General features: G+C 59.3%; 2 protein-coding genes across 4 annotated transcripts; one reads left to right on the plus strand and one right to left on the minus strand.

Moving 5' to 3' along the window:
- The first annotated feature begins 2,966 nt into the window (after window positions 1–2,966).
- Window positions 2,967–4,091, plus strand: BRD3OS (BRD3 opposite strand). The gene has a single exon (XM_061434151.1). The coding sequence runs from the start codon at window positions 2,967–2,969 to the stop codon at window positions 3,219–3,221; it is 255 nt and encodes an 84-aa protein (XP_061290135.1). The 3' UTR covers window positions 3,222–4,091.
- BRD3 (bromodomain containing 3) lies at window positions 3,564–42,158 on the minus strand. Of its 3 annotated transcripts, none has more exons than XM_061434145.1 (12): window positions 42,070–42,158; window positions 27,228–27,553; window positions 26,071–26,208; window positions 25,427–25,574; window positions 24,616–24,830; window positions 22,615–22,986; window positions 20,307–20,435; window positions 17,295–17,486; window positions 16,238–16,455; window positions 11,650–11,942; window positions 10,456–10,584; window positions 3,564–4,422 (listed from the first exon to the last, which is right to left on the minus strand). In XM_061434145.1, the coding sequence occupies exons 2-12, from the start codon at window positions 27,438–27,440 to the stop codon at window positions 4,352–4,354; spliced, it is 2,118 nt and encodes a 705-aa protein (XP_061290129.1). In that variant the 5' UTR covers window positions 27,441–27,553; window positions 42,070–42,158; the 3' UTR covers window positions 3,564–4,351. The 3 variants fall into 3 exon arrangements, with proteins under 3 accessions (XP_061290129.1, XP_061290127.1, XP_061290128.1); XM_061434143.1 differs by lacking the exon at window positions 3,564–4,422 and adding an exon at window positions 7,153–8,698; XM_061434144.1 differs by lacking the exons at window positions 3,564–4,422; window positions 42,070–42,158 and adding exons at window positions 7,153–8,698; window positions 27,683–27,954.
- Between the last annotated feature and the right edge of the window lie 24,114 nt (window positions 42,159–66,272).

Here is a 66,272-nt window from a genome sequence, read left to right on the forward strand (position 1 = left end):
TCGAAAGCCTGAGTTGCAGCTCTTTGGCATCCCTCCTCCGACTTCCCAAATGTTCACAATTCCACCTGCTTCGCTCTGGTCCTCTGCTTCCTGAAGTTACCACCTTGAGATACTTCAGAGGTTTTTATTTTAACCTTGTTAACAAGTGACCTTGTTAACACCTTTGTACCTAATGTGCAATCCCTTCTATTAATTTCTCTCTGGTCAAATCACTGGTGTGACTTCTGTCTTCCAGCAGGACCCTGACTAAGTCCCTCATCAGTGATATAGATTAATTTTTTCTCACCTCTGTGACTTTCCTTTTCACTAATTTTAAAAATAAGCTTTTATACTTTAATTTGGGACGGTTTTAGATTTACAGAAAAATTGCAAAGACAATACAGAGCTTCCATGTACACCACAAACACACCATATATATGTATATTTTCTTGTATATGCATTTTAGACTCTAAACTTCCCTCCAGGAGTGATTGTAACTGCATCCCACAAATTTTGATATATTGTACTTTTATCACCATTCCGTTAAAATAGTTTAACATTTGTATTGTGAGTTTCTCTTTGACCCATAAGAAATTCAGAGGTTGCTTTTTGATATCCTTGAGTGGGCTTGAGAATATATTTCAAAATAATCAAATATATGGGTTTTCTTCTAGTTACCTTTTTATTGCTGTTTCATAGACTACGTTTCCTGTGACCCTTTCCAGGTAGGACTTATATGCTTTGAAACATATTGAAACTAATCTATGGTCTGGCCTGTGATCAGCTTCTGTATATGTTCTGTGTCCTTGCAAAGAACGTCAAGAACGTGGATCCTATGATGGCGGGCTCAGTGTTCGATGAACGTCCCTTCTGTCCACTTCCTTAGTTAGCGTTGCCGCCACTGCCAAGTCACTTCAGTCGTGTCTGACTCTTAGCGACCCCATGGACTGCAGCCTACCAGGCCCCTCCGTCCATGGGATTTTCCAGGCAAGAGTACTGGAGTGGCCAGAAACCATAAAACTCAGTAAGGAAAGTTCAGTAAGGAAAGGGGAAGATACGAAAGGAGCGTGTTACTGGAATACGATTTGGAGGCCGGATGCGGAAGAATGGGGACCTGGCCCGGCTGGTTGACAGGGGTGAGTGGGAGCCCAGACTGAGAACAACATGTAATTATTACAAAATAACGGTATCGCTCACTAGGAGCAAGAATGCTAGGAGCGACAGCAACAGCAGTGGCAGAAGGACGCGAGTAAGTGTTCATCGCCCAGCCGTGCCCGACCCCATGGACTGCAGCCCACCAGGCTCTTCTGTCTATGAGATCTCCCAGGCAAGAATACGGGAGTGAGTTGCCATTTCCTTCTCCAGAGGATCTTCCCGACCCAGGGATTGAACCCAGGATTCCTGCACTGCAGGCATATTCTTTACCGACTGAGCTACAAGGGAAGCCCCAGAAGTACGCAAGCAGCCACACAAAGAGACAAGCAATATGGTGCAAAGACCAGCAGGAACCGTGGGAGGTCAGGCTCCCGCTGCAGCCTCTGCTCGAGCAGGAAGCCCCGCCCCCGGCCCCGCCCCGCGGAGCCATCGATGGCTCCGGCTCGGCGCGCCGCCTGCCTGGCCTCAGGGCTCGGCTCGGCATGCCTGCGGCGCTGCCATGGAGACGCGGCCCCGCCGCCCGCTGGCACCGCCCTGCGCGTCCCCGAGGCCCCGCCGCGCGGGTGGCCGGGGCAGGACGATCCAGGGCGCGGGCCAGGTGACCGGGCGGGCCGCGGGCCGGGTTACAGGGGGCTGCGGGGCGCCTCCGGGCGAGTGGGCGCCCGGGACGCTGGGGAGGCGGTGGGGACGCGCCGTGGGCGGGGCCGCGGGGGCTCAGCGGGTCGCGAGGACGCGGCTGGGCGACGGGGGCGCGGGCCGCACGGAAGGGAGAACTGCGCGGCTGGGAGAGCCGGGCTGGGGCTACTGAGGATGCGCCCTGTTCGGGTTTCCCCTGACGTCATTTTTCCTTCGGGTTCAGGGCCCTCCCGGCTGCTCGGAGGAGAAAGGGGGCGCTGGGTGGGTACCAACGTGGGCAGGTTCCTTCTGCGCCCCGTCAGATTCTTAGAACTTATCTCTCAGCTCTCCCTGGACGTTAGCTCTCCAGCAAGGGGTTTCCCCAGCACCACCCCCGTAGTTCACAGAAGAACTAGGATGAGGCATCCTTCTGCCTCTTAAACCCAAGCTCACTGCGTCACCGGGGAGCAACCGAAATAGTGGGAGCATGGGGCTGGGTGGCTTGGCTTAAGGGCTCTGATCCCAAGAGTTAAGAAGGATCCCGTGCCATAAGCCCTGCCAGGACCGCCGGCGTCCTTTCCTCTCCGTACACCTGACGGCAGGTTGGTTTCTTTGTAGCTTCACCTTGCGGAGGAGCTGAAGGCTAGCCAGAAGGAAGCCCTGCACAAAAAGCTGGTTCCACACCCCTGGCAGGGACCGCACCGCCTCTGTGCTGCTGAAAGCTGACCCAGGCACAGATCAGGAGGGCAGTTCTCAGGGCAGCTGCTGTCAGTTTCGGCCTAGTGCACAATGCCTTCTCATGCAGGACAGCGGACGTGTGCCTTCAGAGGCAGTGGTCTGAGGCACGGCGTCAGACTCGCAGTGGGCACCTGACAAGTCCTGCCTGCGGTGAGAGCCTCGTCCCTGTCATCGGCACAGCTGACACAGAGCACACCGCCGTCACGGGGACACGCTGCGGCCGGGGCCCCGCCGACCTGCCTGCCGACTCACGCGTGGCTCTTGGCTGTCTTCAGAATGCTTGGAGACGCCTCTCCAGTTTCCTCGCCAAGAGCCCTCATAAAGGGTGTTGCCTGCAAATGGCCTGAGTTCCTCGTTACCATTAAGTTAAAGAAGGAATCCTCACGCCCAGCTGCTGCAAAGCTCATTCATTAGTGCATTTAGTGCAGAGCAGGTGGCTGCTGTGCAGGAGCCCAGGAGCAGGGAGGTTCTGGCCAGTGATGAGTGGCCACGTCCCGCTGGCAGAGAAAGCTCTGTCTGAAAGCTACGCCCGGCTCCGGTACCGGGACACCTCCCTGCTCATCTGGCAACAGCAGCAGCAGAAGCTGGCATCCGCGCTGCCCGGGACGTACCTAAGCAGGAGCCGAAGCATGTGGTACTCACAGTACGGGAACGAGGCCATCCTCGTCCGGGACAGAAACAAGCTGGACGTCTCGCGGGACACGGGGCAGTCCAAGTTTTGTTCTATAATGTAATTCTGGGGTGAAAATCTGAGCCCAGGCACCAGGCCGCCTTGCTGATCCCTAGCCCTCACTGGGAGATTCTGACAGGGAATGTGAAGGCTGAGCTGTGATAGAAGAGCCCCCAAACCCCAGAGGTGGCACCCCGCCCACTCACAGTCGGGGTGATGGGTGGACTTCTGGACCCCGTCCTGACCCTGCAGGCGCTGCAAGCACAGCCTAGGCCCAGCTATGCTGTCCTGGTCACGCTCCCAAGTAAGTCACGCGAGAGAGATACCCCAGGTACACACAACCTTTTCACATTCTTACAGGTTCTCTCTAGTAGTCCCTCCTGCCTGGTGAAGAATGGGTCAAATCTTAAAAAAAAAAGAAAAAGTGAATTGGCGTCATGTAGGATCGGAAATCCATCGGCGGGACCACAGTGGTTTTACCCTGAACAGGTCGTTGGCAGCAGCATTTCAGCAGGAACTCTGGCACTTGAGTTTGAGTCGTTACCAAAGCGATCGTCGCCCGCGATGCACTGTGACGGCGTCTGCACTAGCTCCCTGATGCTGGGGGCTGTGGGCAAGGCATCCTTTTACTTAGGGAGGGGAAGCCCCCAATTATGAAGTTACACGTCAGCTGCTAAGTGACCTCAGGTTTAATCACAGAGCTGAAACAGGCAGGCTCTCAGCCGACAGCAGCTCGGCCTCTGCTCCGGGCTGCAGCCCCCGGCCACCTGCAGTGTTTGATGTGTGTTGGCCCCCCGTGTGGGCAGGTTTATGAGTCAGTTTAAGGGATTTGCTGTAATTAAAGTCTGTGTAGCAAGGTGAATGCAGAGGTGTCTTGCCGAAGCTGAATTTTCTTTTTAAATAAATCTCCTTCAGGAGGCTCCTTCCTTCCTCACTCCAAATTTCGATCTGTTTGTTCATAATATCCTGCCTTGGCTTCCAGGGTTTTTGTTAAAACACTAACACCGAACAACTGCTAAGAACCGCAGGGCAGGCAGCGCTCTGCGGAGCCCGTGGGCGGGCAGAGACCGTCCTGCCGGCATGCACACAGTGCACCCAGGGCTTCCGTGTGCGCGGCTCCTCGTGCAGGCGTGCAAGCTCGTCAGCAGACAGCATCCAGACGGGAAGGCCGGGTCAGACTGCATTCCCCGACGGTCACACGTCCAGCCAGAGGCCTGGTTCTCGCTGATAGAGCCTCGGCTTTCTTGCCGCCTCTGGCCGGGAGCCTGGAAGACAGAGTTCCTTTAAGTGGCTCCCGGAGATGAAGAGGAAGCCCGTCTCCTGTAGAGTCGGGCCTGAGCAGTAAAGGCTCGCCCATCCAGGCGCCGGGACACTGGAATCGCCCAGGAGAGAGGCCTCTCTGTAGTCCTCCGACTTAAGTCCAGCTCAGGAAGGAAGCAAAGTTCTGACTTAGCTGGAATGCCTGTGCCTCTCCCTAGACTGACCGAGGAATGGGCCATGGCTGGTCAGCTGCAGTCACAGAGGTGGTGGCAAGGACAGGAGAGCAGGCACTGAGCTGCTTGGTGAGCAGCTGGCCTGCGCACCTGGCCTTCCCCGCTGGGGCTGGGACACTGAGGTAGATGTGCTCAGTCCCTGACCTTGGGGAACTCAGGCTGGGTGACATGTGCCAAGGGAACACGGGAGGGTGGCCTTGGGCCTGGACAGCACCCCACTGCAAGGCCTGGCTCCAACAGTCACGATTTGAAAACAGTGTCAGAACCCGCACTTGTCTCGACACCTCCTTGATCTGTTGCTGCCGGGTTCCAGGCCACCTGGAAGAAACCTCAGCGTGTACACTGCCCGATGCAGTTTCTCGGAAACATTCTCGGGCCAGCGGACGAGCACTGGACGCCTGTGGTCTCAGGAAGCACCTTAGTGTAGACGGAGGGCCCAGTGGGAGCGCCAGATAACCAGGCCGGGGGGTGGGGTGGGGTGCCTGCAGGTCAGCCACGGGAGCAGCCGCTGTGCAGCCACTGGCCTGAAAAGGCATCACACAGGGCTCCCGAGGTCCTGGGGCGTCCCCAACCCGGGCTGAGGACCACAGCCACTGGGCCGGCTGAGACCCCTTTGGGACGCTCCGGGCATTCCCACCAGGAACTACATGATGTTAAAACGAGGGCCCCCTCCCCCATCACACGCCAGCCAGGGGAGCGCTGGGAGCCCAGAAAGCAGAGACGGTGCCTCTTTTTTTTTTCTCCTTTTATTATGAAAACAAAACAAATGCCCCAGGAGAAGGGTCCATGATCACCAGAAACAGTACTTTCTACCACTTCTATTCTGTCGTGATGAGGCCAGCACTGCAGTAGACAAGCTAAAACTACTTACATCGGACTCATTTTCAGTAACTGACATTTACAGGAATATACTAGAAACGGCACTAAAAAGTTTAAGAAAAGTTACGGTAAACTTGCATGCACATCATACAGAAAAGTAACATTTTAAATATAAAAAAAGGAAAACTTCCTGGAAGTGTTATGCCAGTATCAGGCAACAGCGCTACGCTGGATGTAACGAAGCCTTTATTGTGGGCGGTGTTCCCCCCCACCCCCCACCAAAACTGTAGAAGATGTGAATGTTGCAAAAGAACAAAAAGCAAACAAAAAAGAAAACGCATCTTAACAGTCTGTAAGCAAGAGAGTGAGCAAGGGTTTCTGGAATTCAGTTCACGGCCAAAGCCACCCCCTCGGCCCCCAGGGGTCGGGGAGACTGTTTGAAAGCCACAATTTCGAGTCCTGCATGGGTGCGACCCACTGAACACGGTTCCTAACCCTCTACGGGCTGCCCTCTAGTTCTAGGAAAACTAGAACAATTTCACTTGCCCAACACAAGAGAAATGAAAACAGCAAACACCCATAGGCTGACGTCAGGGGGTGGAGGGAGTCCCCCCAAAACTCTGAAATCAGTTTTGAGTCTGGACAGAAAGCCTAAGAAAAAAAAAAAACCATTGACCTACATGGCTCAGCTCTCCGGCAGCATCAGAGCCAGCAGATCTTTCAGAGGAAAGGAGGGGAGGCGGCTGAGAACCCCTCTCACACCTGGAAACCAGCAGACAGGAACCGCTCCCACTGCGCCCAGCACTGGGGCCCCCTGTCCCCTGCTGAGCGGCTGGCAAGGGCGACCCTCCCCACTGGCAGCTGGAGGGCACCCCCGGCAGCTCCCAGCACCTCCAGCCCCCTGGCTCGGGTCTGTCTGTCACCCAGACCTGTGCCTCTTGCCTGTCGCCCATGAGATCCTGCTTCAAGACCTTCCAGCGTGCACTAAGTCCTTAAAGTCAGTTTTTACTCCATTAAAGATCTGTTTAGAAAACACCTTTGAAAAACAGGGCAGCTTTAAAAAAAATGGCAAGTTTAAAATCCATTTATATTTTTATTACAATGGAAAGTTGAATGAACTGGCTCAACACTCACCAAAGGTCAGAATCAGCGGCGGTCAGAAAAATGGCAACCCCCCAAGCACGTTTCATCAGAGTTCTACCCCATCAGAGGGCTCGTCAGCCATCAAGGTTGGTGGCATCCAAGTGGATGTTAGGGATTTTTAGAACCACCACCTGTTAGGACGCCAGCAGCTGGTGCCCTGATCTGTCCAGAAGGGCTGTCGGGAAGAACGCGACCTCAGACAAGCGGCTGGGCCGCCCCCAGCCCCACCCCCAGCCCCTGCCTCGGTGAGGTCCCGTCATTTCTGTGCTAACTGAGAAGCCCCCATGCAGTCTTGAGGGAGGGAGCCCTCCTGGGGCCAGAGGCTCCTCCAGCCCGGGCCATGCCGTTGCCGGCTGGCAGCCGGGAGACGCGGTGGGGCAGCAGGGGCCACCCCCTCCCTGGAGGTGGGGGTGAGGGATGCCCCACTGGGGGCCATGAACCCCTGGCCAGAGCCACGCGGCTCAGAGCTAGGCAGGCGGTGTGGTGGGTACCCCGCGCTCAGGGGGCAGCCTCTGGAGAAAACAAAACCGAAACATAACCTTCTGTTAAACTCTGTATATTATTATTACTTTTTTTTTTACAATAGAAAGGTAAAAATCAAGACTTAGATTTACTATACATTTCTTTTTCTCGCAGATTACAAAGTTTATATTATATAACTGGGGTTCCCTAAATCGAAGTCCTTTTTAAAACAGTCCTAAGAGAGATTGGAAGTGAATATAAAAGAGCTAAACAAAATTAAAAAAAAAAAAAATGAGAATGTGCTGCAGCCGGAAGTTGCCTATTACCTGTGAGTCTCCAGATTTCACACACACACACACGCACACGCACGCACACACACGAGAAAGAACGAGAACAGAAACCCCGCAGCCCCGAGACGAGCACGCAGACGAGGTTCAGCACCGCGCGGGGCAGGAGGCGGTAGCACCTGGGCGAGCGGCCCGCGCCCCGCGGGGTCTGGGCTCCCCTCACACCACGGAAAAGGCCTGCATCTCTGCTCCTCTCTTTCTTATTTTTTTTAAATGCATTTCTTTTGCGGTTTTGTTTTTCTTTTTTTTTTTAAAAAAAAAAGACCAATGATGTTAATAAATAAAATATTCATATATACACGAGACTGGGGCGACGGTTCCGGAGTGCGTGGCAGCGGCTGGGCTGGGGACACGCGTGGGGCTGGCCTTTCGTAGAAAATTGCTGAACCTTACAAAAAGAGTCTCCTTTTTTTTTTTTTTAAATCTTTTCTCTGTTTTTTTTTCAAAGTTGAGGTAAAAGTTTCAGTGTTTGGGAACCCTCGCGCTGCCCACGCAGCCACCGTGTTCCTCCCGGGAGATCAGAAAGACGGCTCCTCTGCACGCCCCCTCGCCGGCTCCCCACCAGCAGAAGCTCCGGCTGGGGACCGCAGGGACCCCTCCCGGCGGGAGCCCAGCCCTGGCCCTTACTCACGGCAGGGGTGGGCTTGGCTGTCCGCAGCCCCTGCAGAAAGAGCTGCCCTCGACGTAAGGGTCAGGGCCCAGGGCCCCCGGAGACGGAGACAAACCCCTGTCGGCAAAGCCAACAGCCTTCGCGTGCGGCACCACGTCCAAGACACTTCCTCGGGAGACGTTCTCGCTGGGGCTACAGACCAGGTCGGGCGTAAGGAAAGGGGCTCTGCAAGCACCTTCAGACCACACCTCACACGTTTCCTACGGTTACCAGGTTAGCGTCTGAAGCCGGCATCTCCAAGGGGCTTGAGTTCAGTTACAGAGGAAAGACCTTATGCCGATTCACAGCTTCTCAAAGTCTAATGGACACACACAGAAAGATCCTGGTTGACCTATTAAAGCCAGAACTGGAAGATACCATAACACTGAAGTGAAAGGAGAGCCTGCACGCCATGGAACGAAAGGAGTATATTAACCGCCGGGGGGAAGGCCGCGGCGTCCCCGCGGCGGCGGCGGCCACCGGCTGCGTCCCAAGCCGCGCGCGTCCAGGGCTCACTCGGAGTCGCTGCTGTCGGAGCTGGATCCGCTCGTGCTGCTGCTGCCGGACTCGGAGGAGCTGCTGCTGCTGAGCCGCGAGGGCCCCCCGGACGCGGTGGAGCCCGACTTCTCTGGGGGAGACGCACAGGTGAGCGGCGCGCACCCCCACACCGGCCCACCGCCCCACCGTCCCCGCGGCCTTTCCTGCAGCCCCTGTGCTGGCTCCACATCCCCCCCAACCCAGATCCTGACCTGGTCGCTTGAAAAATGTTAACAGATCTACTGATGCGAGTCAACGCACTGGTGAGGCTGCGAGGAGTCTGTCTGGTGCCCGTACATGTCCCTGGCACAGGGCTCCCAGGTCCCCCAAGACCTCCTGAGTGGGGCCCTTTAGATCACACCTGAGTTTATGCTAACGAGTGACTGGGGTGGGACCCCCTGAGAGCCTCGGCCCTGGCTGGTCACCAGGAAGACCACGTGACTGGAGGGCGGGAACTCTTCAGCTCGCCCCGCTGCCCCACCCTGCCAGCCCCCCAGCTGGCCACCACCTCTGAGGGGAGGGAACTGCCATTCACTTCTTCCCAGGCCAAGTGCATTCGGCTTTGCTGGTCTCTGAGCTGGTTCTGCTCTCGCTTCTGACACCAGCTGTGTGAGTTCCTTTCACACCAGTTCTCCAGGCTCCAACACGAGCTGGGCGTCTGTTCCCTCCAAGGGGAGAGAGCTGGAGGAGACTGAGCTCCAGAGAAACCCCCTACGCAGAGGGCTTCCAGGTGCTGGGAGGGGCGCCCGGCCCCTGACCTGAGCCCCAGCCCTGTGCCTCCCGCCCACCTGGCTGTCCCCAAGCCGCAGCCTTTATGACAAACCACCGTGTGATTCAGACTCAGGACTCCCGAGTTCTGTGAGCCACTCCAGCGAGTGTGCACACCTGAGCAGAGGGTCGTGGGGGTTCCCGATTCACAGCCCGGCAGTCAGAGGCACGGGAGAGGCAGGGGACTTGCACCTGGCGTCTGAGCCCTCACCCTGCAGGCTCTGCACCATCCCCGAGGAGACAGTGCACTGACTGAACGGCTGGATGCCCAGCTCGTGTTGGAGCCTGGAGAACTGGTGTGAGAGGAACTCACACAGCTGGTGTCAGAAGTAAGCACAGAACCAGCTCGGAGGCCAGCAAAGCCAAAACCACTTGGGCCTGGGAAGAAGTGAGCGCCGCCAACCGAGAGGCACTGACGGGCTGTGGGGGCGGGCTGTCCCCGGGCAGGCGGCTCTGAGCCGTAACCGCGTGCCCACCTGCCCTGCCCTCTCCGGGGCTGATCCAAGGGAACTCAGCCATCGGTGGCAGGGGGAGGGCCCCAAGGCCCACCCTGGCACCGGGAAAGCAGGTCCAGGCAAGGCTGTGGCAGCCGGCTGCTACATGGCCAAGACTGAGCCTAGAATCTGACCACCACCTGGGTAGGAAAAAAGGCACGTGCCCTTTCTTACAGGCTCCAGAGAAAGGAGGCAAGGAGTCGAAGCACCTGCTCACCGAAACTGAGACCCCAAAGTCCACAGAGCATGCGGTCGGGGCTGGCAGTCAGCCCCTCTCCCCACCTGTGGTGCTGGCTAACTTGCTGGGCACTAGTGTCCTTCTCCCGGGGCGACCAGGAAGCTCACTGCTGGGGCCAGAACCCTCTGAAGCTGCAGGGTGGGCCCCAGTCCCTCCCATGTCACGGAGTCCGGCCCCCCACGGACCACGGCTGGGCCAAAACGCCACTCCCAGGAGCTCTGCAGAGTGGCGCCTTCCCACGTGCCTGCTGCCTGCTCAGCCTCGGAGCCCCAGCCGCAGGTAAGGAGACCAGGGTTCCGGGGGCCGCAGCCCTCTCCCCCGCCCCGAGCAGCACGGGGGCGGCCCTACCTCTCTTGGCTGGCTTCTTGCTGTTGCTCAGCTGCCCGCTGACATCCTGCAGCCGCCTCTCCAGCTCCTTCTTCTTCTCCTGAGCCAGCTCCTCCTTCGACTTGGCTGCCTGCTTCTTCCCGCTCGTGGCTGTGGGAGAGCAGGGTGCTGTGGCTGCGGGCAGGGCAGGCGGATGCCCAGCCCCCCAAGGCGGTACCCCTGCCCACCCGGATGGAGCCCCTGCCACGGGCAAAGCCCCGGAACTATCACAGAACTCCTGAGGTGGGACTGACCACCACTTGCTGCAGGTGGGGGTGACTTGAAGCCCGGACCCTCCTCCAACTCCTGGTTTTCCTTCACTGTGGCCGAGGCTCTCCCAAGGCTCCACGCGGGAGCCCTGCCCACCGCCTGGCACACCTGCGCCAGCACCACTGAGTCCACAGGCCACTGACCGAGGGCCAAATGTGCCAGGGCCACAGAGGGCAACAAGATGCTCCATCCAGAAGGCTGCCCCCCACAGAGCAAGTGAGGGGCCAGCGGCCCGAGGGGGCTACACACAGGAACAGTGCACCCTGAGTGTCCTCAGGGCTGCCAAGGGGCTGCCTGGGGCTTGCCCTTCCTCTCACTGACCCAGGCAGCGGCTCATTCCAATCCAGTGAATCCTGAGCCAGTGCAGTTGTCTACCCTGGGAGTCCTCTGGACCCTCAACCCCAGGCAAAGGGAACCGGTCTGCTCAGGCAGGGAACCATTGACAGGTGACCTGCAGTCAGGCCCTAAATGGAGGGCCTTAGCCAGCATCTGCGTGAACGTGGCTGGAGCCAACCCCTGGGGCCCTGCCTGCACCGGTGAAGGCCAGGGCATATAAGCGCCGCCCAGCTGCCCAGGGGCTGGAGGCTAATTCGGGGGTCTCGCCTGCTTTAGTGAAGGCCGGGGCATACAAGAGCCGCCCAGCTGCCCAGGAACAGGGGGAAGAAGGGCTCTGGCTGGGGAGTGGCTGGCAGCCCGTCTCAGCTAAGCCCCCCATCCCGAGGTGAGCAGACAGACGCTGTACCCTTGCATCCTGGGGGTGTGAGACGGAAGACAGGGGAGGAATCTGGAGCCCGCGACCCACTGCCTGCCCCCCCACCACTCTTGGGGCTGCCTGGCTTTCTGCTCCGGGGAGCGGCAGACAGACGGGAGCGGGCGGCAGAAACACTCTCTGCCCCGGCAACTTACAGAACGGCTTCCTTTGCTTTTTCTGTAAACAAGACTTGACGTATCTCTCCAGCTCCCGCAGCGTGGTGGGCTTCAGGGTCTCGAAGTCGATCTCGATCTCGTCGGGGTTGGAGTCCCGCAGCGAGGGCTCCCGCGACTGGATGATGTGCACCACGCGGCCCAGCTTCTCCCCAGGGAGCCGGTTGATGTCCAGGCTCAGCTGCCGCTTCTCATCATAGCTCATGGGCAGCCCCTCCTCCTCCTCCTCCGAGTCGTAGGAGGCCGATGCCTGCTTGCCACCCTTCTTCGGCTGTCTGAGGCAGAAGGCAAGGGGCGTCACGGCGCAGCGTCCCAGCCCCCACACTCCACCGAGCTCCACCCCCGAGACCCTGACCCTCATCCACTGGCCCTTGTCCTCTTCAGGACCAGGCTGTCTTTCCAAGCAGCAGCCCCAGTGGCACCCAGGCACAGGAGCCGGGCCACTGCCCAGGACGCACCTGCATCTCCAGGGACATGGAGACCCTGCTTCAGAGCTCAGAGGCCCCACCAGCTCAGGGAGGCCTTGGCCAGGATACAGCCACAGCAGGCAGCCCGCCTCGACACCCCACAGGCATCTCAAGCGCAACAGGTCAAACTCCGTATTCAAATACCCCAAGAAGGCAGGGATGGAACAGAGAGGTAAACAGAAGGGACTCACAGAAAACAACGTGACGGTGAGCAGAAGCCCTGGACGGCCAATTAGGCAGAGATGTCACTATGCCGACAAAGGCCCGGCTAGTCAAAGCTATGGTTTTTCCAGTAGTCGTGTATGGATGTGAGAGTTGGACCATAAAGAAAGCTGAGTGCCAAAGAATTGATGATTTCAAGCCGTGGTGCTGGAAGAGACTCTTGAGAGTCCCCTGGACTCCAAGGAGATCAAACCAGTCAGTCATAAAGGAAATCAACCCTGAATATTCACTGGAGGGACTGATGCTGAAGCTGCAATACTTTGGCCACCTGATGCGAAGAGCTGACTTATGAGAAAAGACCCTGATGCTGGGAAAGATTGAGGGCAGGAGGAGAAGGGGACAACAGAGGATGAGATGGTTGGATGGCATCATTGATTCAATGGACATGAATTTGAGTAAGCTCCGGGAGTTGGTGATGGACAGGGAGGGCTGGCATGCTGCAGTCCATGGGGTCGCAAAGAGTCGGACACAACTGAGCAAGGGAACAACAGATGGAAATCCAATTATATCAACAATTACATTAAATACAAATGATCTAAACACACCAATTAAAAGGAAGAGATGGTCAGACTGGGTAAGAACCAAGACCCAACTTTTAGGCTGTCTACACAAATCCTTCTTTAAAATAAAAGAGGTAGGTTAAAAGTAAAAAGATAGGGGGGAAGTATCCCATGTATATACTATCAATCAAAAGAAAACTCCAGTAGCTATAACAACTTCAGACAAAGTACACTTCGGAAAAGGAATACTATTGGGAAAAAGATACTGCGTAACGATAAAATGTCAGCTGGCCAAGACGGCAGCACAGTTCAACATGCCTGTTCATCTGAAACCAAGCTTCAAAATATATAAACAAAAGCTGACAGAAATAAAGGGAGATAGGAAAATACGCAATTCTACTTAGAGAATTCAATGATCTTCTCTCGGTAAGCAACAGAACCAATCAGCAAGAATACAGACGATCCCAACACCACTGTCAACTAACTTAACTTAAATTTTTTTTTACATATACACGTATCTATACTCTTCACATTCTGTTCCTGTTTACGTCATTATAGAATACTGAGCAGAGTTTCCTGTGTTACACTGTAACACAGTCAGTCAGTCCGTTAGCTGCTCACTTTCTCCCCAGTTTGCTCTGCCTCACTCATCTTTCTGGGCACGCTGGGCCTCTGCTGCTGCGTGTGGCTGGGTGGGCTTCTGTGATGGCTCCTCTTGTTGCGGAGCTTGGGCTGGAGGGTGTGTGGGCTTCGTAGTCACGGCACAGGGGCTTAGCTGCGCCACGGCACATGGGGGGTTCCCGGATCAGGGGCTGAACCCGTGTCCCCTGCACTGGCAGGCGAGTTCTTTGCCACTGAACCACCGAGGAAGCCCAGTTATCTAAACGGTGTGTGCACGTCAGTCCCAAGCCCCCAGCCTAGCCCTCTCTTCCACCTGTCCCCTCCCCGCCAACCGTAAACTCATTCTCCAAGTCCATGAGTCTGTTCCTGTTTCCTAAGTCAGTCATTTGTGTCCCCCCTTTTTTTTTTTAAGATTTTTAAATCTTCTAACTGACACTCACACAGCACTCCACCCAACAGAGGAGAGCACACATTCTTTTCAAGTGTACACGGAACGCTGACCGAGACAGACCACATTCTGGGCCATAAAATAGATCTTAACAAAAGTTTCAAAATGCTGAAAGCATGCAAAGCATGTTCTCTGACCCTGGAAACCAGTAACTGAAAAATATCTTGAAAAGTCTCCAGATATCTGTAGGTCAAACATACTTTTAAATACCCATGGTCAAAAAGGGAACCTGGAGAGAATTAAAAAATGTTTTGAACTTGAATGAAATCACAACACATCACGTCTGTGGGGAACATACGGCCAAAGCAGTGAGTTCAGACACAAACTCAAAGCATGAGATGCTTATACTGGAGGAGAAGGCCTGAAGCTTCAGCGGTTGAGACTGTGCTTCCACTGCGGGGGGTGCATGGTGGAGCTCTGGTCAGGGAATTAAGATCCCGCGTGGCTCAGGGCCAAAAAACAGAACAAAGAAAAAGAAGGAAAAAAATCATTCATCTAAGCTTCTGTTTTCAAGCTAGAAAAAGAAAAGCAAATTAAGTCCATACCAAGCAAAGGGAAATGATAAAAGTAAGACCAAGATGAAAGAAAAAGAAAACAGAAAAGTCAACGAAGTCAGACACTGGTTCTTTGAACAACCAACAAAACTGATCAAATTCTCCAGATTCACCAAGAAACAGACACGAATTACCAATACAAGGAATGAAAAAACAAAGAACACATTGCTACAAACCCTACAGACTTTAAAGGTAAGGCGACGTCTCAAACAAACCTACCGTGATGAAAAAACACAGACTCAAACCAATAACCTGACTTCCTGAATCTATCAAAAGGACTGAATTCACCCTTAAAAACCTTCCCACAGTGAAACTCCAGGTCTAGATGGATTCATGGTGAACTGTATCACACACTTAAGAATCCCAATTCTGGGGGCTTCCCGCGTGGCTCTGTGGTAAAGAATCCACGTGCCCATGCAGGAGACACGGATTCGATCCCTGGTCGGGGAAGACCCCACGGGCCACGGAGCAACTAAGTCCACAGGCCACAAGTACTGGGCCCGTGCTCCGGAGCCCGGGAGACCAGCACTGCAGCTGCGCACCGCAGAGCCTGTGCTCTGCAACGGGAGCAGCCGCTGCAGTCAGAAGCCCACCCCCTGCAACTTAAGAGCAGGCCCCCTCCAGCAACGAGGACCCAGCACAGCCAAAAACAAACTAAAAAACGAGGAGGATACCAGTTCTGTAAGCCTGCCCCAGGAGACAGAGGAAAGCACTGCCCAGATCATCTCTGAGGCCGGCAGCACACTGATGCCAGAACCAGAGACAGGACAGGGCGCGGAGGCCTGCCTCCCTGAAAAAGGGAGGCACAGACAAGCCCTGACCGCGCTCACTGCCCGGCCGCTGCTGGAGCCCACGCCCTGCGCTCCACCGGCCCCTCCTCCGTCCAGGGACCAAAGCCTGTCGCCTCTGCCGCACCACAGCTCTCGAAGCCACACGCCTCCACCCCAACCCACGGGCATGCTGGCCCCTCCTGACCGGAGGGCCGCGTCAGCCCCCAAGTGTGTCCTTCCGCCCATTCTGCCCCCTGCGCCTCCCTCCTCCGCTCCAGCTTCATCTGCTCAGAGCATAAACCGTGAGCCCCTATACGAAGCCCGTCAGCCTCCGAGGCCGCAACCCTCCCCTCCTCCCAGCACCGTCTCCGCTCCTGGGCGGCACCCCGCTTGTCCCAGTCCCTACGAGGAACACGGCCTCTCCCCGCCACAGCTCTGTGCCCGCTGCCCCTTCCGGCTCCTGGATCTCCATCCTGCGTGCCCGTGCAGCTGGATGGAGGAGGCCTGGGGAGGTCTCCTCACCTGGGGGGCTCTTCGCCCCCACACACCTCCCCGTGCTGTCCCTGCCTGTCCGTGGCCAGCGATCCTCGGGGCGGCGCCGGGCCTCGGCGGGAACCAAGGAAAAGCCGTGGGGCCCACGGAGCTGTGTGCCAAGGGGCACTGCCCCGTCCCGACCCTGCACATACCGGGCGACCTGGGAACGGGGGTGCCCAGAGCCCGACACACCCCCAAAGAAAAGCCCTGCCAGATCAGGAAAGCGTCCCCACAACCGCGACTCTGGAGGTCTCCACGCCTGTCTTGAGGCCAGCCCCCGGGAGGTTGAGCTCTGCCCTCCGGAGCCCATACCCTTCCTGGAGGAGACCTCGCCGGGTCCCCACATCTCCCCACGATGGGGGCAAGACAAGGCCCACCAGTGCCCCCCCACCCCGCCCTCTCTCCTGACAGCCCCGTGCCCCCGCCAGCTGCTGCCAGCCCGCCTGGCACCCACCTGCCGGCCGCGCTGGTGCTGTTGGCCTTCTTGGCGGGCGCCTTCTTCGGCGGGGCCTGCTTGGCGGGCGTGGCGGCCTTGGCCCGCCTCTCGTCCTCGGCCTTGGCCTTGTGCCGCTCCTTGTCCTTCTTCTTCTTCTCCTTCTTCTCCTTCTTCCTCTTTGGCTTGTTCACCGGCGCCTGAGACAGAGCCGCCAGCTGCTCGTGCACGGCCTTCAGCTGGAAGACACGGCCGCCGGGTGAGGACTCCGGGCTGGGCGGAGGGAGACGCTCCGGGAAGGCGCTTAAACCGCCCACCCCGGAGAGAACATCCGCAGCCGAGCTCGTGGGCAAGCTGCTGGGGCACCACACGGCAGGACTGCGGGGAAAATACGGCGCAGGGCCAGCAGCCAACACCGAACGAGGCCTGCAGCGGCGGGCAGCGTGTACGCACTCCACGCGCCCCTCACCCCATCAGCCCCCCAAGGGGCCCAGGGGCTCCGGGAGCCACGCTCCACAGGCGAGGAAACGGTGACCCCAGCCTTTAGTAGGTGGACGGGCTAGGATGGGGATGCTGCGCACGCCGACCACGTCCCACGGCACGGGAGGGACCCCAGCCTGTGAGCCCCCATGGGGCTCAGCTACTCGCTGTCTCCTCCTTGCCAGAGGGCCCCCCGGGAATCTAGCACCTCGTGCTCCCATCTTGCACAGAAGGAGCGTGAAGCGGGGTGGGAACAAGCCTCAGGGGTCAGAGGCGGAGGCAGGAAAGTCCTGTTCGCCCCCGCCCCGAGAGGCAGGCTCTAGGGGCCGCAGGGCTGCAGCCCCTGCAGACCTTTCTGCAGAGCAGGAAGAGGCTCTAGGGACATTCCAACACAGGCGGGCTCACAGGGCCCCAGGCCTGCAGGCACTGGTGAGGGGGCCCTGAAACTGACACCTTTCCCAGGTTCCCTCCCAGCAACACCGCAGCGAGGATGGCTGTGGCTGGGGAGGGGGCGGCGGCTGGGGCAGACCTTGGGTCAGGGGCCGGCGGGGACGGACTGTGGTCCTGCCCAAGCCCCTTGGCCCGCACGGCCGCTCACCTGCTCCTGCAGCTCCGCCAGCCGCGTGGCACGCTCCTCCTCCGAGTCCGAGCTGCCTGAGTCCGACGAGCTCTCGTCGCTGCTGCGGCTGCTCTCCACGCCCTTGCTGACCACGGGGGCTGCAGGCGCGGGCAGGGCGGGCGCCTCTGCCGGCTCGTCTGGCATCTTGGCGAAACGCATCTCAAACACGTCCTGCGGGAGAGCAGGGGCAGCCTGGGTCCCAGCGTCTGTGGGCACCCCCCGGGGAATGGGGAGACGGCTCCGCCTGCCCAGGGCGCCTACTCCCTGCCTCCCTCCCTCTGTCCCTCCCTCCCAAGCAGTGAGCACAGCCCCCGACTAGGGGCACAGGGCCAGCAGCTAAGGACGCAGCCCTGCAGGAGCGGGCACTTGGGTGCCCGCCTCCTGTAGAAGACAGGCAAGTCCTTTCTGCTCTGGCTCCAAGGCCGCCAACCACTGCCAGGGAGAGCCCTGCCCGGGAGCTTGGGACCCTCCTGGGCCCCCGAAACCCGGTCTGGGAGCCACTCACACTCTCCCATCCCTCTGCCCAGTGACATCACTGGAGCATCACACCTTGTTCTTGGGGTGGGGGGGGGGGCAGGTGGTCCAAGAGCTGGCTCAAAGGATCCGGTTCAGTCAGAACGGCCAGCTCCTGCACAGCCCTGGGAGCACACTCAGCGAAGGTCCCTCCTCCCTGGAGGGAGCACGCTCAGCAAAGGCCCCCTCTCTGGTGGGAGCACGCTCAGCATAGGCGCCCCCTCCCTGGTGGGAGCACGCTCAGTGAAGGCCCCCTCCCTGGCAGGAGCACGCTCAGTGAAGGTCCCGTCTCTGGTGGGAGCATGCTCAGTGAAGGCCCCCTCCCTGGTGGGAGCACGCTCAGTGAAGGTCCCATCTCTGGTGGGAGCATGCTCAGTGAGGGCCCCCTCCCTGGCGGGAGCACGCTCAGTAAAGGTCCCGTCTCTGGTGGGAGCACGCTCAGCGAAGGTCCCCTCTCCGGTGGGAGCACGCTCACTGAAGGTCTCCCCTGTCTGGTGGGAGCATGCTCAGTGAAGGCCCCCTCCCTGGTAGGAGCACACTCAGCATAGGCGCCCCCTCCCTGGTGAGAGCACGCTCAGCAAAGGCCCCCTCTCTGGTGGGAGCATGCTCAGCATAGGCGCCCCCTCCCTGGCGGGAGCACGCTCAGTGAAGGTCCCGTCTCTGGTGGGAGCATGCTCAGTGAAGGCCCCCTCCCTGGTGGGAGCACGCTCAGCATAGGCGCCCCCTCCCTGGTGGGAGCACGCTCACCGAAGGCCCCCCTCTCCCTGGTGGCCCAGGTCCATCTCAGACAGGCTGAGCGGCAGGCGGCGAGCCTTCTCTGCCTGGCTCACGTTCCTGAGGCCACATACACCTGGTTTACACGTGGAGCCACACTGGCAGGTGTCCAGCTCTGGGAGGAGCCTGCTCTGGGTCCTGGTCCCCTAGAATCTCCTGCTGAAGTCAAGGCAGCAACATGCAGGAGGCACGCGGCCACCCTGGTCCGGCCTGCTCTGTCCTGGTTGGGGGCGGGGGTTGGTCGACCTCAGACTGCTGCAGAGTCGGGCTCTAACCCAACAGTGGGGTCATGACAGTCATCAGCAGGTAGGGTCCCACACCGGGGAGACCCCCTTCCATGGGATCAGAATAGTCGTCAGCAGGTAGAGTCCCACACAGGGGAGAACCCCTTCAGTCAGACCAGAACCAGAACCAGCCACTGCCCTTGGCCCGTGGGCCGCCTGGCTTCCTCGTGGGGCAACTTACAAGCTTTAGGGGTGTCACAGAGCAGCAAGAGCACAAGGCTGGGCAGGGCCTTCTGGGGTCTGGGCTGTGGTCTAAAACCGTGGGTCCGGGCAGCTCCCTCTGGGAGCACTGGGACCCCAGGACGGCTCTGCGCCCACCCCAGTGGGAGCCAGCAGAGTGGGCAGCATGCAGCAGCCAGCGCCCCCAGGCAGGAGGAATGGGGGAAACCAGAACCCAGAGGCCCAGGAGGAGGACCCCCGGCACCCCCATCTGGGGCTGGGTGAGCAAGGATGTGCCCGAGTGACCGTACAGGGTTTACAAAAGGTTTAGATCTGAGCAAGAGATGGGGGCTGTCTTAACAGAACAGCGTGCTAGGTCTGTGCAAAGAGAGCTCCTGGAGCAGGACACACACCCACACATCCATATCTCTCTTTCTTCTAAACAGAAAGCCGCGTGATTTTATCCCATGTAAAACATAGGTGGTGTTATTTACAAAGGGATTCCCTGGTTGTTCAGACGGTAAAGAATCTGCCTGCTTTGCGGGAGAGACCTGGGTTTGATTCCTGGGTGGGGAAAAATCCCCTGGAGAATGGCAACCCACTCCAGTGTTCTTGTCTGGAGAATCCCATGGACAGAGGAGACTGGCGGGCTGCAGTCCATGGGGTCGCAAAACAGCCCAGGTGATCAAAAAGAGAACAGACTCTGCGTGCCAGCCAGCAGAGAAACCCGTGTCAGCCTCCAGACTGCCAGATAAGCACGCACACGGGCGCACACACGACACGCACACTCGCGCATGACACACGTACACTCGTGTGTGAGGTCTGTGTGCACACATGTGAGGCCCCGCCACTGGAGGCTTCCCCTTCAGTCTGCGCTTCCCCGCAGGTCCCACACTCCCGCGTCGTCCGCAAAGCCACGAGCCACTGCCTGGCAGGACGCCCACGGGCCCCAGCACGAGCGGCCCGCCTCCCCTCTGCCCTCACCCGGCCAGAACGCCTGCAGGCCCACCTGCACGCTGACGCCCACTGGAGCCTGTGCTCCCCAGAGGCGGGGACTGGCTGGTGGGCCACCTCATCCCTGGGGAGCAGGCCCAGGGCCTGGCTGCCACTCAGCCACCGCTCAAGAGAAACATGTTTGTGGGTGAGGTCCCTGGACACCCCCCAACCCTGCACCTCCCCCGGCCGGATGCTCCCGACACCTGCCCCGAGCGGCTGATCCCGCCTGTGCCCCGGAGGCCCCGCCCCCCAGCGCCTGGCTCACCTGTAGCTTCCTGGCCATGGCTACCACCTCGTGGTCCGGGGGATTGTATTTATAACAGTTGGAGAACATCAACCGGATGTCGGCTGCGAAGCCCTGTGCGTCCGGGTACTCGCGGCTGTCCATCTTCTTCTGTAAGACAGACGCCACGGGCGTGAGGCACTGCCGGGCCTCGGGGCCGCCACAGGTCCAGCACCAGCCTGAGGCCATGTCCGGGAGCCCGGGAGAGAGGGGAAGGGGGGCTTGGAGGGGAGGGTCCGGGAGCCCGGGAGAGCGGGGAAGAGGGGCTTGGAGGGGAGGGCCCGGGAGCCTGGGAGAGAGGCAGATCCCCGGGGAGAAAGAAAAAGGCGCTCACAGGAGTCAGCTCCTGTAGCCACCACCCACCCCATCCTCACCCCAAATCCCAGGTCTACATCCTGAATGATTTTTCACACATCCGCGTCCCCGCTGGCAGGGGCTCTGGTAGGGAACGAGCAACTTCTGGCAGGAAGTCACCCTCCGCTTGTTTAGGGGGTGACTCAGCTCTCGCAATGAGACTTTTAATTTTCTCCCTGGAGAATCCAGGTGCTGTTGGCCAGCCTGCCTCCGGTGGCACCCAACTGTCCCGCCGCCGCTGGGATACGGACGACGGGCACCACGACGGGGGACGGGGTGCGCCCAGACGGGGGCGCCGCACGGAAGCAGCAAGGTCAGGGCACACCGGGCAGTGGCTCTCGAGGCGTGAGCTGCCTGGGCCTGGCTGGGTTCACATGGAGCTCATGTGTCAGGGACCTCGTGTCGGGGGTCTGAGGTGCCCATTTATCCTGGGGGCTGTGCCCTACTGCCGCGGGACACTGGCCCGGAGCCCAGCCACCCACTCCACCTGTGCCCAGAGCAACAAAGTCCTGGCCTTGGAGGAGGAGCAGCTGGTGGTCAGACTCTAGGACCTGCAGCCCCTCCAGCCTAGCACATACCACCCTCCTCTGCCCTCTTGGGAGCTTCCAGCAACACTGGGGCTGCTGGGCTCCAGCCCTCTGCACAACCTCCCCACTCTGGAGCAGCTCAGCAAATGGGCACCCAAGACTCTCTCAACACCTGTGGCAGTCTCGGACTTCGGCCCTAATTTGACTGCTAGCCACTGTCCTGGTGCACCTCAGAGCCTGGGAACCACTGCCCCACTGACAAAACCTTCTGGGAAAGAGCTAGCCTGAGCCAGGAGCTGGTCAGAAAAGATGTAACCGAACCAGCAGCAACAATCACCCCTGGGGAAGGGGGACAGTGGAACCAGAGGCGGGGTTTCCCTCTGCTGCTTGGCTTGCATCCTGACCCTCTGTTCACACCATACAGACGAAACATCGGCCCAGGAAAAGCAGCTGGTGCCGCGGGGCTTCCAAAAGAGGCAGGGCCCCCGGAGCACTGCATGTGTCTAAGGAAGCCGGCGCCTGCCCTTGCAACCAGGGAGAAGGTCAGAGAAGGTGAGGAGGCCGCTCGGTCACCCAGCCCAGCAGGCTCCCCAGGAACCACTCACTGCCCTGCACGGCCGGGCCTGTCCTGCCCCTAGTGGGGAGCAAAACTTCCAGAAGGACAGTCTGTCCCAGGGCAGCATTCGCGGAGTGGGGGCAGAATGACTGAGACCGGCAGCTCAGGGCCCCGACCCCACAGGTGCAAAGAACCCCCTCTCCCCTCTGTGGGGGCAGCTTTGCAGGCCACACACGCCAATGTGCCGGGGACACCCCTCAGACCACGAGAGACTGAAACGGGCTGAGGAAGCAGAGCTGTGTTAGGCCTGAGCCCCCTCATCCACGCGGGGAAGACCCCTCAGGAGCTCACAGCCCCGACCTCCTGCCCTTGGGCTGCCACCAGCCAGGAAGCCCCCTCCATCCCTGCCTGGCCCAAGCCTGCTCTTCTCTGCTTGTCCACACCTGGCCTGACCCACTGCAATGCCCACAAAAACCAAGGGAGAAGCCCCCGGGGCAGGAAGACCCTGGTACAGGGCCTGAGAGAGCGGGGATCCTGGGGCCAGCTCTTCCACGGCCTCCTCCAAGACCCGCGTCTATCCTGGGAGGGGCTGGACTGTGAAGGGCCTCCTCGCCTAGCGTTACAGAGACCCGCAAACGCACCAGGACAGGAAGAAACGGAAGAACCAAAGCGGTTCCACAGAAAGAGGTGACGGGAAGCCACAGGTTCAGAGGGGACAAGGCAGAGCACAGCTTGCTGCCAGTCCCTGCTGCGCCCCGGGCCAGCCCCAAGGCCCTGCTTGCTGCTGCGGGCAGGCGGAGGGAGCCGGGCCACGTCCTGGGCCTGCGGGACGGCCCCTCTGTCCATGCCATACCTTGACGGTGCTCAGGTCCATCGGGTGCTTGATGATGTCGTGGTAGTCGTGCAGCTCCAGGGCCTCGGCGTCCACCGGCTTGTAGAAGGGCCAGGCGTAGGCCGCGTGCTTCTTGGAGAGCATTTCCTTGAGGATGCTGTCGCAGTGGCGCAGGTGCTCGGAGAGCCGGCCCTTCTTGCCCGCGTGCTGCGGCACCTCACCGTCCTCCAGGTCCTTCTTGGGCGGCTTGATGGGGCGGCCCCCGCTCTCCCGCCGCGCCACCACCTTGGCCTGCTTGGGGTCCGAGAGCGGCGGGGGCGACTCGCTGCGGCTGGCCGTGATGGCGGACGTCGTGGGTGTGGTGGTATCTGCTTTCCGCTTCACGCCCTTCTTCTGTGACAGCGGAGACGGCCATGAGCCGGCGCCCACGGTGGGCAGGGGGGACCAGGACCCGCCCAAAGGCGCTCCTGGAGCGCGGACCGCCCGCCAGGCCCCGAGCGAAGCAAGGGCATGCACGGCCACCGCCGCCCTCCCAAGGCCCCCGCGCCACGCAGGACGCCGAGGCTCAGAGGGGCCACGGCGCCTGCCCGAGGTCACACAGCTGGCGGTGGTGAGGTGGACTCTGAGGCTGCCTGGGCCCCAGGCCCCACGGTCACGGGGCGCTCGTCACCCTGAGACGCATCACGCTGCCCACTTGTGCCCACACCTGTGCCCAGACCACGGCTTAGGGGCCTGCAATACCAGGGTCCCTCTGCGACCAACACGGTACCCAGTGGGGCTCAGGGACAGCAGAGATGAGAGACCCCTGCAGGTCAGAGGCTGGAGGGGCGTCCCCGACACGGGCCTCAAAGCGGGTGCTCCGCGGACAGTGGCAGCCGCAGGATGAGGGGCTGGGAGGAGCATGCAGGCGGCGGGGCGGGGCACCGGAGACACCAGGAGGGGTGCAAGGTCTGGGGGCCGGGACCCTGGGGCAGAGTGCTGGGCAGGTCCAGAGCTGACCTTAGAAGCAGCTCCCCGCCCAGGGAGGGAACACTGAGACGATCCGCCCGCCCCTGATGGGCGGGCACCATGGGGAGACAGTGTCGAGCGCCTGGGCAGCCAGGGTGCAGAGCCACCCCAAGACCAGCTCAGGGTCCGCCCCCCGCCACCGCCGTCAGGCAGGCGGGACAGCCCCCGGGAGCCACGAGCACCCGGCCGGCAGCCTCCCCAGGGTCCGCAGCGTGCACGCCACCAAGGCCAGCCACCAAGGGCACTGCCCCAGCCAAGCCCCTGCCCCCAGGCCGGCAGGCACGAGCCAGCCACCCACACACACACGTCAAGGTGCCCACGGCAGGCCAAGCGCGCCGCGGGGCCCCTGGGCTCACGGGCCGCGGCAGACGGGACATGCTCCAAGGCAGCAGGGTGCTGGGCAGGACAGCCTGCCAGCGCCGCCCAAGGGCAGGCAGTGGAGGCCGCCGGGCAGGGCGAGCGGCATTTTACCTTGGGGGAGCCATTTAACCCCTCTGAGCGCCTGCCTCCTCATCTGAAAGATGGGGGAAACACTGCCTGCCCCCGAGGGTTGCTGTGAGGGTCAAACCGGAGAAGACGGTGTGTGTCAGTGGGAGCGGGACCCTCGGCCGTCCCTGCTGGCCGCGGACTTCGCGGAAAGCAAGCGCTCCAAGCCCAGGCCCTGCGGGGGAGGCTCCTGGCAAAGCCAGGAAGGGGCGCGCAAGGAGGCCGCCACCGCCAACCACTGGAAATCCGAGTGTGCCCTCACCCCCTGCACGCCCCGCCGGGAACCCATGTACACCACGGAGGCCAGAGACGCTGCAGTCCCAGCCCAGCCGCCCTCGCCAGCTGTGTGACCTGCGGCTCCGAGCGTCGGTGTCAGGAATCACGGCCCACCCCGCAGGCGTGGGCGGACAGAACCGGTCCAGAGGCCCGTGTGCCCAGTGCGCCAGGGGCAGCCTGTGCCCGGGGAAGGGATAGAGCGCCCCCCGCCCACCCACACAAGCCCACGCCCGGGACCCCGAGAAAGCTCACCTTTACGACAGGCGGCGTGGGAGGGACCACGGGGATGATGGGCGTGGCAGGGGGAGGCGGGGCGGCGGCCGGGGGGACAGGGACCGGCGTGGCGTTTGCGGTGATGGTTGGCACGGGGGTGGCGGCGATGACGGGCGTCTGGGAGACCGTGGGGGGGACGCTCTGGAAGGGGGTCGCCGGGCACACGGAGGACACGGCCGCCACCTGCTGCGAGCCTTGAGGGCAGAGGACAGGAGGCGGAGCTGTGGGAACGGCCCCTCCTCCCGAGACCCTGCCCATCAACCTCACGGCGGCCGTCTCTGAGGCCAGGGTGAGTGAACCAGGATGGGGCGCGCGGCCCGGGGGATCACAGTCTGGGAGGGCGGAGCCCAGGGCTTAAGCCGGGTCCTCCAGGCCATCACCGGGTGACCCGGAGCTGCGTAACCAGCCGCCGCTCCGCCTCTCCAGAGGACGGGCCCCTCCTGGGCAGCTCTCCATGGGACACACCTTGGTTCTGGGTTCCCAGGGCATGGAAGGCCGCCCCGGGCTCCTGGTGCCAACCCTAAACCCTGCCACTCCCAGACCATTCACAGAGAACACGCTGGTGCTGGGGGGGCAAGGTCCTTGGCGGGGACACAGGAGCGGAGTGGCCTCCACAAGGGCAGCCTCCGAGCCAGGGCCAGCGGGGAGGAGCTGGGGTCCCGGCAAGGCAGGCGCCAAGGCAGGCCGCCTGCAGACCACACGGCAGAGCTCCCGGGCCCTGACCGCCAGCGGCCGCGCAGGGAGGGGCCGCTCTCGTCGGCTCCAGGAGGAGGGCACCCCCCCTCTTCACCTGCGCTCTGCGTTCCCGAAGCGGGTTTCCGGCCTTTGCCCTTTGGAGCAGGGGGCAGTAACTCAACTTCCTCCTGGGGCATCTGAGCCACTTTCTGCAGAAAAATTTTCTCTAAGGCTTGGGCCATGAGCACGATGTCATCTGTGGGCTGAAGACACGGGAGAAGCAGGGTCACGCGCTGGAAAGGAGCCGCGCTGCTCGCAGCAGACAAACGCGCAACCGCTGCTCGAGAAAAATATGTGTTTAAAAAGTTGTGAAGGGATCTGGCGGGGCGGGAGAGAAGCAACAGGAACACATTTTAACACAGAAACTCTTGCAAGAACTCAAAAAGCACAAAGGATAAAAACCACGCTTTATCCCATCATGGAGAGGAAACAAGGTCCAGGTGCGGGGATGTTTTACAGCATCTGGTGTCGACTCCCCCTGAAAAGGCTATTCGAATGTTCACCGTGCCAGCAGGGCATGTGGGCCCACGCACAGGGCGCGGGGGTCGCAGCCAGACAAGGGCTGAGCGGGAGCCGAGGTGGCCTGAATGGGCCTGAGACCCGCTGCGACGCACCCAGCCTGGTGGACGCCGGCCAAACCCATACTGGCGCTCCCCCAGGTCACTCACAGCAGCGACGGGGCCCACGCCACCTTCTCACCTTGTTATAAATGTAACAATTTGTAAACATGGTGTTGAAGTCCTGCATACATTCACTTGCGCTCCAATAATAATTATTTTCTAGTCTCTTCTTAATGGTTCCCATGTCCATGGGGTTTTTTATTATCTTGTGATAATCCTAGGAAAAAGACAGTCAGGGGCGTTACTGTTGGGTTCAATAAGACGGTTTTCGTGATTCCCAAGGGCCGAGATCGCGCACGAGGCGGTCTTGTCCAGCACCTCAGCGCTGGGGCTGGACCTAAGTTTCTGTCCAGCTGATGGCGGGGCGGGGCTGGCGCCAGGTCTGGGGGAGCCCTGGGCCAGCACGGACCCTGCCAAGACTCTCTGGTCTGATGGGAGTCTGTGTGGACAGAGGACTGCAGAGTGAGTCTAGGAGCCGGACGAGGGGCTAGGCCCCCTCTCTGGGTCCCAAACTTCACTCTAGGGCCTGTACATGCCCGACGGCCAAGCTGGCTCAGGAGCCAGGCTGCCAAGTGCTGGCCCAGGGCTGCCCTTGCAGGACTCTGGGGTTCTCCGCTCAGGCCCAGAGGAGAAAGCCGTCAGACGGTCAGGTGGGCCCCAGGCATGCAGCTAGGGCGCCATCCCCGGGAAGGCCGGCCGCCCCCACGTAAGCACAAGGCTGTGTGTGCAGACGCGTCACTCGGCGGGACGGGGCTGGTGCGGGCTGAGCCTCAGTGCGCCTCTGCGCCAGGGCTGGTCCGCCTCGTCCACCCACGAGGCCACGGCCTCCCACTCCCTGCACCTGGGGCAGCTGCCCTCCCCACCCCCAGGCCTGCGTGTCCCCTCTGCCCTTCCATCATCACAGATTCTGGGCTGGGCCCGCCCTCCTAGCACCTGCAGCCAAGGCCACAGGGGCTGTCCTCCCATGACAGGGGGACCCGGAGGGGCAGTGGGCAGGACCCTCACAGGCAGGAGTTGGGGCCCCGGAGGGGCGGCGGGCAGGACCCTCACAGGCAGGAGTCGGGGCCCCAGAGGGGCGGCGGGCAGGACCCTCACAGGCAGGAGTTGGGGCCCCGGAGGGGTGGCGGGCAGGACCCTCACAGGCAGGAGTTGGGGCCCCGGAGGGGCGGCGGGCAGGACCCTCACAGGTAGGAGTCGGGGCCCCGGAGGGGCTGGGGCGGCGGGCAGGGCACTCACGGGCAGGTTCAGCTTGATGGCGTCCACGGGCTGGTAGAAGGGCCAGGCGAACTGGTGTTTCCAGAGCGTCTTCACCACAACGTTCTGCATGTACTGCAGCTGGTTGGTCTTGCGGCCAGGCTTGGCGGGGTTGGAGACCTCCGGCGGGGGCGGGTTCACTGGGCCCGGGGCCGCCGGGATCCCCGTGGGGGCGACCGGCGTCGCGGTGGACATCCTCCAGCTGCTCGCTCACTGGCCGTCACAGCAGCGGCTCAGGGAGGCCCTGGCTTCCTCTGTGCTTCCTGCCGAGGCGCGACATTCCATGTCCGGGCCCAACCGGTCAGCACCTGCAGGGCGGAAAGGACCGTGGGGGGATGGCCGGTCACCCCAACCGCAGCCGGCTCCATGGGTACGTGGGGCTGTGCAGTCACGGCAAGGCCACCTTGGCACGTCCACCCCATCAGGCCCGCCCTCACGTGTCACAGGACCACTGTCACGCCGCTGCCCTCGGGCCGGGGCAGGGAAAGAGACCGGGGACAGGAGGCAGAACGGCAGCAGGTGCCCCCCCCCCAGGTGGGTGGGGGAGACGCGGTGGGCGGGGGGCGGCCGTCCAGGCGGAGGCCAAGGCTGTCGGCTCCCCGCCCACCAGCCGCTGGCGTGCGCGGGACTGCCTCTACACGTCCTGGACGGCAGCAACCTTCCAGGCAGCGACTTGCACGTCGACAGCGGCGACGCGGACCCGACAGCCGAGCCAGGGCGGCAGAAAGGCGCGTGGAGCACGCACGGCGCACGGGCGAGGGGGGTTCCAACGTAACCACGAGAACGGGCTCTGGTTTGTAGCCGGGCTGTGACACGGCCGGTCCTCGGCCAATCGGGGAGGGCGGCAGACCACAGCCCGGCCGCCAAACCTCCTCCACACGCAGTGCTGGGAAGGAAGTGCCCACCGCGGCCCCACGTGTGTCAGGAGGCTGCCCAGCGCCACGTGGACAGCCATGTGCTGGGTGACGGACGGGCCGCCCCCACAGCGGCTCCCCCGCCACATCCTGGGAGGAAGTCGATGGCCCAGCTGTCACTTGCGTTTGCAGAACGCCCTGGGGGGCTGCACACAAGAGCTGGACCTGGGCCCAGAGGCGCTTATGGGCACCTGTCAGGGACCCGCCGGGCCCGGGCTGGGAGGCAGGGCCTGCATGGGGGCTGGAGGGCCCTCTGGGAGGACAGAACAGCACCCGTCCGCCTCTGGGACCACGTCTACCTGCTACGATTTGCAAAAGCAGGTCGCTGTAACTTGCAGTTTTGCTAGCCAGTTGACATCCTGCCAGCGGCCCGCAGTCTGCCACATGGCGTGATTATACCACAGTCATCAGGGAAAGCTACAGACCAGGGGCTTCCCCCAGGCCAGGCCGCCTTGGCCCCCACCGACCCCACGCCAGAGGAAAGAGGACTCCGAAAAGAGATCCGGTGCATCCCACGCACGGAGCAAACCTGCCCGCCCACTCCCCTCCTTGGAGGAACGTTCTGGAACACCCCAAGGTGCCCCGCCCCGCTCAAGGGCCTGAACACCTCTCCTCCACGCCGGCTCCAGGGCCTCCGTGGGGAGGGGGCCACGCCTGCTCGGCTGACGGTGCGGACACCGCATCTCCCCACCGCACAGAGATGGCCCGCTGCCCTCCACTCCACAGGTCTCAGCCTCGATGCCCCGCTGCCCCCGACTCCGCAGGTCTCGGCCTTGACGCCCCACTGCCCCTGACTCCGCAGGTCTCGGCCTTGACGCCCCGCTGTGCCCCCCTCCGCAGATCTGGCCACTTCTGGCCTAGCGCCACCGCCTCTTGCTGGAGTCCCTGTGAACCTGCCCCCCTCAACAGCCTTGCCCCACACGGGGCTCCCATCCAAACCAGCACTGCCTGTCCCACTCTGGCCTGCAGGCCCCAGCCTGACCAGTGACTCATCTCCCCGTCATGGCTGCCGCAGCCTCACAGGCCCGTGTCCCCCAGACCTACATCACCGGCTGGGCCTCCCAGACCCCAGGCAGTTCAGGGGCGCAGAGCAGACGCAGGGCCAGACCTCTAGGCGCACTCCCAGCTCTGCCCATCGCCAACCCCAGGATCCACTCTGCCTATGTCCCTGTGGGACTCAAGACTAAAGGATTCCAGCGCAGAGCACTCAAGCCAGCGCTGGACACGCACCAATCACCCCACGGTCCTGCCGTGGAGGCTGTGGTGGCTGCCGACATGGGGATCCCCAAGATCCGGTAAGGACACACCCCATTCCTGCTGACGTCGGACGAGCACAGCGTGGGCCCCCAGGCGTGGGCCGGGTGGGGCCCCAGGTGCCGGGAGAGTGAGCCCCCAGGGGTGGACCCCCAGGGGTGGGACAGGCGGGCCCCCAGACGCGGGGTGGGTGGGTAGGCACCCGGTACCCAGCGCTGCTGCTACAGCCCTCAGGGAACAGGCAAGACCCCACCAGGGCCTTCAACCACCTGAGGGGACATGGGGGCCCCAGGAAGGGCCCAGGCTGCTGCCAAGGTGCAGCCCGGCCTCCTCCACACATGAGAACAGGTGGGCACAGCTCTCTGCAGGGACACGCCAGGGCCGCCACAGGGGCCCTCAGCCTGGCCTTCGACCTCCACCCCCTCTCCTGACCAGCGACTGACCACTGCACACGGCAGCACAGCAAGAAGCCAGCCCCCGCCCAAACACGAGACACACTCCTGCCGTGGCTGCGCGCCTGGGGCCCACAAGGCAGCCGGCTCCGCCCAGGAGGGGCGAAGAGCGCAAGCCAAGCGGACAGGCCACCTCCTGGGTCCTGCCTCACTCCCGCCCAGCCTGGGCGCCCACTCTAGACAGCCGGGTACCCCAGACGATGCACTTCAGCTCAGAGCCCAGTGCGGGCCCGGCACGTGCTCACTAAACACTGACCACAGGCCACAGGGAGTCCCAAGGCTAGAACCACGCGGACCCCGGAGGGTGTGCGAGGTTCAGCAGGACACACACGTGGAAGATGCTGTGCGCCCCACAGCCTGGGGCTGGCACGGGGCAGGGGAACTCTGCAAACGCGGATGTGGCCTCCAGCACCTCCACTGGGAGGAGTGCAGCCCCTGTACCCAGCGTCAGACCGTGGCACACAGCACCCCCGAGGGCAGAGGCGAGCGCGTGCCTTATCCTCTGCCCCTGGCAGCCTGGGCACCAGCTCACCAGGGAGGAAGGGAGGGCAGCGGCAGCGTCAGTGGCTGGGCAAGCCCATCCCAGGCAGCAGGGCTGCTCTCCCCGCACAGCTGTGCGGCCAGGGGCTCGGCAGAAGCCTCCCAGGCAGGCCGCACCATTACACGGGCCACCCGGGGCGGTCCCGCTGCGGGCGCGTGAGGGGCCACGCCGCTCCCTGTGGCGGCCAGCCCTCCTAGAACGCGGCAGAGCCTGGGTTAGGCTGCGTGTCCAGGGCGAGCAGCGCAGTAAGAGTCTGGCCTCGCCTCCCCGCCAGCCCTGCCGACCCGACAGCGACCCCGAGGAGACCAGGCATTGGTGGAGCCCGGGACGTCCCCTTGAGGGCCAGCAAGATGACGGAAAGGCCCCCTGGGTGCCCAGGACCCCACGCCCACAGCACGCAGGCTGCCTTCTCCCTTTCTGCTTGCATTTCTGAACCGGTAGATTTATTTTTTTTAAGAAAACGTTACTCTTGCGAAAAGAAGCAAATGTAAAGAGGCTTCTAGTTTGGAAAAATGCTCCAACCCGGCCAAGCATCGGGGAGCTCGCGTCTCTTCCTCCAAGGTCCGGGGCCGGGCCAGGCAGCCGTGCATGCTCCGTGCAGGGCAACTCCTTGTGCCACGACCACCCTGAGGTCTTGGCTCACCCTCAGCAGGGCTGTGAGAGGCGCCGTGGACCCCGTCACGCACTCCCCACCACGCCCCCCGCCAATGTCGCCCGGTCGGCCGAGAAACCCCACCAATGCCCACCTGTCGGGCAGCAGGAGGCGGAGGCTGGAGGCCCAGTGGGGCCACCTGCCGCAGCTGTGCCGTCCGTCAGCCGCCTCGTCTGGGCGGGGGTCACAGCCGCATCCCGAGACCGGAAGGCACAGGCTGCTTCCAGAAAGAAGCTGGAGCCGCACAGTCCACTAGCTGCCCCACACTCGCCCCTCCGGGGCTCAGCCCTGAACCGACATCGGTCCTGGAGAAGAGGGCTGGAACCCTAACCCTAACGACAGGACAGGCCGGAGAGTCACCGTCCAGCCGTGTCCAGGGTCACCATGCACTCGCCCCAGTGGGCCCTGGCCAGGCCTCACCAGCTGCCCTCCTGGGTGAGGTCGTGGGGGCGGATGGTAGAGAAGCCCCAAAGGGCGCTGGGTGGCGGCCGCGGGCCCCCCACCCCTACGGAAGGGGAGATGCCACGTGACCCCACATGGCCAGTGGCCAGACGCGCTGCATGGATGACAAAGCTGAGGCTTTTCCGTCCTTGAGAGCCTCGGAGACGTGAGCCCAGGATCCCCCTGCCTCCTGACATCACGGGGTGAGCGAGGGCGCCCAGCAGTCATAAGACACCACACGGCCCCACCGCAACGGCAAGCAGGGCCCCCGCGACCCCAGGGGGCAGTCCCGGGCAGCAGCGCCCCTCCGAGTTCCTGGTCTGAGCCTAACTTCAGCTGGGGACATGAAGATGCCGCAGACATGGGGGGTCCGGCAGAAGGGCAGCGGGGCGTGGCTGCTAGGGTCTGCCACGCCAGGGTTCAAGTCCCAGCTGCCCTCCTGGCCGTCAGCGGTCAAGTGCTTCCAAGCCAGCCCCAAGGACGGAGGAACGGCACCCACCCTCGAGGATGTGGGGGGCCAGGGGCTCATGGACACCGGACAAAGAGCCGGGTGACACCAGCCCCTGGGGGGCTCTCCTCGGCCCAGCAGGCCTGGGCTCCACGTGGGCATGCGGGACCTCCTGGCCCCCCATTTCAGCCCTGCCAGGCCCTGCCCAGGACGGAGGCCTGGTCACCAGCCCACCTGGCCTCCCTGGCTAGGGAGCCAGATGGGAAAACTGCAGGGGGGCCAACTTGGTGGGTTCCTGCATCCACTGGCAAAGACTCCAGAACCTCTTCCTCAAGGGAGCCCCAGTGGGTGCCCACAGCCCCCCTAAATCAAGAGAAACAGCACAAACTCAAGAGTGAGGATTTCCAGAAGGATCCAGCCCACTCCCATGACCTACACCACTGTGGCTGGGTGGGGACAGCAGGAGGGGCCACAGAAGGAGCAAATGTCTGGCTGGGAGCCCTCCTTGGGGGTCCCAGGTACCCCTGGCAGCACCACACGGGCTGGCTGCAAACGGGGAAACTGAGGCCCGGGGCACTCAGGCCCCCACCACACGGACGAGCAGCCTCCTGGAGCGGAAGCAGGGCCCCCACAGACGCCCATGAGCCCCCGGGATGTGAGTGCCCCCGCTCCAGCCCAGTCGGGGCACGAGCAGGCAACGCCCGCCGTGATCAGGTTGGGAGCAAAGCACCGCCCGGCAGGGGACCGCGGCCTCACGGAACAGGCGGGAGCCTGACTCCCGCTCCCCCAGCGCCAGGCGGGTCCCGATGGAGCCTCCGGGGCCTCAGAACCCAGCCAGCGCACCTGCATTCCTGCAGCCCCCAGGGTCTGAGATGATGTTCCAAGTCAGACATGACAGCAGCAGGGAAACATGTCAACCTCCCCGGGAGGTAAACTCGGACACAGAGGGCCGTCCCTCAGCGGCAAAGGGCCAGCTGCCGCTGCAAAAACGAGGAAGAAAGCCCACTCCTTGGGGTAGTTTCCTGGGCACGCAGCCGCAACAGAGGAAGGCTGCCCATCACTGGGTTGGCTTCTCCACCCAGCCTGGGAAACGCCTCGGGGCCCCTCGAGGGCTGGGAGGGACAACTGGGGCGGGCGAGGCGGTGCCCAACCCCGGCACCTCCGCCCTGGGCCAGCGCACTGGAAACAGCTGCTCGACAGTGAGCGGAGAGGCACCTACGTCCACACGGACTGTTCGATGACCCTGGACTCAACGTCAGTGCTCTGGGGGTGACGGGGGTGTGCGGTACGATTCTTTAAAAGTACTCACACTTCAGAGATGGGAACCAAGTCTTAGGAAGAAGACACGTGTGCTCTGTGATCACAGGGCTGGGAGCAGGGCTGAAATGACTGGGGGTCTCTGAGCAGAAGCGGGGCACGCAGGGGGCCTCCACTGCCCCTCCACTGGCCACTGAAAGCCCCCACCTCACAAAGAAGAGGTGAACCCCCTTTCCTCGGGCACTCAGGACCCTGCACCCCCCCACCCCACAGCAACAGTGAGATCTGGGGGGCACAGCCTGCTCCCTGGGGCCCCTGGCCCAAAAGAGGAGACGAAGCCAGGTGTGTGTGGCTTGGGGGTGGGGGGTGGACTCAGGCAGGACGGACCGGGACGCGGTGGGGAAGCGCAGGTGAGAGAGCCCAGAATGCGAGAGCAGATACCAGATGGAGCAGACCTGTGAGCCGCCGGGGCGCCCCTTCACCCCTACCGCATCCCCGGCAGGGCTGGGGGGCGGGTCTCAGCTCCTGGGGTACCCAGGCAGGAGCAAAACACGCGGCCCGCCCAACCACGGGCACCGGAGCCTGCCAGGCCCGCTGCAGGGCAGCCTTCCAGGGGACGGGCCGCAGGACAGCGAGGCGGGCACGCTCGGCCCCGGCGTGCGGAGCCTCACATGTGCCCTGCACGGGGACCTCCGGGCCCCAGCCCCTCAGAGGGGAGAGCAAGGCTGGGAGCACCCCCCTCACACACACACACTCCTCCCAGGGAGAACCCACACACACACACCCCCCTCCTGGGGAGCACCCCCCCCACACACACACACACCCCTCCCAGGGAACACCCCCCCCCACACACACACCCCCTCCCGAGGAGCACCACACACACACACACACACACACTCCTCCTGGGGAACACCCCCCCCACACACACACACCTCCCGGGGAGCACCCCCACACATACACGCCCCTCCTGGGGAGCACCCCCCCCCACACACACACCCCCCTCCTGGGGAGCACCCCCCCCCAACACACACACCCCTCCGGGGGAACACCCCCCACACACACACACCCCTCCCGAGGAGCACCACACACACACACACACACACACACACTCCTCCTGGGGAGCACCCCCCCCACACACACACACACCCTCCCGGGGAGCACCACACACACACACACACACCCCTCCCAGGGAACACCCCCCACACACAGACACACCCCCTCCCGAGGAGCACCACACACACACACACACACTCCTCCTGGGGAACACCCCCCCCCCCACACACACACACTCCTCCTGGGGAACACCCCCCCACACACACACACCTCCCGGGGAGTACCCCCACACATACACGCCCCTCCTGGGAAGCACCCCACACACACACACACCCCTCCCAGGGAGCACCACACACACCCCTCCCAGGGAGCACCACACACACACACACTCCTCCCAGGGAGCACCACACACACTCCTCCCAGGGAGCACCACACACACACACACTCCTCCTGGGGAACACCCCCCCACACACACACACCTCCCGGGGAGCACCCCCACACATACACGCCCCTCCTGGGGAGCACCCCCCACACACACACACACCCCCTCCTGGGGAGCACCCCCCCCAACACACACACCCCTCCCGGGGAACACCCCCCCCACACACACACCCCTCCCGAGGAGCACCACACACACACACACACACACTCCTCCTGGGGAGCACCCCCCACACACACACACACCCCTCCCAGGGAACACCCCCCCCCACACACACCCCCCCTCCCGAGGAGCACCCCCCACACACACACACCCCCCCCCTCCCGAGGAGCACCACACACACACACACACACACTCCTCCTGGGGAACACCCCCCCACACACACACACCTCCTGGGGAGCACCCCCACACATACACGCCCCTCCTGGGGAGCACCCCCACACACACACACCCCTCCCAGGGAGCCCGCTGCTGGCAAGAAGGCAGCACCATGAACGGGCGAAGGTCAGAGTGAGAGAAGCCTTCCCTCTAAGAGAGGGGATCTGAAACCACCCGGAGCGGAAACGCTCAGACAAACCGCAAAAGCCCTCGAACGCAAGAGGAAACCCAGATGGGTTCAGGCGGGATCCTGCGGGAGGGTTCAGAAAGCCACGCAGCTGGCCCAGCGCGGTGGAGGGGCGGGGGGCCGGGGGTCAACTCGGGGCCACCCCACCCCCTGGAGCCACACACCCGCCACTCCGTCACAAGGGACCCTGTGCAGGACACATCCAGCCACGGGTGGGGCAAGGGTGTCCTCAGCTCCGTGGCAGGCAGGCCCCAGAGGTCACAGCCATCTCCCCGCCCCTTCCCAGGGTCCCTGGACCCCAGGCTCTGGGACCTGCCTCCTTCCTCCCTGGGGAACTGGAATCAGAAATAATACACAGAAACTCAGGCCCCGCAGGCTGGCTCAACCAAGAGGCACACATCAAGAGAGGCTGGACACCAGGGCCCTTCAGGCTCCTGGACAAACAAGGGGAAAGTGTGGACCTCTGTCCAGGGGCCACGATGGAAACCGCCCAGAAAACGCAGCTGCAGTGGCAGCTCCGACCCTCCCACTGCAGACAGGACCCAGTGGCCGGAGTCGGGCACTCCTGGGCGGCCTGGTCTCTCCATCTCTCGGAGGTGCTGGGGGGGTGGGTTGCCCAACCCAGGGGCTGCTCGCTCACCAGCATTGGGGGACACGCTTTCAGCCAGGGCGGGGGTGCGGGGGCGGTGGGCAGCAGGGAGATGGGCATGGTCAGAGGAGGCAGACGGGTGAGGAGTCCCGGGAAGCTCCTAGCTTGGAGGGCATTGGGCCGAGGGGGACTCCCAAGCCAGGATCAGGTTGAGGGGAAGCTGGAGGGGAACATGGGCACTGAGGGCAGAGGTCAGAGGCTGGAAGAAAGCCTGCGGGGGCGCCCCATCCCGGGCGTCACCTCCTCCCCGTCCCCTCTGGCCAGCTCAGACACTGCGGTCTCGCCTCCTGAGTTTGGGGAGGTGGGCCCCCTTTCTGCTTGTGGGGGCCCCCACCGCAATGCTGCCCCATCTCCCCAGGTCCCATCCCGGCATCAGCGGGAGTCACACAGGCTCCACTTTCCGGGTGGGGTGGGAGGCTCAGAGGGGAAAGGGCACAGGACAGAGCCAGGCTGTGAGCAAGGCCATGCCCCCAACCCCGGAGGCTCCGCATCACGTCCCAGAACGCCCGGGACAGACCCGCAGACACAGCAGTGACCCGCAGGGAGGTCAGCCCACCGCCCCAGCGCCTCTGCCCAAGGTGGCCGGGCCTCAGGGAACGAGCCGCGTGGGCAGGGTCGGCTTCAGTGACGGACGGAGCCAACTGCCTCCCCCAGAGAGGGGATCCAGGGGCCCAGCGAGGGGCCTCCGAGCAGGTCAGCCAGGCGGGCGGTGGCCCCGCACACCCTGAGCCCTACTGACCACCACCCCAGCCTTGCAGGGACGAGTGTCACCACGGCCGCCACCCGAAGGGCCTTGGCCCAGAGCAGCCCAGCCCCGACCAGGGCCCCAGCCCACCCAGGGTCAGGGCGTGACCCCCACAGGCCAGCCCCATCGCATGCACACAGCACCCCCGGGGTTGGCGGGGGCCCTAAGGTCCATATAGTCAGAGCTACAGTTTTCCCAGTGGTCACGTACAGATGTGAGAATCAGACAATAAAGCAGGCCAAACGGAGAACTGATGCTTTAGAACTGTGGCGTTGGAGAAGACTTGAGAGTTCCTTGGATTGCAAGGAGATCCAACCAGTCCATCCTAAAGATCATTCCTGAGTGTTCAATGGAAGGACTGATGTTGGAAGCTGAAACTCCAATACTTTGGCCACCTCATGCAACGAACAGACTCATTGGAAAAGACCCTGATGCTGGGAAAGATTGAGGGCAGGAGGAGAAGGGGATGACAGAGGATGAGATGGTTGGATGGCATCACCGACTCAATGGACACGAGTTTGGGTAAACTCGGGAGTTGGTGATGGACAGGGAGGCCTGGTGTGCTGCAGTCCGTGGGGTCACAGAGTCGGACACGACTGAGCCACTGAGCTGAACTGGGGCACTGGCCTGGCCCACCAAGTCCTTGGTCCCCTCCTGACGCCCCCTGTCCTCTTGGCTCTGCAGAGCTAAGGCTCCTACTCAATACAGTATTCCCTGACACCCCATGTTTCTGCCCAGCCCGCCAGCCTACCTGGGGAAGCCAGCCTCCGACCAGCTCTGCTATGGGGTCACTGCTCACAGTGAGGGTCAGGCCAGCCACACCCCCTAACCTGTGTGAGGCTGTCCCCACCCACCTCTCAAACAAACCACCTTTAAGAAAGACGGCCAGAAAACCCACAGAGACGCTGCACCAGCAGTGCATGTCAGGGGCTGGGAAACTGAAGGGGGCTTCTAGGGGGGTGGGGGACCGGCCACTTGGAATGGGGGGTGACGCCAGGGGACACATGGAGGACAGCCTGGCCAGGCCCCACGCTCCTGGGGGGGGGGGACCAGCCTCTCTGGGCCAGCCAGCCCCACAGAGGGTGCGAGGGGTCAGGTGGTCACTGCACTTACCGGGGAGCCTGGCCCCACCTGCAGTCACTGTCACCTGTCCCAACAGCCAACCCCCACTGGACACTGACATCCGTGTGGACAACGCCGGGACCCTGAGCGGGAAGAAGCTCCACACACACCGTGCATCCCAGACCAGACCCGGGCAGTGGCTGCGCCTGCCAGGGCCCTCCCGAGCTCACACCCCGGGCGGCGGCCCTCACGAGGACGCTGACCCTTCACCCCACCGGACAGGACCCAAGGCCTAGAGGAGCCGGGAGGCTGTGGAACCTGAGCAGGGAGGCGGGCGATTAGGCTGGGACCCCACGACCACTGCCCAATCCTGGGGTCGAGGGGCCACTGGCCCCCACCCCCAGCCCTCGGGGGAGCCCACCGGCGCCAGCCCAGAGCAGCATGTAGCACAGCCCCACCTTGGGAAACCAGGGTCCCCGCACAAGCATGCTCCCTGGGTGCCCACAGCTTTCCAGGGCAGCAGGGGCTCCCACGGGAGGGCTGGCCGGAGCCTGGAAGCCCTGGAGAGGGTCCGGCACGCACTCCGAGCACGGGGGGCACCCAAGGGCCAGGGGTCCCAGCCGCCACCCCCAGGACCCTTCCCACAGCCCCAGAGTGCACACGTTTACCAAGCACCGCCTGTCCCTACAGGGCGTGGGGGTGCGGGCTCCGACATCAAGGGACTGTCACACAACCATCGGTGTCTTCCCCACCCAGACCCGCAATGGCCCGGCCGGGACAGCCTGCTGGCAGCTGAGACCGCAGAGCACAGGTGGGTGGGGCCTATCTGGGGCGCACAGGCAGCGGGGCCCCAGCTCTGGACCAGCAGCCCTGGCACCCAGCTGGCATCGCCAGGGCTCTGCCCACAGGGCAAGCAGGCTGAGGGCTGGGCAGCACCCCCTCCTGCCCTCTCTTCCCATTTGCACCCGAGTTTCACCCTGCGATACTGTCAGACCATGCTGCCCGCCAGCTCCTCCCAATAACACGGCACGAGGGTCCAGCCGCTTGACACACGTTCCAGCCCCCAGCTACCGGGGACCTCAGCAGGGACCCCGGGATGCCAGCTCCTCACGACGGGGTGGCATCTGGGACACCGGTGCCCCCAGCCCTCCTGAACACGCTCCTGATCACCCTCCTGAACCCAGATTCCAACACTTGCAGGAAAACCCCACTGGGCGCCTGCGGCACCGGCAACCCAGGTGGCAGCTCCTGAGCACGGGAAGAGTGTTCTCCCAGGTACCTCGTGACCTCCTGAGCAACTCCCCCAGTTCTGCGGCAAGGATGGAGGGGGCGTCCCCCCATGCGTCTGCCAGCTCAGACTCCAGCTCACAAAGAACCTGGTCAGGTTCAGACCAGGTTCTCATGCACAACAGTGAAAACTCGGCCGCAGAAACAGACACTGACCCACAGCGCTGACACAGCAGGGCCTCTGGACACCACCCACCCCGACCCTGGCCCAGGTAACCATCATCTCCACTTGGAGACCCAGAAACATCCCCCTTGGCCTTTAAGAGCCCAGTGCTTGTCAGAGACAGGGCCATAGGCCCCCAGAGCGGGGGTGCAGGCGCCAAAGGGCTTCATGACTCGAGGGGAAGCTGAGGAGGTTCAACAAGCCGCCCGCCCCATGGACACCTACCTACTGGCACCCTCGATCCAAGTGCCCAGGCCACCCCACGCTGTTATGACACCCGTGGACCCGTCCACAGACACCAGGGAGCAGCGCCCAGGGTGGGGCGGAGGGCGGGCGCCCAGGCAGGGGCTCTCCTGGGACAAGCTTCCAGCAGACAGGTGTGCGCCCAGCTTTCTGCCACATGTCACTAAAGTTCCCTTTGGAAGCAAAGAATGCTGACTAGACACTGGCCACTGGTTCGGGGTCCAAGGGGCCTGACGGGTGCCCTATCCCTTTACAAGTCCGCTATCAGTCAAGTAGACCAGAAAGGAGGACCGTCCTATTCAGCCACCCACAGACCACCCGGAGACTGGCAGTGGCGGTGGGGGGGGGGGGGGAGGGGAAGGGGGGGGCGGTGTTGCCTGCAGAGCCGTTTCCCACATGCACCCGGGCAAACGCTCCCTGGGGGCCCCCCACTCCCCACCTGGGCCAGCTCCCCCTGGCCCCACAGGATAAGCACTGCTCTCCAAGGAGAACAGGACCCGCCAGTGGTGGGTGCAGGGCCAGGCTGGCCGGGGCGGCGTCCTGCACCAACCACTCCACTGCGATCGGTGGCGGGGGGGCCAGCGCTCCCCAGAGAGCCTCTGCCGCCCAGACCCAGGAAATGGCCGTGCACAGCGCCGGGCGCGGGGCGCAGGGCTCGGGCGGCTGGCAATGCGCCAGGCTGGAGGAAGAGGGCGCAGGAGGCGCGGCTGGCCGCGGCGGGCGCTGTCTACCCCGCCGCCCACCCCCCCCACCCCCCCCCAACCACACACACTTTCACTTTCTGCCCGCGAGTCCGGCCGGCGCAGCTTATTTAACAGATCGCCTCCGGCCCTCCGAGCTCACTTTCCAAGCGCGCGCGGGCTGTTGTGGAGGGAAAGCAATACTCCACTTTATAAAAACAAAACAAAAATCGACCGGTGCCGCCTGGCCCTCCTTCCCCGGACGTCCCCGCGGCGGGGCTGGGGCTGGATCGAAGCTTCCGAGGAGCTGCTGGGGCGAGATTCCAGAGGCCTGCCCACCCGCCCTCGGGTTACCAGAAAGGTCAGGGCAAAACAGCCCACTCCGCCCCGCGTCCCCTCCCGCCCCAGACGCCGTGAGCCCTATCTCTCCGGATCTGTAACCGCGAGCACACATCAAGGCCTCACGACAGAGAAGGGCAAACACACAGCTTTATTTGCAAATAAGAGGCCGGACTCCCGGCTGCGGGAGGATGGTGGAGGGGGAGGGAAGCGGGGAGGTCCCTAACTCCTGAGGCCGGACCCTAGCAAGGATTCAGGCCTTTTCTTCACCCCCTTGAAAGCCAACCTCTCCCCCAGGAGAAATGCCGTCCAGGGACTCAGGAAAAGAACCCCCATTTTAAAGAAAGAGTCAGGAAGAAAACCTACAAAACAAGGTTAAAAAAAGAAAAAGAAAGACAAACTTTTTCCTCCGTTCTTACTTGGAGGGGCACAGCGATCCCTTAAGTTACACGCCTTCCGCTGCCCCCAGCCCGTAGTTTGCCCAAGGATACACAACAGCACCCCCCAGCACCATTAACTTTGCAGCCACAACCCAGGGAACACACGGGGAGGAGCCCCAGTTGTGCGCTTCTGGGTAGAAAGCTTCCAGCCAAAATGAAGGATCGCAGGACAGTCAGGGACTGGGCCCAATGGCGGGAACCCGCAGGGTGGGCCACGGGGCCGCGCCCGGGGGGTCTTCTGGCGGACCCGTGCCGTGCTCCCACTTTCGTCTTTCCAAAACCGCCCCTGGCCCCAAGGGAACAGGAGGCGACCCAAGGCCTCCACCCCCCGGCCCTGACCCCGACGAGCAACTGGCGGAGAAGACTCCCCCGAGCCCCACCTTTACTCTCGGGGAGCCCACGAGGGCCGGGGGAGCCGTGTGAGGCCTGGGGTGAGCGCTTCTCCCTGATGGGCTTGTGCCGTGCTGTCAGGCCAGGGCCCAGCCCAGCTCCTCCCGCTCCAACTCGAGCTCGCCCGTTGTAAGCGCTTTTCACGCTGTTTTCAAAACGGGAACTGGGTCTCCTCCTCCGGGCTGCAACGACCCAGCAACTCCAAAGGGTTCAAAGTCAGCTCGGGCCGCTAACTCTGAAGGCAGCGGCCTCCACGCCGCGCCGCCGGCCTCGCCCCCCGCCCCAGCCGCGGCGACAGCCCCCGCGCGAGCCCAGCGGCCAGGGACCGAGGCGGGCCGGGCGCGCGCGGGCAAAGTGGCGCCGAAGCGCTACCTTCCCCTCCGCGTCCTCCCCGATCCCCCCTTCGAAAGATGGCGGGCGGAGGAAAGGGGGGGAAAAAATCCTTTCCGTGAGGGAGGGAGCGCGGGAGGTCGCTGGCGCAGGGCGCGCGGGCCGTGCCAACTCCAGGCTGCGCGCCCCGGCCGCGGCGACGCCCCCGAGCCCCGGACGCGGGCGGCCGGGAGGGCGCGGGCGGAGGGCCGAGGGGAGGGGTCCGCGCCGCCGCCGCGACCCCGGGCCGCCGCCGCGCTTTGTTGCATCGTGGCCGCGCACAAAGGCGGCGGCGGAGACGGCGGCCCGGGTGCCAGGCTCCCCGGCCGCGCCGGCGGCCTGCGCGGGGCGCACGGGGCCGCGCTCCCCGGCCCGCCCGGCCCGCCTCCGCCCGCGCCGCCCGCCGCCCCGCTCGCGCAAAGAAGCAAAAGAAAGGCGTACTTGGCCTCGGCGGCTCCAGCGGCCGTCCCCTCCCGGCCCGCGCGGCCGGCTCCTCTTTGGCTCGCCGGCCCCGGCAGCATAATAGACGCGCCGGAGCCGAGCAGGGCTCATGCGCTGCGCCGCGGCGCCTGGCGGGAGTCGTAGTCCGCGGCCGGGCCCGCGCCGGGGCCGCCCAGGGGAGGCCGCGGCGCGCGGACTACATGTCCCGGCCCCGCCGGCGCCCCGCCCCGCCCCGCGCGCCCCCGCCCGCCGCCCGCCCCGCCGACCCGGCCGCGAGCGGGCCCGGCCCGAGGGGCGCGCGGGGGCGGGGTGCGGCGCCGGTGGCGACTCGGAGACCCTGCGCGACGCCCCCGCGCCCACTCCGGCGCAGGGGACACGCGCCTCTGGGCGTATTTCCTGGTGCCCAAGGAGGCGCGCAAAAGGCGGGAGGACGGCCAGCGCCCGCCTGCTTCTCCCACCCTCGCCCGAGGACCCCCGAGTCAGTGGGGCCGCCCTGGAACCCCAGGCGCGCACGGTCTGGGCGGCGCGCACCTGCCGGGCGCCCATGTTTGTAAACAAACCGCGCGCCTAATTAGCCTGGCGGGGGCGCGCGCGCGCGGGAGGGCGGGGGCGGGGCGTCGGCGCGCGCGCGCGCGCAGGGGCGGCCCCGCCCGGGGAGGAGTCGCGCTCGGCCGCGCCCCCATCTACCCACCTCCTGCCAGCCCGCCCACCTCCTGTCCCCGTGTCAGGCTAGGGCCTGGGCGCTCGAGTTCTTGGTCGTGGGAGAGGGCACCAAGTCCCTCGTGCTGGCGAGGAGCAGGGGACGTTCCCGGCTCTGCCCGGGGACCTTCCCCCGCGCCAGCCTCTTTCCCTATGAGAGGCAGGAATGAGATCAAAGGTCCCTAGGCTGGGATTCCAGCAGTGGGCCCCAAAGGTAAAACCTGTGAGCCCTAGCCCTTTTCTGTATTGTGAAAGATTCAGCTCCTGGACACGTTTGAGATCTTTTTTCTGGGGGGTGGCAGTTCCTCCTGTGTACACATTAAGTCGGTTTTTATCTAGCTCCAACCTAAAGTAGGCTGCCCTGGTGGCTCAGAGGGGAAAGCGCCTGTCTGCAATGCAGGAGACCCAGGTTCGATCTCTGGGTTGGGAAGATCCCCTGGAGAAGGAAGTGGCAGCCCACTCCAGTATTCTTGCTGGAAAATCCCATGGATGGAGGAGCCTGGTAGGCTACAGTCCATGGGGTTGCAAAGAGTCAGACACAACCGGGCCACTTCACTTTCACTTTCATAACCTAAAGTGGATACTTTGCCTGTACTAGTGAAAGTGAAAGTCACTCAGTAGTGTCGGAGTCTTTACAACCCCATGGACACGGGACAGGTAGCCATTCCCTTCTCCAGGGGATCTTCCCAACCCAGGGATCAAACCTGGGTCTCCTGCATTGCAGGCGAATTCTTTACCAGCTGAACCACAAGGGAAGCCCTTCCATATGTTAAACCCCCATGGAAAGTCAAAAGCATAACAAGTTTTCCTTGGTACCCGCTGATCCTGCCAATTGCGAGGTGGAGTTTCCCTGTGTGGGCTGGATCCTTCCCAGGCCCCTGGGGTCACTGGGTTTGTTCCAGGTTGAGCCGGAGTGCTGCTGCCTGCGTTTGCAGGCGTCTTTATAAAGTCAGTGTTAAAGCGGACACCGACTCCGCTGAGCGGGTGCAGCCCCACACCCACCCAGCACAGGCCTTCTGCACCTGGCTTACAGGTGAGGAAACCCTGGGCGCTGAAGTGTCCGTGGAGCACAGAGGGCTGAGACGCCAATGCCTCGGCTCCGGGGAAATGCAGCTTGTAGAGGAAGCCAAAACCTTCCCCCACCCTCCCAACCGTCCCTTTCCCGGGAACCCCGGACTTCTTACGCCCCGTGGGGACAAGGCTCTGGCTGGGGAAGACCTTAGCCTCTTTGGTTTATAAAGCATGAGAAGGTTGGAGAAGGGAGGTGAGGACCTGCCGATGAACTCCTTTGGAACTACCATCCCGGTCACATCTTTTCCACAGCCCCACCTTGGCACCCCAGTTTACAGACTTCTGTTCTAGTCATCGCCTTCCTGCCCCCTGGCTCTCATCCTCGTGGATATTTTGGGCTCTCTGGGCATCAGCATGACCCACGTTTCTGCTGAAGAAGATCCCACCCCACTCCTCCTGAGGCCGAACAAAGAGCCTCTCCACCTTGTCCAGACCTTGCAGGGACTTGGATGGCACATACACAGAAGCCATCCCTGACCAGCCAGGCTGACCAGGCTGCAGGAGACTGTCCTCCTCCTCTGGTCTCCCACTGACCAGAGGAGTCCCTCCCAGGAGTCTAGCAGGAGCCTGGGACAGCCCTGAGCAGCTGGGTCTGGTCCTCCTCCTCTGGTCTCCCACTGACCAGAGGAGCCCCTCCCAGGAGCCTAGCAGGAGCCTGGGACAGCCCTGAGCAGCTGGGTCTGGTCCTCCTCCTCTGGTCTCCCACTGACCAGAGGAGCCCCTCCCAGGAGCCTAGCAGGAGCCTGGGACAGCCCTGAGCAGCTGGGTCTGGTCCTCCTCCTCTGGTCTCCCACTGACCAGAGGAGTCCCTCCCAGGAGTCTAGCAGGGCCTGGGACAGCCCTGAGCACCTGGGTCTGATGGAGCAGCGCTGGTTCTGGCTCACTCACCCACAGCAGACAGAGCTCAGCCAACTGACCTTCCCTGAGGCTGGAGAAGTCTCTAGGAAGGAGACTCAGTAAAAGAAACGTGACCAATGCTCACATTTGAGAACTCGGCCCCTGGGCTAACGACCCCTCAGGCCCAGTGAAGAGTCCCCTCCCCGAGGCTTCTTGGGGAGGCTGGCCCTGAGCACCCCCACCTCCGCTGGCTCCGTCCTCTCCCTCCCAAGCCTCTCGTAGCTTCGACACAAGCGGCTGGGCCTCCGTGTGCCTGGGACACAGACACTTAATCTCCCCAACCGGGGTTTCCTCGTCTGTCAAAGGAGGATAAAAATAGGACCTGATCCTGCAGCTGCGGAAGGAGAAAGGCACGTAGAGGGCGAGTGGGCCCCCGGTCCGCCTCGGTTGTGGCTCCCCTCTCTGGCCTGGTCTCTCACTTAGGCTGCACATTGATCGTCTGCACCCTCAGGGAGTGTGGCAGCTCCCTGAGAGCAGGGCTCCAGGCCCCCCACGCCCTACAAGAGATCCAGCACGTCGTGGCTGTGTGAACAACCCTTCCTGCACCTCTGACCCCCTCTCCAGCCACCATCTGCGAAACTCAGGGCAGCCAGACCCCCAGCAGCTAAGGCAGCTGCCCCGTCAGCCCAACAGGAGCCCTGCAGACCTAAAACCATGGCCCTAAAGCTTGCACTTGGCCTTGATTAAGCCCTTGCCCAGGGCCTCAGCGGCTCCCTGCTGCAGTCTTCCCACCACATCCCTGGAGACCCCAGTCAGCAACGCTGTTGGTTCATAGTTGAGTCAATACACAAGTCTCTTAAAAGTTTAGTTATTGTGTGTCCTTGCAGAGGACGCAGAACAACTAAGGAAAGGGAATCTCTGTCTCCCCCCGGCCCAGGCTGAGCCCTGGTGGAGGGGGGCAAGGGTGTCTACTCATGCAGTCCTGTGTTGACCGTTTAGGGTGAGCCAGGTGCTGGGGCGAGAGGTTTGCATACGTCATTTCACTGACTCGCTGGTTTTAAGGGGTAGGGACAATTATGCAGGTCTTCCTGGCAAGGGATCAAGCCCAGGTTTGCAGCATTGCAGACAGATTCTTTACCATCTGAGCCATGCGGGGAAGCCCTCAAAATGGAGGCGCCGTGAGGTTAAATTACTAGCTTGAGCACAGTTTGAACTCGGGAGGAGTGGGGTGGGGGTTCACATTTCACCCCCAAAATACGTTCCAGGAGCCTGCATTGTGGTAGGGGGATGAGGTGTGTGGGGGCAGCAAGCACCCCAAGTCCATCAGCTAGCCCTCTCAGAAAAGCACGCGGAGCCCCCGGGACGGGATGACACTCGGTGAGCGTTCTCACTTCTGCTTCCCGCCCCCCTCCAGTGGGGGGTCACCGGCCACATGAAGGTGACTGCAGAGAGTCGGTCAGGGCGAGGAGTCTCGGTCTGCCCGGCTGTGAAATGGGTCAGTAAGCACCTGCCTCGTGGGACTGTTGTGAGGGTAGACGCAGCGGGTGTTTTCATTCTCGACACGGCCCTACACATGCATTTGTGCATTCGCCGCCCTCCAACCCCACCCCGAGGTGCTGGTGAGGGAACCATGCCCCACCCTCCCGATTCCTGGCTCCGCACACACAGGAGGGGACAAGACAAGGCACCGGCTGTCTCGAGCCGACACGCTCCCAAGGATGTACAGAGTATCATAAATAAGACACGTGGAGTGCCTGATGCTGCTTGATGCTATGGAGGAGAATCAAGCCAGCAAGGGAACCAGGGAGCTGGGCTAGTGGGCTCATGGCAGCCAAGTATGGGAACTAGAATTGTGGGTGATTTTATTCTTCTTCTTAACCAGTTTTCCCCATGGCAAACAGTCGTTGCTAGGGCTTCCCCAGGTGGCGCTAGTGGTAAAGAACCTTCCTGCCCACACGGCAGACGGGTGCAAGAGACATGGGTTTGGTCCCTGGGTCAAGAAGATCCCTGGAGGAGGAAATGACAACCTGCCCCAGTCTTCTTGCCTGGAGAATCCCATGGACAGAGGAGCCTGGAGGGCTAGGGTCAATGGGGTCACAAAAGAGTCGGACACGACTGAAGCGGCTCAGCACACACACAATGACAACTGAGTTTTGTTTGAGGAAGCGGTCATGTGGCACAAAGGAGAGAGGCCAGGCCCGCCCAGTGCTGCAGTCCCCGGGGCTTCCGGAACCCTCGCTGGGAGTTAAGGTGCCCGGGCATCCCTGGGCTCTGATGGCTTACAGGACGATGCAGCCAGCCCTCCGGGCTTTATTTACACCCAAAGGAAAGCTTTGTGCTTTGATGTCCTGGGGCTCCAGGGCCCTGTCTGTGTCCCCTCTCTATTTCCTCTGCTTCTGAGAAGGAACCTCAAGGCTATAAAATAAGTGTGTCGGAAATGATTGAAGATGTAAAATAATTTTTAAAAGACTAACAAAAAAATCTGGAAATTTTGGGGGAAAAAATCCTAGAACTGATAGAAATTTAAAAAAAAAAACTAGGCTATGTGGAAATTTAAAACTCAGAGGAAGGGACAAATAACAGCTTAGACAAAGCTGAAGAGAGAATTAGTTCCCCAACCATAATGAAGCTTAGGGGAGCAAAGAAATTATTGTAGAAATTGGAAAACTCTGTTAAGAAAGAGGGGAGAGGCACTAAGTCATCCGTCCAAAAGGATATTCAGACGAAGAGAGTTAAGAAAGGGGTGAAGGGATGTTTGAATGTCTAAGAGGTGAGACTTGGGGGCTTCCCGGGCAGTCCAGCGGGTAAGACTTCCCCTCCCAACACAGGGGGTGCAGGTTCCGTCCCCAGTCAGGGAGTGAGGATCCCACAGTGCCTTACGGCCAAAGAACCAGAACGTAGAACAGAAGCAATATTGTACCAAGAGCAATAAAGACTTTATAAAAAAAAGGTGAAACTTCAATGAAATAGATGGAAGAAATGGATCCTGGGATTCAGGAAGCCCAAGTCTCACGTAGGATGAGCACAACTGAATCCACGCCGAAACGTGTCACCGAGAAACAGAAGATGCATCAGAGGCAAAGAGCTGAGAAGCAACAGGCTGCGGGGAAGTCAGCAGAACGGCAGAGGAGAGGGCTGCAGGGCCCGGACTCCACAGACGCAAAACCGTCAGGACTCACTGCATCCGAACTCTGGAGACCCAGTGCGAAAGCAGTCAAGAAAAGGGTGGCTTCATCTCAGCGACTGAGGAAACCTGTGTTGATTCATGAGCTGACCAGCAAGCTAGTCGAACACGCCCTGCAGTGGCCGCAGAGCAGAGAACCCTGGCTGTACAACGTGGGTTCAGACAAGTCACCGGACAAACAGCAGCAAGCCTGCACAGCTGTAGCATCAGCAGACCGCTGGACCGGGGAGAGTGTGGTTCCCAGAGCTCCACGTTGTAACATTCAAGAGGCCCAGTTGTCAACGAGCGTGATGAGGCCCAGAAATGACAAGCAAGTGTGGCCTACACACAGGAAAACAGTGTGGATTGGGTCAAGACGCTTCAGTAAGGAGGAGAGAGGACTTCCCAGTGGCCCAGTGGTTAAGAGTCCGCCTGCCAATGCAGGGCACACGGGTTCCATCCCCACTCTGGGAAGATCATGCCTGCCGGGGCAATTAAGCCTGAGCACCGCAGCCCCTGAACCTGAGCTCTGGAGCCCACACTCGGCCTGAGCACCGCAGCCAGAGGAAGACCCCGAGAGCAGCGACAAGGACTCGGCGCAGCCAAAATTAATAAAAATAAATTCATAAAAGAGGGGGGAGAGAGGAAGAAAGAAAGAAAGGGACTTCCCTAGTGGCTCAGTGCTTGCAACTCTGCTCCCATTGCAGGAGGCATGGGTTTGATCCCTGATCAGGGAACTAAGATCCCACGTGCCACGACTAAAGATCACGCACAGGCAGTAAAGATGGAGACTCCCGCCTGCCGCAACTAAGACCCATTGCAGCCAAAGTAACTAAGCAATTTAAAAAATAAAGTGTCACTGTTAACAAAAATTGTGCACAGATCAGATCAGATCAGATCAGTCGCTCAGTTGTGTCCGACTCTTTGCAAACCCATGAACCGCAGCATGCCAGGCCTCCCCGTCCAGCACCAATTCCTTGAGTTCACTCAGACTCATGTCCATCGAGTTGGTGATGCCATCCAGCAATCTCATCCTCTGTCGTCCCCTTCTCCTCCTGCCCCCAATCCCTCCCAGCATCAGAGTGTTTTCCAATGAGTCAACTCGTCACACAAGGTGGCCAAAGTACTGGAGTTTCAGCTTTAGCATCATTCCTTCCAAAGAAATCCCAGGGCTGATCTCCTTCAGAATGGACTGGTTGGATCTCCTTGCAGTCCAAGGGACTCTCAAGAGTCTTCTCCAACACCACAGTTCAAAAGCATCAATTCTTCGATGCTCAGCCTTCTTCACAGTCCAACTCTCACAACCATACGTGACCACTGGAAAAACCATAGCCTTGACTAGACGGACCTTTGTTTGCAAAGTCATGTCTCTGCTTTTGAATATGCTATCTAGGTTGGTCATAACTTTCCTTCCAAGGAGTAAGCGTCTTTTAATTTCATGGCTGCAGTCACCATCTGTAGTGATTTTGGAGCCCAGAAAAATAAAGTCTGACATTGTTTCCACTGTTTCCCCATCTATTTCCCATGAAGTGGTGGGACCGGATGCCATGATCTTCGTTTTCTGAATGTTGAGCTTTAAGCCAATTTTTTCACTCTCCACTTTCACTTTCATCAAGAGGCTTTTGAGTTCCTCTTCACTTTCTGCCATAAGGGTGGTGTCATCTGCATATCTGAGGTTACTGATATTTCTCCCGGCAATCTTGATTCCAGCTTGTGTTTCTTCCAGTCCAGAGTTTCTCATGATGTACTCTGCATAGAAGTTAAATAAACAGGGTGACAATATACAGCCTTAATGAACTCCTTTTCCTGTTTGGAACCAGTCTGTTGTTCCATGTCCAGTTCTAACTGTTGCTTCCTGACCTGCATACAAATTGCTCAAGAGCCAGATCAGGTGGTCTGGTATTCCCATCTCTTTCACAATTTTTTCCACAGTTTATGGTGATCCACACAGTCAAAGGCTTTGGCATAGTCAATAAAGCAGAAATAGATGTTTTTCTGGAACTCTCTTGCTTTTTCCATGATCCAGCGGATGTTGGCAATTTGATCTCTGGTTCCTCTGCCTTTTCTAAAACCAGCTTGAACATCAGGAAGTTCACCATTCACATATTGCTGAAGCCTGGCTTGGAGAATTTTGAGCATTACTTTACTAGTGTGTGAGATGAGTGCAATTGTGCGGTAGTTTGAGCATTCTTTGGCATTGCCTTTCTTTGGGATTGGAATGAAAACTGACCTTTTCCAGTCCTGTGGCCACTGCTGAGTTTTCCAAATGTGCTGGCATATTGAGTGCAGCGCTTTCACGGCATCATCTTTCAGGATTTGGTATAGCTCAACTGGAATTCCATCACCTCCACTAGCTTTGTTCGTAGTGATACTTTCTAAGGCCCACTTGACTTCACATTCCAGGATGTCTGGCTCTAGGTCAGTGATCACACCATTGTGATTATCTGGATCGTGAAGATCTTTTTTGTACAGTTTTTCTGTGTATTCTTGCCATCTCTTCTTAATATCTTCTGCTTCTGTTAGGTCCATACCATTTCTGTCCTTTATCGAGCCCATCTTTGCATGAAATATTCCTTTGGTATCTCTGATTTTCTTGAAGAGATCTCTAGTCTTTCCCATTTTGTTGTTTTCCTCTATTTCTTTGCATTGATCGCTGAGTAAGGCTTTCTTATCTCTTCTTGCTATTCTTTGGAACTCTGCATTCAGATGCTTATATCTTTCCTTTTCTCCTTTGCTTTTCACTTCTCTTCTTTTCACAGCTATTTGTAAGGCCTCCCCAGACAGCCATTTTGTTTTTTTGCATTTCTTTTCCATGGGGATGGTCTTGATCCCTGTCTCCTGTACAATGTCACGAACCTCATTCCATAGCTCATCAGGCACTCTATCAGATCTAGGTCCTTAAATCTATTTCTCACTTCCACTGTATAATCATAAGGGATTTGATTTAGGTCATACCTGAATGGTCTAGTGGTTTTCCCTACTTTCTTCAATTTCAGTCTGAATTTGGCAATAAGGAGTTCATGGTCTGAGCCACAGTCAGCTCCTGGTCTTGTTTTTGCTGACTGTATAGAGCTTCTCCATCTTTGGCTGCAAAGAATATAATCAATCTGATTTCAGTGTTGACCATCTGGTGATGTCCATGTGTGAGTCTTCTCTTGTGTTGTTGGAAGAGGGTGTTTGTTATGACCAGTGCATTTTCTTGGCAAAACTCTATTAGCCTTTGCCCTGCTTCATTCTGTATTCCAAGACCAAATTTGCCTGTTACTCCAGGTGTTTCTTGACTTCCTACTTTTGCATTCCAGTCCCCTATAATGAAAAAGACATTGTTTTTGGGTGTTAGTTCTAAAAGGTCTTGTAGGTCTTCATAGAACCATTCAACTTCAGCTTCTTCAGTGTTACTGGTTGGGGCATAGACTTGGATTACTGTGATATTGAATGGTTTGCCTTGGAAACGAACAGAGATCATTCTGTCGTTTTTGAGATTGCATCCAAGTACTGCATTTCAGACTCTTTTGTTGACCATGAGCGTGGGTACTATTCCTAATAGCCTCAAGGTGAAAGCAACCCATGTGTCTGCCAGGTGACGAGCGACGGGTGAAACAGGGTCTGTCCACACAGCGGAGTGTTATCTAGCCCTGAAAATGAGCCAAGTACTGATACATGCTACAACAAAGATAAAACTTGGAAGCCGTTGTGCTAAGTGAAGGAGGCCAGAAATAAAAGACCACTTATTGTAGGATTTAATTGATAGGAAATATGCATAGTAGTTGAATCCACAGAGACAGAAAGTAGGTTAGGGGTTGCCATGGGCTGGAGGGAGTGGGGAGGGGAGTGACTGCTTACTGGGTGGGGGTTCTTTAGGGTAGCGAGCTTGCACCTGGATTAGGCAGAAGTCGTTCACTTCAGGGCTTCCTCGGTGGCTCAGAGGTAAAGAACCAGCCTGCAGTGTGGGAGTTCCGGGAGACCCAGGTTCAATCCCTGGGTGGGGACGATCCTCTGGAAGCGGGCATGGCGACCCATTCCAGTATCTTTGCCTGGAGAATCCCGGGGACAGAGGAGGCTGCGGGCTACAATCCATAGGATCGCAAAGAGCTGGACACAACTGAAGCGACTGAGCACACTCCCACGCACGCGTTCACTTTAAAGTGGTTAAGATGGCGAACCTCACCTCCACAGTAAGAATATTTGAAAGCTACTGGCGGACCCTTGTTTGGATGGCTGGCTGACAGGGCGGATGCAGAAAGGGACGGGGGTGTCTCGACCCACGGGAGATGCCTCTGGTCTGGAGCCTGGCTCTTTGGAAGCCGGGGGGCCCTGGAGAGACTGGCTTTGGTGAGGAGGAGGAGGAGGAGGACAGGGTGCAGAGAGCAGTCAGATAAAAGACAACAGCGGGGAAGGAAGGCTCACCTACAGAGGAACAGGACGGGGCTCCCGGCAGCGGTGATGGAGACGCCGGAGAGCCACCTACAGAGGGCACGGCGGTCAACGACTTGCTGCTCACGGGGCAGAGGCTTGTGCAGACCGACGCGAGAGCCCTCAGCATGACAGGCCTTGCTCAGACCACGTGGGTACACTCCAGAGAGAGGACACTGAGCCCAGAGGGCCGGAGATGACTGCAAGCGACGGTGAGCCCGGGAGTCAACGACTCGCGGGTGACTGCTGCTGAGCGCAGGCTGCCCACAGGGCGGACGGTGGGTAACCTCAAGCACTGTGCCTCCCCTGCGCGGGGGCACACAGTGCCCTTGTCCGCCATCTGCAGCAGCGCCCCCGGCCACCCAGCCCTGACCACATTCTCCAGACTCTGTTTCCACAGCAGAGAAGGAAAGCCCAGTTTTGTCTAAGGTGTGGTGTTTGGGCTCCTCTCCCTGGAAGCTGATGTGATCCCGAGTCATCTAAGGAGAGGGGTTTGGGGGCGGCGGGGGGATGAGACCAGAGCATTCTGAGTTCTCTCCACGTCGGGAGGATGGAAGAGAGCCACTTTCACCTTCTAGAAAGTCGGTCTTCAAAACGCCAAGTGTAACTGCCTAAATAATAGCAGAAGCTGGGTAGCTCGCAGACCATCACCTTACACGAGAAGGAAAGTGATTCTCCAGCGCACGCGTGCACACCCCGCCTGCTGCCTGGGCAGGAGGCTGGGGCAGGGAAGGGGGTTTGGAGCGGTGTTCCCGGACATTGGCTCTCGATCAGCAGCACGCGCAACCCTGGAGAGCAGGCATGAGTTTTGGAGCTGCCCAGATCTGAGTTTGAATCCCAGCTGCCCCCTGAGTCGCGGTTTCTTTGTGTGGGAGGCCGGTGTGGAAATAGAGCTGACATCACGGGGGTCCAGGGTAATGAGAGGTGCACTACGAACAAAGCCAGTGGAGGTGATGGAATTCCAGTGGAGCTCTTCCAAACCCTGAAAGATGATGCTGTGAAAGTGCTGCACTCAATATGCCAGCACATTTGGAAAACTCAGCTGTGGCCACACGACTAGAAAAGGACAGTTTTCATTCCAATCCCAAAGAAAGGCAATGCCAAAGAATGCTCAGACTACCACACAATTGCACTCATCTCACACGCTAGTAAAGTCATGCTCAAAATTCTCCAAGCCAGGCTTCAGCAATATGTGAATGGTGAACTTCCTGACGTTCAGCTGGTTTTAGAAAAGGCAGAGGAACCAGAGATCAAATTGCCAACATCCGCTGGATCATTGAAAAAGCAAGAGAGTTCCAGAAAAACATCTATTTCTGCTTTATTGACTATGCCAAAGCCTTTGACTGTGTGGATCACAATAAACTGTGGAAAATTATGAAAGAGATGGGAATACCAGACCACCTGATCTGCCTCTTGAGCAATTTGTATGCAGGTCAGGAAGCAACAGTTAGAACTGGACATGAACAACAGACTGGTTCCAAACAGGAAAAGGAGTTTGTCAAGGCTGTATATTGTCACCCTGTTTATTTAACTTCTATGCAGAGTACATCATGAGAAACGCTGGACTGGAAGAAACACAAGCTGGAATCAAGATTGCCGGGAGAAATATCAGTAACCTCAGATATGCAGATGACACCACCCTTATGGCAGAAAGTGAAGAGGAACTCAAAAGCCTCTTGATGAAGGTGAAAGTGGAGAGTGAAAAAATTGGCTTAAAGCTCAACATTCAGAAAACGAAGATCATGGCATCCGGTCCCATCACTCATGGGAAATAGATGGGGAAACAGTGGAAACAATGTCAGACTTTATTTTTCTGGGCTCCAAAATCACTACAGATGGTGACTGCAGCCATGAAATTAAAAGACGCTTACTCCTTGGAAGGAAAGTTATGACCAACCTAGATAGCATATTGAAAAGCAGAGACATTACTTTGCCAACAAAGCTTCGTCTAGTCAAGACTATGGTTCTTCCAGTGGTCATGTATGGATGTGAGAGTTGGACTGTGAAGAAGGCTGAGCACCGAAGCATTGATGCTTTTGAACTGTGGTGTTGGAGAAGACTCTTGAGAGTCCCTTGGACTGCAAGGAGATCCAACCAGTCCATTCTGAAGGAGATCAGCCCTGGGATTTCTTTGGAAGGAATGATGCTAAAGCTGAAACTCCAGTACTTTGGCCACCTTGTGTGAAGAGTTGACTCATTGGAAAAGACTCTGATGCTGGGAGGGATTGGGGGCAGGAGAAGGGGATGACAGAGGATGAGATTGCTGGATGGCATCACTGACTCGATGGACGTGAGTCTCAGTGAACTCCGGGAGTTGGTGCTGGACAGGGAGGCTTGGCGTGCTGCGATTCAAGGGGTCGCAAAGAGTCGGACACGACTGAGCGACTGATCTGATCTGTGTATAGAGGTGCAGGGCCTGGCCAGGGGGCCCCAGCCACGGCCCCATGGGGTGAGCTTAGGGCTGAGCAGCGGGATCTGGAAGGTGGCAGGTGAAGGGCAGACTTATGGGACACCACTCTCCCCCAAACACCCCAACAGGGAGTGGTGCCACCCTCGATTCCTGCCCCTACATCCAGTCGGCCTCTGAGTCCTGTGGAGTCGGCCTCCTCGCTTCACTCTGGGATGTCTTATTGTGTAGCCGCTCAGTCGTGTCCAGCTGTCTTTGGCCCCATGGACTGTAGCCCGCCAGGCTCCTCTGTCCGTGGAATTTTCCAGGCGAGACACTGGAGTGGTCGCCGTTCCCTTCTCCAGTGCAGAAAAGTGAAAAGTGAAAGTGAAGTCGCTCAGTCGTGTCCGACTCTTAGCGACCCCATGAACTGCAGCCCACCAGGCTCCTCTGTCCATGTGATTTTCCAGGCGAGACACTGGAGTGGATCGCCGTTCCGTTCTCCAGGATGTCTGGTCCCTCCTTCTTCTAGTGCAATTGCAGCAGCCTCTGGCTTCCACCGAGTCCCCGGAGGATCACCTCATTGCCGCTGCCAGCTCCTCAAAGCCCTGCAATGCCTTGCTCCAGCCCACCTCATCCTGGGCACACTGGCTGCCTCCCAGCCCCTCGGGCGCACTAAGCTCCTTTCTGCCGCAGGGCCTTTGCATAAGCTGTTTGCTCTGCTGGGAAGGCTCGTCCTCTCCCCTGGCTCGCTTTCCCCAGCTCCTGCTGCCAACCTCCAGGCTCGGAGGGGCCCCTCCTCAGGAAGCCTGCCCGGCCTGCCTCAGTCTCGGCATTTCTCACGCACACAGCTGTGCCCACCCACTGCAGGACTCGCCCCACTGTGGGGCACGGTTCTTTTTTGGGCCCTGTGTTGCTCCCAAGGGCTGTGGCACTGAGGCTGTTTCAGTCCACCTGCACATCCCCGGTGCTTGGCATGGGTGAGTTCTCAGCCTCCTGGCATGGGTGCTGGGCAGGGCTCGGTGCACAACCCTTGCCAAACAGCCACGGGGAGACCCCAGAGGCAAATGAAGTCACTGAGGTGGCCCCTCCGTGTGTGGCTGCTCTAATTGTAAAAGCTGTTCATTTTAGAAAGAGACTTTTAAACCTTTTCAAGTTGACGTTGTAAGTCTGGCCCTAGTAGCCAATCGCGCCTTCTCTTTCTTTTCTTTTTTTCTAATTTTATTTTATTTTTAAATTTTACATAATTGTATTAGTTTTGCCAAATATCAAAATGAATCCGCCACAGGTATACACGTGTTCCCCATCCTGAACCCTCCTCCCTCCTCCCTCCCCATACCATCCCTCTGGGTCGTCCCAGTGCACTAGCCCCAAGCATCCAGTATCGTGCATCAAACCTGGACTGGCAACTCGTTTCTTACATGATATTTTACATGTTTCAATGCCATTCACCCAAATCTTCCCACCCTCTCCCTCTCCCACAGAGTCCATAAGACTGTTCTATACATCAGTGTCTCTTTTGCTGTCTCGTACACCGGATTATTGTTACCATCTTTCTAAATTCCATATATATGCGTTAGTATACTGTATTTATGTTTTTCCTTCTGGCTTACTTCACTCTGTATAATAGGCTCCAGTTTCATCCACCTCATTAGAACTGATTCAAATGTATTCTTTTTAATGGCTGAGTAATACTCCATTGTGTATATCTACCACCGCTTTCTTATCCATTCATCTGCTGATGGACATCTAGGTTGCTTCCATGTGCTGGCTATTATAAACAGTGCTGTAATGAACATTGGGGTACACGTGTCTCTTTCCCTTCTGGTTTCCTCAGTGTGTATGCCCAGCAGTGGGATTGCTGGATCATAAGGCAGTTCTATTTCCAGTTTTTTAAGGAATCTCCACACTGTTCTCCATAGTGGCTGTACTAGTTTGCATTCCCACCAACAGTGTAAGAGGGTTCCCTTTTCTCCACACCCTCTCCAGCATTTATTATTTGTAGACTTTTGGATCGCAGCCATTCTGACTGGTGTGAAATGGTACCTCATAGTGGTTTTGATTTGCATTTCTCTGATAATGAGTGATGTTGAGCATCTTTTCATGTGTTTGTTAGCCATCTGTATGTCTTCTTTCGAGAAATGTCTATTTAGTTCTTTGGCCCATTTTTTGATTGGGTCGTTTATTTTTCTGGAGTTGAGCTGTAGGAGTTTTATTTTATTGAGGTGTAGTTGATTTGCAGTGTTGTGTTACGACATTGTAACACAGTTTACATTGGGTTACCACTTATACCAGTCCATCCTAAAGGAGATCAGTCCCGAGTGCTCATTGGAAGGACTGATGCTGAAGCTGAAGCTCCAATACTTTGGCCACCTGATGCGAAGAGCTGACTCATTTGAAAAGACCGTGATGCTGGGAGGGATTGGGGGCAGGAGGAGAAGGCGAGGACAGAGGATGAGATGGTAGGATGGCATCACCGACTCGATGGACGTGAGTTTGGGCCAACTCCGAGAGTTGGTGATGGACAGGGAGGCCTGGCGCACTGCGATTCATGGCGTCGGGAAGAGTCGGACCGACTGAGCGACTGAACTGAGCTGAACCGTTTACAACAACATGCTGACTCAGCGGTGTGTGTGTGTGCATACACCTTTTCTTCACGCTCTTTTCCTCTGCGGTTCAGCACTGGAGGTTGACTGCAGCTCCCTGCGCTGCACAGTGGGACCTGGGGCTTGAGCTCTCTGTAGGAGCAGCCTGCGCCCACTCAGCCCGGCTCCCGGCCCCCCTCCCCCAGCCCCTCCCCCGGTTCCCGGCGCTCCTCCCCCAGCCCCTCCCCCGGCTCCCGGCCCCCCCTCCCCCATGCCCCTCCCCCGGCTCCCGGCCCCCCCTCCCCCATGCCCCTCCCCCGGCTCCCGGCCCCCCCTCCCCCATGCCCCTCCTCCGGCTCCCGGCCCCCCCTCCCCCATGCCCCTCCCCCGGCTCCCGGCCCCCCTCCCCCAGCCCCTCCCCCACGCCCTCCCCCGGCGTCTGCTGCGTCTGTGAGTCTATTTCTGTTTCATAGATTAAGTTTATTTGTGTCATACTTTAGATTCCACACACAAGTGAGGTCATATTAAAGTACTTGTCTTTGTCTGGCTGACTTCACTTAGTGTGATGCTCTCCGGGTCCGTCCATGTTGCTGCAAATAGCGTTATTTTAGTCTTTTTTATGGCTGAATAATAGTCCATCATATATATGTACCACGTCTCTTGTTTTCCTCTCTACCATGTGCCTTGTGGGATTTCAGGCCCCCAACCCGGGACTGACCCCGGGCCACGGCCGTGAGATCCTGAACCCTCAACGCCAGGCCACCCGGGGACTCCTCGCCGCATCTTCATCCGTCGTCTGTGGATGAACGTTTCGCTTGCTCCCGTGTCTCGGCTGTTGCTCACGCTGCTGCAGTGAGCGCCAGGGTGCAGTATCTTTTTGAATGACACTTGCTCATGCTTTTTCTTAAGCAGCAAGATGAACGGCTGTTGGTCTCTCTACACTCCCCTCACGCTCCATGCGTCTCTGTGTTTGGGGGGCATGGGCAGAGCTGCCCAGCAGAACCTTCTCTGAAACAGCGGGAGGGGTGGTGTCATCTTCCTGAAAGCTTCAGGACAGAGTGGAAAGTAAGTGTGAGGGGCAGAAGGTGAAGGGGGGCCCTCACACCTGCCTCTCCTTCTGGGAGCCGGGGTGCTCCCTCTGACCCGCACTCCACACAAGGCCAGACCGCCTGGTCGGGACGGCAGCTCCCGACTCCAGCCCCGGAACCTATACGGCCGCCCCGGCTCCGGTGCTGCTGCTGCCCCACTGCACAGAGTAGGCGCCGAGGCTATGCTGTGTGTGTGTCGGCAGGTGTCCGAGCCAGGCTGGCGGCCCTGCCCAAGGTCCACACACAGCACCAGGCATCCACAGGGACTGTGAGGGTGTGGGGACCCCAGGTCAATACGCAGGACAGAGAGCGGGGCAGGGAGGGTGGGCAGCGCATGGTTGCGATGACCCCAGAGCCTGGCAGAGGGAGCCCCAGCCCCGCCGGGCTGCCCAGTGCCCGCGGGCGGGCGGGACGGCCATGCCACCCGGGCACAGACAGAGCCGGAGCAGGGTGGCCACCTGCCCGTGGTGTTCAGCAACTCCGCTCCATGGTGATCCCACTGGCCAAACGGGGGTCACACTCCCATTCTCTTTAAAAATAAGCTCACGTTTCAGGATGGCGTCAGATTTACAGAGACGTTCTGATGGTGCAGAGAGTGTAGACCCTTCTCCTAGATACCCCTCCCTCCTGCCTTACACAGCTCGAAGCACCCGCCCCCCCAAAGCCAAGGGGGCACCCTTGGCACAGGCTGCCCTCGTCGTCGTTCAGAATCCCTGGAGGCCCTCTGGACTCCAGCCGTCAGCCTCCTCCCACCTGAGACGGGTGGGAGACGGTTTCCAGCCTCCTCCTGTTTCTCGTGACCAGCAGCTTGGAGAGGCTCCGGCTGGCAAGGTGTTTTGCAGACAGTCTGGGATGGGCTGCTGTTTTCTCGTGATGAGTCTGGGATTATGGGTTTTGAAAAGAGCCTGCAGGGTGGAGAGCCGTCTCATCCCATCCATCCTGTTCCATGCTGTCCGTCGCGGCCTGAGGCCATGTCTTTCTAAGTACGTCACAAAGCGCCTTCCACCCTGAGGGGCAGAGGGTTAAACGTCCAGTGCTGGAGGGGTAGGAGCTGCACAGATGATTGGGCTGCCGTCTCCCCTCTCCCGTTCATCCAGTCGGTTCTTTCTATCTGTACGGACTCATGCACGTCTATCTTATACTCTGCATCACAATCCGATGCTATATCACTTATTAATCCATTTACTCAAGTTGCTCCAGCTCTGGACTTTAGGCCCGCCAGGCCCTTCTGTCCATGGGATTTTCCAGGCAAGAATACTGAAGTGGGCTGCCATTTCCTTCTTCAGGGAATCTTACCGACCCAGGGACCAAACCCGTGTCTCCTGCATTGGCAGGCAGATTCTTTACCACTGAGCCACCAGGGAAGGCCTTGCAGATGCTGTAGTCCTTCCAAAATTGTTGCAGGGTCTTTCCTGATTTGTCACTTGCCTTTACTGCCTGACAAAAAGTGTGCTGTAAATAACTGGAACGTTGCCGTGACTGCCTGCTTCATTATTTGGATGAGCCACGCAGTCTTTGGTGGCAGATGGCAGTACTTTGAGGCTGAGATAAAAGCCGTGCGTGAATGGGATGTGGCCTGGAGCATTGTCAAGCAGCAAATGAATGTTGAAAGGGACGTCCTTCTCCAAACAATATTTCTCTAAATGGTGGAAAAATCAGCCCTGGAAAATGGCCTGTGTAACTCGGGCTTTGGGGTTACTCTTGTACACAGCAGCAGGAGAGCCCTTGGCTGTGTTTCTAAGGGCTCTTGGGTGCTCTGAATGATAAACGGAGAGAGGCTTCAGGTTCGTATCACTGGAAGCATTGCCTCCAAACAACAGAGTTAGCCTGTTCTTTCCTCCCTTAGAGCCTGGCGTCAGCTTTCCCTCCCTACTAATGGGCCTTTGGTCTGGCGTCGTCTTCCGTATAGTCCTGGCTCATCCGCAGTGAAAGCTGCTCCAGTCCATATGACCTCTCTCAGCAATTTCTCAAAGCATTTCAGGAAACTCCCAGGCAGCGACTGTAAACGCATTCACTTACGTTTACCTCATGAAGGTTGGCTCTAGCCTTGAACTGATGATAGATAGCAGTCACGGCTGGATCCAACCTCTCATTCCTCACCGTGCTTCTTCTTTAAGTCTTCTTGAAGGCTTTTCACTTTCCCTTGAATCAGCATTAAGCTGAGCAGGACCCGATGCTGATGCTAATCTGGCCTCCACCCACTGAGAAGTTTCTCCGTCTCCTCCATCACTTTTCCGCGTTTCTTCTGTATCGTCGATGTCGTTAGTACAGCAGACTTTGCGTGCTCCACGATCCGGCCCTCGCTCTTTAGAATCATGCCAGTGGTTGAATGATCCGTGTTCTAAGAATGAGTGACATCTCCCCTCTTTTTGCCTCACTCCACTCTCTCAGTCATTTTCACTGCTGTTTCCTTTGGTATCTCTCAGCACTTCTCAGCAGTACCGGCATCATCACCCCTGCTTCTATGCTTGCTTCTAGATATCCTGGGCCTGAAACGAAGATGCTGCCCCGCGGTACGCGACGCAGCAAAGCACACAAAACGCCGCCACGTGTGGCGAAGGCGGGCAGGTGACGGCGTGCGATGCCACAGAGCAAGCCGCCTTCCGTGCCTGGACGTAAGGGCAGATGTCCACCCCGTTCGGAGTCCTCAACTTGAACGTTCCTTTGGCTTCCCTGGCGTATCAGCTGGTAAAGAATCTGCCCGCAGTGCGGGAGACCTGGGTTCGATCCCTGGGTTGGGAGGATCCCCTGGAGAAGGGAATGGCTACCCACTCCAGTATTGTGGCCTGGAGAAGTCCATGGACAGAGGAGCCCTACGGGCTACAGTCCATGGGTCACAAAGAGGCAGACACGACTGAGTGACTTTTCACTTCCGCTTACTGTAGTCTGTCCATCCATCCATCCGACACTGACTACGGCAGGCAAGCACGGGGCCGCTGGTAGGCCCTGAGCGCGTCTCTACACGTCTCTTCTGAAGCAGACTCGGGCACAGTGTCTCCTAGTCCGAGATGAGCAAGCTGCACTTCGAGAGGCCTGCTTGTTGGTTCCCACTGAATCTAGACGACTTCTGCTTCTGGGAAGACGGAAGGCCACGGGCTGAGTTCCCTGGGGCTCCCTTTTCCCTCCGGTAGCTGAGATGCCAGCAGCCTACACTGCTGGTGTGGTGCCAGAGAAGGACAGTTAAGGAGGTAGGAGCTTCACCTCTGCTGGGTGGGAACGTCCAGTGGCCACAATGTCCCTGGAGGCCACACTGCAGGCAGTGATGAGACATTCCTGCCCCTTCCAGCTGGGGAGGTATTGGCTGAGGCCCACTAGGGGCTGGAACCCCTGCCCTCCCTGGCATTAACAAGGACCACTGCCTTCCGGTGAGGGCTGGACTTCTAGCCCCACTTGGCAGCCACAGGGAGGCAGTGACCCTTACCTCATTCCCTCGCTGGAGCAGTGTCAGAGGAAGACAGTAAAAACAGGCTCAAGAAAGATCCCAAACTTCATAGCATAATACCTAAAATGTCCAGCTTCAGTTAAAAAAAATCACTGGTCATATCGAGAGTCAGAGAGATCTCAAACCAAACGAAAAAGCACAGTCAAGAGATGCCAACATCGAAACGACAGAGATCTTACAATTATTTGAAAAGTATTTTAAATCCGCTAACATAAAAAGGCTGTATTGAATAATTGTGAACAGCCCTAAAACACGCAAAGAAAAAGTCTCAGAAAAGAAAGAGAATACGTGAAAAAGAACCAAATGGGAATTTCAGGATTGGAAAACACAATAGCTGAAAATTAAAACTCAGTGGATGGGCTCAACATCAGAGGAGGTGGGAGAGGGGAGAAAAGAAAAAGAGAACAATAGGAATCATCCGTGCTGAACAGCAGAGAGAAAACAGCCTGGGAAAAAAGTAAGAGAGAGCGCCTTAGAGATCCATGAGACTCTAACCAAAGCGCGAACATTCATGACACTGGCGGCGTGGGGTTGGGGTAGAGAGAGGGCAGAGGTAGAAAAGTGCTCAAAGGGAAAAAAGGCGGATAAGCCCCAAATCCAGAAAAGGATACAAGCCTACCTGGAGATTCAAGAAGCCGAGTGAACCAAAAATAGATGAAAATAAACCCACACCAAGACATGTCATAGTCAAACTGCCAAATGTGGAAGACAAAGAAAGAAACTCTTTAGAGTAGTTGGATAGAGATACCGCTTATTAAAAAATATTGAAACGAAATTGAATGACATCAGATTTCTCATTCAAAAGCATGGAGGCCAGAAGGAAGTGGGACAACACTTCTAGAGTGAAGGAAGAGAATCCAGCACAAAAGATCCTTCAGGAAGGATAAAGGCCTTCTCATACGAAGGATGACTGAAGGAATTTACGACCACAAGACACGCTTTTAAGAGATATTCTCAGAAGGAGGGAAATGAAGCAAGAGGGAAACTTGAAATGCCAAGAATGGAGAATGCGAGTTTGGAATTGCAAATACCTAGGAAAATAGGCTATTTTTGCTCTTGTAAGTTTTAAAAAATAGACGCGACGGTTGAAGGAGAAACCATTACACTTTCTCATGGGCGTTTTCACTGGTTTGGATCTAACACAGTGGCGAGTGGGCGTGGGGACCAATATGCTGGGGGGGCGTCCATGTTCTACTTGAAACGGTAAAGGAGCGGTGTGATGCAGACTGTGGAATAAGTTTAGAAACATACTTATTTTAACCACTGGAGAATCCACTAAAAACTATACACACAAAACACATAGGCAGAAAATCCAGCTGATAAATTAAAATGGAACGCTAAAAACTCTTAAGATACTTTTCAAAAAAGCATGGAAAGAGACAAAAACCAGGCAGAGTGGAAGGACCTGGGCTCTCCTCCTTCTGCGAGAGCACCGAAGTCACAACTAGCTGTTGACCAACCATCAACAAGAGAACGCCTGAGCCCACTAAAAAAGATACCCCGTACCCCAAAGCAGAGACGCTGCAACAAGGGGGTGTGGGGGACACGGTCGTTGATAAAATCAAATCCCTGACCCACCAGGTAAAGTGAAAGTTGTCGGTCATGTCCCACTCTTTGCGACCCAGTGGACTATACAGTCCATGGAATTCTGCAGGCCAGAATACTGGAGTGGGCAGCCTTTCCCTTCTCCAGGGGTCTTCCAACCCAGGGATCACACCCAGGTCTCTCGCATCGCAGGTGATTCTTTACCAGCTGAGCCACCAGGGAAGCCTGCCACCACCAAGTAGGTGACTCACAAACTGGAGAACAATAACACCAAAGAAGTTCCCCCACTGTTGTGAAGGTTTTGAGCCCCACATCGAGCTTTCCAGCCTGGGGACCTGGCAAAGAGACTAGGAACCCCCAGGAAATCTGACTTTGAAGGCCAGCAGGATTTGCTTACAGGACTTCCACAGGAAGGAGGGAAACAGACTCCACTCTGAGAGGTCACAAACAAAATCTTGCACACACTAGGACCCAGGGGGAAGGAGCAGTGGCCCCTGGGAGACTGAACCAGCCACACCTGTGGTGCTGGAGAGTCTCCTGTGGAGTTGTGGGCTGGCAGGGGCTCACTGCAGGGATGGGACACGGGCAGCAGCAGTCCTGGGAGCTTCTCCTTGGCATAAGCCCTCTTGGAGGTTGCCACGAACCCTACTACAGAGCCTGCAGACTCCAGGGCTGGGTCGCCTCAGGCCGGACCACTAACAGGGAGGGAGTGAGCCCCATCCATCGGCAGACAATTGGATTAAACTCTTACTGAGTGTGGCCCTGCCCATCAGAGCAAGACCCAGTTTTCCCCACTGCCAGTCCCTCCCATCAGGAAGCTTACACAAGCCTCTTAGCCTCATCCACCAGAGGACAGTCAGAAGAAGCAAGAAGAACTAGAATCCGGCACGAAAGCCACATCACAGAAAGTTAGCCACAAGGAAAAGGCAGGGGATTACGTCACAGATGAAGGGACAAGATAAACTTTGAGAAAAACAACGAAATACAGGGGAAATGGGCAACATTCCAGAAAAAGAATTCAGAATAATGAGTGAAGATGATCCGGGATCTCAGAAAAAGAATGGAGAATATACAAGAAATGTTAACCAAAGACCTAAAGAACTAACAAACGGAGATGAACGATACGCTGCTCAGCTGCTCAGTCGTGCCCGAACAACACACTAGAAGGAATCAATAGCAGAATAATGAATAAGTGACCTGGGAAATAGAACAGTCGCAATCACTGTTACAAACAGAACATACAAAGAAAGACGAGAAAAGAAATGCAGACAGCCCGAGAGCCCTCTTGCTGTCGGTGGCGTGTGTGTCTGACTCTTTGCGACCCCACAGACCGAAGGACATTACCCTTCCCCGTCCCTCACCATCTCTCAGAGCTTGCTCAAACTCAGGTCCATTGAGCCGGACAACATTAAACACACCAACGTTCGCAAGAGAGAGGATTCAAGAAAACATTTGAAGAGCTAATAGCTAAAGACTTCCCTAACATGTGAAAGGAAATAGACAAGTCCAGGAAGCACAGACAGCCCCAGGCAGGACAAACCCAAGGAGAAAGACGCCGGGACGCATAGTAATCCAACTGACAAAAATTAAAGGCAAAAATAAAATATTTATTCCCAGCAAGGGAAGAATGACAAATAATGTACAAAGGAACGGCGTGATGACTTAAAGTGATAAAAAGGAAGAACCTACAGCCGAGAATACTCTACCTAGTAACACTCTCATTCAGATTTGATGGAGAAATCACAAGCTTTCCAGGTAAGCAAAAGCTAAGAGAATCCAGCACCACCAAAGCAGCAGGCGCGGCCCAGGCCCGCCTCCTTCTCCCTGCCAGGCTGGGGGCCAGGCAGCCGCCTCAAGCTCACAGTGGCTCTGTTCGCGCAGCAGCCCTGCGAGGTGAGTCCGGCCCCATTTTCAGGAGAGGAGGCAGAGCCCACAGGGTGGTTGTCCAGGCTACTCTGGGCAGCCCAGCCAGCCTGTGGGGCCACGGCCTGAACCTGGAGCCCTGCTCTCAGCCCCATTCCTGCTGCTGCCCCCCGGAGGCGTGGTTTCTGTCATCCTTTTGTCTTTGGGACCTTATGCGGGCCTGGAGTGAATCCAGGTGTGAGGGCTGCAGGCTGGCCTCCCGGCCTTGAGCTGCAGGAGGCTCTGAGTTGGTCCCCTCTGGCTCCGAGGCCCCAGCTCTCCGCAGCTCGCGGGCCAGGCCCTACTCTCCGCCCCAGCATCGGCCCTGTGCGCCTCCACGTCACCGGCCTTTGTGTATGTGGCCTGTTCGCCACGCCCTGCCCGCGTTGCCCCCTGGCTCCCAAGCCTGCATCCTGGTTGCAGGGCAGCCCCTGCCCTTGGGTACCTCTGGTCCCACACCATCTGGAAAGGCCTCCTTGACTTTCCACCAACCCACGAGAAACCTATTCTAGAATCCGGAACCATGTTCTGGGACCGGTGGCCTGTGGGTCTGGCCTGGAGGGCTCAGAGCAGAGGCCCTGTGGGGACAGCTTCACGTCCATGGCTCCTGGCAGCACGGCGTACATGGGTCCATTTCAGGGGTGCTGGTGGGTGAGAGGGGGCCAGGGAATAGGCTGGATGGAGGGAGAGATGTTTGCAGTGGCCTAGCTGAACATCGGAGAAGGCAATGGCACCCTACTCCAGTACTCTTGCCTGGAAAATCCCATGGATGGAGGAGCCTGGTAGGCTACAGTCCATGGGGTCACTGAGGGTCGGACACGACTGAGCGACTTCACTTTCGCTTTTCACTTTCATGCATTGGAGAAGGAAACGGCAACCCACTCCAGTGTTCTTGCCTGGAGAATCCCAGGGACAGGGGAGCCTGGTGGGCTGCCGTCTATGGGGTCACACAGAGTCGGACACGACTGAAGTGGCTTAGCAGCAGCAGCAGCTGAACCATGCATCAGTCTCCTATTGTGGAAATGAACAAGACCCATTATTACTCTGTTTAATTGCAAAGGGCATCAATTGG

The sequence above is a fragment of the Bos javanicus genome, chromosome 11 (assembly GCF_032452875.1).
Source record: "Bos javanicus breed banteng chromosome 11, ARS-OSU_banteng_1.0, whole genome shotgun sequence".
Lineage (NCBI taxonomy): Eukaryota > Metazoa > Chordata > Mammalia > Artiodactyla > Bovidae > Bos > Bos javanicus.

What these genes read in the sequence shown, in the direction of transcription:
- BRD3OS (XM_061434151.1), top strand. Translation starts at nt 2,967, where the DNA reads ATGAGTGGCCACGTCCCGCTGGCAGAGAAAGCTCTGTCTGAAAGCTAC.
- BRD3 (XM_061434143.1), bottom strand. Translation starts at nt 27,440, where the DNA reads ATGTCCACCGCGACGCCGGTCGCCCCCACGGGGATCCCGGCGGCCCCG. An exon ending in ATTGTTACATTTATAACAAG is followed by an intron (nt 25,575 to 26,070) that starts GTGAGAAGGTGG and finishes CCGTGTCTTCAG; the next exon opens with CCCACAGATGACATCGTGCT. An exon ending in TGGACCTGAGCACCGTCAAG is followed by an intron (nt 20,436 to 22,614) that starts GTATGGCATGGA and finishes TCTGTCTTACAG; the next exon opens with AAGAAGATGGACAGCCGCGA.